The sequence below is a fragment of the Papio anubis genome, chromosome 1 (genome assembly GCF_008728515.1).
Source record: "Papio anubis isolate 15944 chromosome 1, Panubis1.0, whole genome shotgun sequence".
Taxonomy (NCBI): Eukaryota; Metazoa; Chordata; class Mammalia; order Primates; family Cercopithecidae; genus Papio; species Papio anubis.
In genome coordinates, this window is record NC_044976.1 from 197,518,451 (window position 1) to 197,590,539 (window position 72,089).

At 38.9% G+C, this 72,089-nt stretch overlaps 1 long non-coding RNA gene and 1 other non-coding gene across 2 annotated transcripts; both read right to left on the bottom strand.

Moving 5' to 3' along the window:
* Positions 1-32,749: 32,749 nt before the first annotated feature.
* LOC101010534 lies at positions 32,750-55,567 on the bottom strand. Its single transcript, XR_640502.3, has 2 exons — positions 53,945-55,567; positions 32,750-33,033 (listed from the first exon to the last, which is right to left on the bottom strand). It is a non-coding gene; the product is annotated as an uncharacterized LOC101010534 (long non-coding RNA).
* On the bottom strand, positions 46,551-46,621 carry LOC116272144. Its single transcript, XR_004180864.1, has one exon. It is a non-coding gene; the product is annotated as a small nucleolar RNA SNORD113/SNORD114 family (small nucleolar RNA).
* Positions 55,568-72,089: the final 16,522 nt, after the last annotated feature.

The window sequence follows — 72,089 nt, forward strand, 5'->3', positions numbered from 1 at the left end:
CACACAAACTTGGAGTAAGAAGCTCAACAAACCTCAAGCAAAAACAACACAAAGAAAACTGCACCTAGTATAACATAATAAAACTGATGGGGTTTTTTTGTCCATCCGTTTTTTTAATAATATACCTAGCTGGATAAAGAAAATGTGGCACACATACACCATGGAATACTATGCAGCCATAAAAAGGATGAGTTCGTGTCCTTTGCAGGGACATGGATGAAGCTGGAAACTATCATTCTCAGCAAACTATCACAAGAATAGAAAACCAGACACCTCATGTTCTCACTCATAAGTGGGAACTGAACAATGGAAACACATGGACACAGGGAGGGGAACATTACACACTAGGGCCTGTTGCAGGGCGGGGAACTAGGGGAGGTATAGCATTAGGAGAAATACCTAATGTAGATGATGGGTTGATGGGTGCAGCAAACCACCATGGCACATGTATACCTATGTAACAAAACTGCACTTTCTGCACTTGTACCCCAGAACTTAAAGTATAATAAAAAAACGAAAACAAAAACCTGATGGATTTTAAAAGCAAAGGCAAACTCCTTAAAGTGACCAAAAACAAAAACACACTGTGTACAGGGTTCAAATTTTAAGAATTATTGCTGACTTTTTGTCAAAAACAGTGCAAGCTAAAATATAATAGAATAACATTGTTAAAGTGTGACAACAGTGAAAACAAAAATGACCACATATAATTTTATAGCAAGTTAAAATGCCCTTTAAAAATGAATACAAAATGAAGAGATTTTCAGATAAAGAAAAGTTGAGAGAATGTCTCATAAGTAGACTTACACAACAAAAAATGTTTACGTTCTTTAGGCTGAATAAAAATGATACAAAATGAAGCGAGAATTTCCACGAAGAAACAAGAAATGCCAGATATAGTAAATATGTGAGTAAGCATAAAAGGCTATTTTTCACAGCTTAATTTTTTAAAATTCAATTGACTGTTTAAAGAAAATAAGATAATAATGTGTTATTTCATATTATTATTGGGTTTATAACATGTAGAAGTAGAAAATGTATGATGACAGTAGCACAAAGGGTTAAATTCTTTAAATGTAGCTATACTTGCTAAGGTTATTTTATATAAAGAGGTATAATGTTAATTCAATGTTATCTGGAATAAGTTATAAATGTACATTGTTATCCCTAGAACCACAAATAAAAAATAACTAAAGAAATGTGGCTAAAAAGCCAGTTAGAGAAATACAATTGTATGTTTACAAAAACTAATTCATTTTAAAAAAAGGGATACAACTAAATGACAGATGCAACAAATAGAACACAAAGAACAGTTGATAGTCTTAAAGCCAACCATATCAATAATTACATTAGATGTAATAAATTAAAGGCAGAGGTTGATTAAATTTTAAGAAACAAACCCAGACTTAACTATATACTGTTTACAAGAGACCCAATTTGAATATAAAGATACAGGTAGGTTACAATGAAAGGATAGCAAAAGATACTCCACATAATCATAAGAATGCTGAAGTGACTATAATGGAAAAATAGACAATACAAGAAGTATTATTGACAATAAAGAAAAACATTCATAATAATAAGGACAATTCATCAAGAACAATTGGTCCTTAATGTCTATGTTCCTAATAACAGATCTTCAAAATATATGATGGAAAAACTAACAGAATTGAAAGGAAAAAGCCAAATTCATAAATATAGTTAGACCCTTTAACACTCCTCTCTCAATAACTGATTTTTTAAAATGTAGATAAAAAACTAAGAAAGGTTACTGAGACTTGAACAGCATTATCAAATAACTTAATCAAATTGTCATTTATAGAATATTACATAGAAAAACTTATGAATGCACAATTATTTTCCAAGCATACATGGAACATTCAAAATACACAAAATGGTACATAATGAGTCTCGGTACATTTAAAGGATTGAAATCAACCAAATATGCTCTCTGGCAAAAATTGAACTATACTAAATGTTAGTAACAGGTATCTTTAAAATCTTCAATATTGGGAAATTAAGCAGTATATTTCAAAATAACTCATGAATCAAAAAGGAAATTCTGAAACAAAATTAGAAAGTATTTTCAAATGAATGATATTGAAAACAAAACATATCAACATGTATAGAATACACTTAAAATAGTGCTTACAAGGAAATTGGCAGCTTTAAATACTAAAATTAGAAAAGAAGAAAGGTTTAAAATCAATGATCTGAGCTTCATTTTTAAAAACTAAAAACAAAAATTTAAGTACAACAGAAAATAAAGTTAAGCATTGAAATCAAAGAAACAAAAGAAGATCAAAAAATAGAGAAAATTAAGAAACCAAACTTTAGTTATTTGAAAAGCAGTCAATAGAAAAGATTTTAAATTAGAAATCATTTCCCTTCTTACTCTGGACTTTTGTTCTGTTTTGTTTCTTGGTCTAGACATATTCCTGAAACAGTTAGTTATTTTGCATCTTTGAAGGGAGTCAACCTGAGGACAATTCTAACACATCAAAATGGCACACCAGGAAGACAGAGCCAGGTATTTGAAAATATGATTGAGACCCTGAATTTCCTACTTTAATATATCTTGTTAAGTAAAATAATATAATTTCTTTATTTAAGCCATTTTAAGATGAATTTTCTCTTAATTACCACTTGAAACATCCTAACTGGTGAGGTGCTTTAACAGAATTATAAACCTGATGCACTGGTAACAGAAAATGTGGGCTGTAACAACTCTTCTTGGGTTGATCCAGAAAGTAGTGTAAAAGATTACCATTATTCCATTCATAAAGCAATCAAATCTGGTATCTCCTACAAGGTTCCAGAAAAAGTTCATAGAAACCAGGAAGTCACATTATTTCTATGATAGACATCACTTTTCATATGCTTACAGGGAGATTCTTGCCAATCTTCAAAGGAAAAGAGAAAGTTCAGAGAAGAATCTAAGAAAAAGTAAGGTCTTTAGGGGTATTAGTCATGCATTTCTACTGCTTTGCTATCTGTCTGGGTTCTCGCTGACCCTGGAAGAACAGCCCCTTCCAGAGACAGCCAATTCCTAGATATAGTAAGGACTCACCTGCAAGCACACCTTTCATTATGCAAACCAACCTATCCAGAGCCCATATCCCCAATCACATCCTCTATCTATCGGGCTCTAACATTTTGGGCCTCTATTCCCTTGAGCTGATCACCACAGGGCCAGATACCAGATGACTAAGTATAGTTCCCACATGCAAAATTATTCAAACTAGTCAATCCTAAACCTGTTTGCCTGGCCTCACTCATTTCTTCCCATGGAAACTACAATAAAAGTTTTTGCTCACATTTATTTCCTGTGCTCCCTCCACTTTGAGGCATGTCATTCCTCCCCATCTTTTTTTTTTTTTTTGAGAGGGAGTCTCGCACTGTCACCCAGGCTGGAGTGCAGTGGCCGGATCTCAGCTCACTGCAAGCTCTGCCTCCCGGGTTCACGCCATTCTCCTGCCTCAGCCTCCCAAGTAGCTGGGACTACAGGCGCCCGCCCGCCACCTCACCCGGCTATTTTTTTGTATTTTTTAGTAGAGACGGGGTTTCACTGTGTTAGCCAGGATGGTCTCGATCTCCTGACCTCGTGATCCGCCCGTCTCGGCCTCCCAAAGTGCTGGGATTACAGGCTTGAGCCACCGCGCCCGGCCATGCCTCCCCATCTTAAGAACGATAACAAATTATCTTTTCAATGATATTCATCACCTGATCTGTTGGCCTTATTATACCTGAATAATAATACATACATACATTTTAAAACATTAGCCTAAGAAGAGAATAAATTAGCCTAAGGAAGAGAAGAATCACTGTTACATATAAATTCTGTGACACCAAATAACATTTATTAAAGGGCCCACATCCTTTTTCATTGATCCTAAATATGTCCCTCCTATACTTAAGAGAACCTCATGTTTTTATGAAATGCCCAAGGCTTGTTGCAATCATAGTTATAACTTACAGGAGATGGGACAGACCTAATAATGCCCCCTTAGAGTTGTGTGAAGTAGGAATTTCCTGTTCTTCTACGGTGAGGATTTAGATGAGTTTAATTTAGAGCCAGAGAAGAGGCAGTTAGTTCAATTGAAAGGTTTGCTTTTCTAACAGCAATTGGTGTTAAATACTACCATGGAGGCTAATAAGGCTCTGCCTCCATTTCCACAGATGTCCTTTCCCCTTTACTGAGAAGGTTCTGGTTGGAACTAACTATAATTGGCCAGAATATCCTTATGAGTATGAAAATTATAGCTCTTAATTCCCTCCTCCTCCTCCAGTTGAGAGATCTAGACCTACTTGTCCTATGGTTAGTTTTTAAAGTATTGTGTCAAGGTTTCCATATTTTTATCATGGTGAGTATAAAAATCCGTTTTCCTTTTTCCCTTGCTAGTCACCCCATTCACAGGCTGCCTTTATTTCCATAAAGTTTTTTTTTATCATTTACTGAATAAAATCCAAGTTATGTTGTGGCACATCCATAAGCCTGTCTTACAGACTAAACTAGCCTCATCTACCCACTCTTTCATACCAAACAATGTACAATGCGAACCCAAACTATCCTGCTAGTGTTTGCATTTTTTCATTGAATTCACCTAACAAGCTCGTCTTCATTCTCTGAACCTCATCTCATGTCACCTCCTCCATGAAATCTTCCGTGACTGCCACTTCCATGCTCCCACAACCTCCTGGGCATGCCTTTTCTGTAGCTACTATCACCCTGTACTATAATTGTGTACTTGTATGGCAGTATCCTGAGGACAGAAACAATGCTTTAGGGTACAAATGAATCATGTCTTACAAGTGTATTGATTGACTGCACTTGCAATAGCAGAATAAACCCCTTGACTTACTAGTGTAGGATCCTAGCTGGGCTGCCATGTCTCCTAAGCTATATCCCAAGCTCCTTGTATTCTACTGGTCACTCTATGCTCTGTGATATCAGCATGAAGGGAGAAAGGGTGGCCCATTCTAGAAACAAAATATGAGCACTAAGATCTCGTAATCCTAACCATGGATGACTTTATCTTTGTCACTCTGTGGCTCCTCAGGTGTCACTCAAACAGCAAAATCTCCTATCCCATTTACATGAGGTGTAAATGTGTTTTCACACTTCTGCCTAGTGAGTGCTTTCTGTAATGCTGACGGTTAATTACCTGACAATGAATCCTCTCTCCTGGGAGGAGGGGGAGGGGTAGTGGGGAAGGACGAAGGAAATTATTTGGATCACACTTGCTCACACAAAGCAAGCCAAAGCGACATGTGCTATTCCTTAGGAAATGTTTTCTCCTAAGTCACCTATTCCTGTCCCCAACCCCTCCCATACCTTCACTTCTTATTCATTTTCTCCCTCTGCTTCATCTTTCAAATCACAGAGAACGCCAACTAACCTTCTGGGTTTTCTGGAGATTTCATTGTACTTGGTAATGTATGATTTATAAACATAAATAAAATAAATAGGATTCTGAGGGAATAAATCCTAAGTGGAATATCAATAAATCTCCTCCCTCCGATGATGTCGCTATGATTTTCTCTTTCTTCCTTTTTGTCCACTGCCTTTCCCAGACTGGGACAGTGGTCTGTTCTTTCCATTGGAAGAAATTAGGGGGAGGGGAAGGCAAGTAGGGAGTAGGGAGAGAGACTGTGTGAGAAATTTAACACAGGGCTGCATTGAAATGTAAATTCCTTCAAATTATTAAGCACCAGAGAGCAGCTCTCGCCAGCTCTTTGTTCCTCAGAGTCAGAATGTGTAATCTAGAAGAACAAATATCCAGTCAGATACCAGCCACACAAAGAAATCTGTGCCATACATATTCAGAACCCCAAGTCCCACGGATACCCCCTATCTTATCAAGAAGGTTCTGGTCACGGCCTCCAATCACTGGTCAGAACATCTCTAATGGGGGTCAGAAATAAAATTATTTTCTGCTTGCCCCAGTCCCCATCCCTCAAACCCTACTTCTCACCCCTATTAGCTGTCTGGAAACCTAGACTGCCTTGTGGGTTCTTTCAACACAAAAACCATCTGGCTTGCTCCCTCTTTCAGCCTAGCTTTGGAGATGCATTGGCTGGGGCCTTCTTTTTCAATAAAGGATACCTTTTCCAACATTTCTGCCTAGAGTTGCATAGCTCACAGCTTGGGATGAATGACTTTGTGGTCTAATTTACATTTTTAATTCCCTCTTAGCGTCAAGAACCCTAAGATCTTCCATAGGAGAGCAGGCTGTTATCAGCCCTTTCCTTACACTTTTAACCATCTCTAAACAAGACATTTAGCTGGAAACCCATCAAGGTGGTAATAGCACATTTTACAGGCCTGCACAGTCAGTGGAAGCACAAATAGTGTCTTAGGAGCTTAGTAGACCCCTCGACCTGTGTCACCATCTCTCAGACGTCTACCTTTTCTGCCTTGTAAACTCCTGGAAGTCAGATACTACAGCATTTATTCTTTGTCCTCTCTCCACTGTCCTTCTTCCCCATCATGTGCCTAGGACATACTAGGCACTCAGAAAGTTGACTGAAAGATTCTATAAGCCCATATGATAACTTAAGAGATGTGTGGCAGAGAAGGGGTAGCAGCTAGTGAAAGGAATTGCACTCATTTCCACATTCAGTGAATACTGTATCTTAAGCCTGGGCCTTTCATTTTATTTGGGTTTTGCCAGAGCAAGTGTTGTTGTCTAAGATCTTTACCTGTTAACCAGGAATCATGCTTTCCCAAGAAATACAATATTTCTTTATTTTATAGTACTTGAAAATGCATGTCACTTTTGTTCCAATGCTTATTAATATCTGACTTAATACTTGTAAGGTCCCTGGTTCTCCTTCTAGATTGTAGCTTCTGTAAGAGTATGGGCCATACAACAGTCATTTCTTTATACAAAGTCCTAAATGCAGTCTGCAATCAGGGAAGTGATCAATAAACACCTGTTGATTTGAGTTAAATGAATCTCCCCTTATTGTCCCTATGACCTGGTATCCTTTACCAAAACTCTTATTCTTGTCCAGAGGCCCAGGAATCTTTAGGTTCTGAAATGGCTTCCTGTTTCAATGAGAGGCCCAGTTGGTGCCTGTACTGGCACCTCAAAATGTTCAGTTGTCCTAGTCTCTCTTCTGTTCCTGACTATCCTGACTTATGATCACCTTCCTACCTTAACCTTTGGGATTTGTGCCCCTTAGAACTCTGCCAAATTCATGCCCTATTGATTGCCTCAATAATGTGTATTGCAAGTATAGTCCAACCTTATCTTTTATGCTTGCTTTTCAATCAACTAATTTGCTTTGTGAGCGCACCTGAGCCTGACCTGACCATGGGCACAAGTGCTGATAGGCCTGGCTGGCCAAGGTCCTCATCAGTCTCAGTATACTTCTAGTCAACAAAATGCAGTCACATTGATCCTGGTGCTGACACAATGCAGAGTATATACAATGGAAGTTAGGAAAGGAAAGCAGGATTTGCCCTCACATCACACCCACTTAACAACAAAATTAAGTTCAATTAAATGTAACTGTGCTTTAGTTAACAGACTTAGAGTTCTGCTGAAGGAATTCTTTTGTGGAAGAAATTCTTCAATACAGTATTGACTGATGACTAGATCTAGAACTACAGACTCCTAGATCTGAACTCAGATGAGTTTCTTAGACACATAAGGGAAAAGATCAAAGATGGCATTTGTCAAATAGCTATTCTCTCTGAAGAAGCAGGTATGTGTTTTTGGTGTGAGGGCTTTGAATCCTGCTGTTTGCACAATGACCTAAGGTTAAAAAAAAAAAAAAAAATCTAAAACAGCCCTTAACAATGAGTTTCTTAGTGTCAAATCAGAGCCTTTCAAGTACAATGGTGCTTTTCTAAATGCCTGACATACCAAGAACTAAATACGTATTTCATGAATGAATGAATACAATATACAAATGAGTGAAAAACGTAACAATAACAGCTTTAAAAAAGTTACTTAACTTTGCTGTAACAATGGATAGAATAAGAATATATAGAAAAAAGATATAAAAGGCATCCTTTCTAACCATTGTCTTTGTTTGGCAAAGTCTTCATAGTAATACCCCTTTCCATCACTTTATTCCATAGCACAGAAAAAGTCCAAATGAAGAGACAGAAACTTTGGGAAATGGTACTGGGAATGGGAGAAAACTCCTCCAGTGAAAGAATAGAATCATCCCCTCTTATATCTATTTGCAAATTTGAATTTGCCTCTTCTAGGTTTGCTTAAAAATAATGCCTCCCCAGAGGTTGCAGTGAGCTGGGATTGCACCACTGCACTCCAGCCTGGGCAATACAGTGAGACTTGCCTCAAAAAAAAAAAAAAAACAAAACAAAAAACCCACCCATGCATTAATTTTGTACATTTGTTAAACACTTTCACATCAACTACCTTAGTTATTTCTTCAACTCTTCTATGAGGATGACATCACTATCTGCATTTTACATATGGGAGAAACAGACACTAGGAATGTTATGTGAATGCCCAAAGCTCCCCATTTAATGCTTTTTCTAGATCAATATTTTTGTCTCCTAGGTGGAGAACATTTGAACTATAAGGCAAAGCCCATGGTTCTATTTATCTTTGCTATGTATTTTTGTCCCTAGCTGTCCCTGTATTTTCCACTCTTTTGTTACTTGAATCAGTGATGAGGAATGTATTAGCTTTTTATTGCTGAGTAACAGATGACCACAACCTAGTGGCTTAAAACACAACCATTTATTATCTCACAAGTCTGTAGGTAAGAAGTCCTATGAGCTCAACATTGTTCTCTGCTCATAGTTTCAGAAGGTGCAAACCAAGGCGTCAGCTGGGCTGTGCTCTTACCCGGAGAATCTGGGGAAGAATGTCCTTCCAAGCTCACTCAGGTGGTCTGCAGAGCTCAGTTCCTTACAGTTGTAGGACTGAAGTTCCTGTTTTCTTGCCAGCTGTTGGCCAGGAATGGACAGGCTCCTAGAGGCTGTTCTCAGGTCCTTGCCCCATGGCCGCCTCCCTGGCAAAGCCAGTAATGGCATGTGGAAGGCTTCTCATGCTGCAGATTTCTCTAATTCCCCTTCTGCTGCCAGTCAGAGAAAACTCTGCTTTGAAAAGACTCACATCATTAGGTCAGGTCCACCAAGTCTCAAGGTCAACTGATTTAGGGCTTTCATTACATCTCCAAAGTCTCTTCACAGCAGTACCGAGACTGGTGTGCAGTGATTAGATAGGGGCTGGGAATCTTGTGGGGAAGGGAGACATTATATGGTAATCTGTGGCGACAGAAATCCAGAAGAGTTCTTTCTCTTGGTTTTATCTACTTTCCCTTTAGCTTGATTTCTGTGGTTCATTTAGACCACATTCCAAGGTTACACATCCAACATTTTTCATCAACCTCAAAATCACTCTGAGTTTTACGTCCCCTCCCCAACCCACCAAAGGCCTCTGAACACAGCCTCGGTCCCAGCCTGCCCCGCACTAGCCAACGAGGGCAAAGACAGGGACACTTCCGGCCCTGAGGCCTCGCTGTCGCTCCCATGCGCCCCTGCTGGGAAATGGCGGCGGCTGTGCAGGTGCTCCCAGGACACCGCGGGAATTCCGTGAAGCACCGCTGTGCGGGAGGTGGGGGCCCGCAGTACCGCTGGCGGGGACAACTGAGAAGGCAGTGACCAGGATATCAAGGATAACTGGGGCGACAGCGATGATGTGAAAAGAAAGAAAGAGAAGTAAAACTAGAAGTATAGGTTTCAGAAAAGATAGATCGATAGATAATAGATAGATAGATAATAGGTAGGTCGATAAATAGATAATATTTTATATATATATGACTCGAGAAAGCCGAAGAGAAATTACAGCAACTGGAAAAAAAGACATGAAATTGAAAAGATGGTAGGAGAACATAAAGTGCTAACACCAAAGAACACTTAGCAAACTCCACGGGGACTAAGCTAAAGGAATTCCAGGAAGAGTCAGACTTCAAACCAGCCAAAGAGACGTTTGGTGTTAATACAGTTAGTTTATGGAGCCAAGACTCTGAACCCATTTTGATGAGATGGCTTCCTGGATTTTAAAAAGTTACTGAAAAATAAAATTACACAGCATGAAAAGTCACTGTATTATGCAAGTTTGGGGTATCCTTAGATGGAGATGTGTGCCTTTTTTTAGAAGTTGATGACTTGAAAAAGATTACTGATGCTCTGCTGTGACAAAAAGAAGCAAGAAAAGCAAAAAAAAAAAAGCCAAGTGTGGTTCCTGGAGGGGGGTTAAAGGATTAAAGGTCACCGTGAAAGACGAGACCTCATGTAACATTTTAATCTCCTGGTGTCTTTTGGTTGCTCAGTGCTACGGATTGAATATTTGTTTTCCTCCAAAACTCATATGTTAAAACCCTAACCCCAGTGTGATGATATTAGGAGATGGGGGCTTTGGGCCTCACCAGGTGAGATGAGGGTGGAACCCCCATGATGGGATTAGTATCCTTAGAAGAGAAAGAGACTAGAGCTCCTTCTTTCTCCCCACAAAGTAGGGATACAGAAAGTGGCCATCTACAAGCCAGGAAAAGGAGCCCTCACCAGATACTGAACCTGTTAGCAACTTACTCTTAGGCTTCCCAGCCTCCAAGACTGTGAGAAATAAATGCCTGTTGTTAAAGGAGTCCAGTCGATGATATTTTGTTATTGAAACTCTAGTTCACTGAGACACTCACAATCCCTTCAACATGTAGCACAACTTCCTTTCCCTTCATTTCTGTCAAATGCTGCAATCAGAAGTATAATATCTTTGTGCTTTCTATTTAATGTCTTGACAATTAGGAGCTAATGTCAGAAAGAGGAAATTGGGTTTTGTTGCCAAGAGGTTAAAATTTGGAAGTTCAATTGCTACTAAATCAAAGGGGTTTTTTAAAATCCTAATAATGCTATAATCCTTAGTATCTTATTCCACAAAGGCAATGTCACTAAATTGGAAACAAAATACAGCCAAAATAGTATTGACCAGCACCATCCACTAATGTAGCCTGAACAATACCTCCTGGAACTACTTCTTGTCAAGAAAAGCAGTTTGCAAAAAGGACGTGTGGTCTTCACCTTCCTTAAAGTTACTTTGTCTGAAAATTGAGTTGGAGGATTCAAAACATAGATATTGAAGAAGAGTGCTTATTTCTGAAGGAAGTTACTGCTGCTGAAAAGCCACCAATTTGATACTTAAATAATTTAAAAAAAAAAAAAAAACTTTCAAACTTTGAAGCCCGGGAAGGTAAATCATTATTGTATTACAAGCTGTGGAATGTCTTGAGTATCTAATGCCTTAACGGTCTAGTTTATATTAATCAGAATATTTCTACTGATGGACCACTTCAGACAGAGGAGAGAGACTCTACCTCTTTTATTTGCCTAATTTAAGTGTCTGAGAAACAAAATCTCCTTTGTTCTGCCAGACTGTAATGGAAGGACTTCATCTGGGTTCTGGTGTTTTTCTTCCCTTATAAAATGTGCTCAGCTAACTATACTATTAATAGTTAGCAACAGTTTGCTGAATTGTTATGTTTTGTAAGGCAACTAATTTAATAAAATCATCATTGTGAAGAATTAAAAAGAATACTTTGTTAACAAGGAGTTTAAAACATACATATACATATATACATATAATTTTTCTTAAAAAAAAATAGATACATGGCAAAGAAATCAGTGAGACTGTGCTTTTGAATACCACGCGATCCATCTACCACACATGACAACATTTATTTAAGTGTAGATAGCCTAAGTAAAGTTGGCTACCTCATGGCCAATTTTCATACAATATTAATAATAATAATAACAATAAATAAAAGGACTTTGAAAAACCGGTGATCTTAAGACTCTTTAAAAGCCCCCAACAGGTTAATGATGCTGCATGGCTCTCAAGCAGCATCCTAAAAATTCTTTTCACTCATCTTTCTCCTCTTTAAACCCAGAAGGGCTGTTTGATGTCTAGGGCAACCTATTCTGCTGTCATTATCCATCCTTTAGTATTTTCTCTCAAATATTCCCCCAATATCCTCCCAAATTGTCCAGCCCTTCATTACTAATTATATTTTTCCCCTCCTTTTTTCTCTCTGGTTTAATATTTTATTAGGTAGAGAAATTTAATCTCCTGACTTTTTTCAATGATCTCTTTTACACACTGTCCGGATCAATATAATACATCCTAGACTGTAAATATAAGTTAACATGGAATCTTTTGTGAAAGACTGGCAATACAATAGCAGCCCACGTGTTGTCCACATCATTAACTGGATACAGATTTTTAATTTGTGTTCTTCGGTGAGCTTTGTTTTCCTATAATTCAGGTCTCTCCTCTTCCTCTGTTTCCTGACAATTCTCAAGCCTCTGCGTGTTTTGCATTTTGGAGTTTCCTTTTTATCTTCTTTTAAAAACTTGTAACTATATGAGTCAAGTTTAATTATTGATAAATTGTGATTTTCACCATTAGTTGTATCAATAGCTAACCAGGAAACATCTAATTCACCCTGCATCCATGTCACAGCGATTTCAGTTACTAAAAACAATTTAGGAGGAAAAAAGAAGGCACAAGCCAGACTGAAAAACAAGGTTTATTCCCAATGAAAATGAAACAGTGATGCACTGCTGGCCTTAGGCTTAAGTATGTTTTATCTGTGGGTTCCAACAGCCTCTCAAAATTTCCTTATAATTCTCTTATTTTATACACGGTGAGGGACAGGTTCCCTTTTTGCTCACAGACCTCATGAATGAGAGTAGTAGAGTAAATGAAGAGTGGAATAAGATATCCTTACCCAGAAGTCTAGAGTCTTTCATTAACTCCCACTTCAGGGCAGATGGATTTAGAGCTAGGTGAAGGGAAGAAAGAACTGCAGGGAAGGGGAGGATATGGGTGTAAAAAGACTCCTACTGTAGTAACAGGCACCCAGTTATCTCAAGGGTAAAGAAGAGGAGGAGGACACAGCGAGGCTCCATATGCAAACCCTTTACCTGGGACAAGGTCAGCTATCTTCTCCAGGTTGTGACCTGACCACTTGTTTTTGTGGAATGGTGCTGGGTGTCATATAGTGGTATATAGGGCCTCTGCATGGGAAACCTAATCTAAGTCTATCAAGAAAGAGTTTCTTCAATCACATTACCAGTTTAGAGGTTACTTTTCCATTTTCCCCTTATTATAGACAGAATTGTGTCTCCTTATATTGTGTATGATTCCTTCCTTCCCTCAATATATAGCACTGCCTTTCCCACCCCTGACATTCATGCAGCAACAACGTAAGCATCTGGGACCTACAGAGAGATGGATAGTAAAAGGGCCAGCTCAGAACTGAGTCATTCATGCAGGTCTTTTGAAGACCTACAAGTTGAAGAATGGACTAGAATCCATGAGAAAGTACACGGCACATGATCTGTGAACTTTTGAGTCAAATAGACCTGAATTCAAAACACATTTTCCCTGCTTATCAGTCTGGCCCCCAGTTTCACTATACTGAGACTTAGTTTCTCATTTATAAAATAAAGAAAATACTGTGTTCAAAGAAGGACCTATTATTCCCCTCATTCCTTTTCCCCTCTCACCCCTGGAAGGAAGTTATGCCATCAGAGATAAGGATGTTAACAAAAGAAAGATCTTGTGCTTGTATTTGTTACTGGGTTTTGTTTTGTTTTGTCTTTTTGAGACAAGAGTCTCTCTCTGTCACCCAGGCTGGAGTGCAGTGGCACGATCTCGGCTTACTGCAATGTCCGCCTCCCAGGTTCAAGCAATTCTCCTGCCTCAGCCTCCTGAGTAGCTGGGATTACAGGCATGCGTCATCGTGCCCAGCTAATTTTTGTATTTTTAGTAGAGACGAGGTTTCACCATTTTGGCCAGGCTGCTCTCAAACTCCTGGCCTCAAGTGATCGGCCCGCCTCAGCCTCCCAAAGTGCTGGGATTACAGTGTTATTGTTTTTTATTTTTGGCTTTGATTTTGCATCTGTTCCACTCTGAGAACTTTAACGTGCAGAGGACAGCAGATTGTAAAGGTTTAAACTCCCTAATGAATATGCTTTCACAGGTCTTACCTCAAAGCGCTCAGTCGGTATGAGGCCAGCATCTTCTGGAGATGGGAAAGACAAGATGCGGGTTCAAAATGTCTGAAGAGAACATTCCCCCTTCAGAAAAAGGGGGAAGAATTGAGAGACTGGGCCATGAATATGATAAGGAAAAATGGAGGGGTAACCGATACGTGTCTCATAGGCTCTTGCAAAAACTACCAGTATATATTTATTATGTATCTATAACATACAGATATGTGGCTCACGAAAAGTAGTCACCAGATAAATGGTGGTTATTACATTTTATCATTATTATTACAATGACAATATTTACAAGTGACTGGGTGCTTGGAGGTGGTTTAGTCCATGTTTCACACTTGTCATTAGCTTTCCTGCTCCATCTTCCCTTAGTCTTCTGCAAGAGGGAATGTATGATCCACATCTCATATATTCTGAACCTAGAAGCCGCCCAATAGGGCTTTATACAGCTGCCTCTAGGACCTTTCTTATGTGAAACCATTTTTTTTCTTGGGATGTCCTACCTGAGGTACCAATATTATATTTTTCCATCACGGCAGATAGTTAGCTCTTATTAACTCTGCTTTCAGTCTTGGGCTTTTGTGATTGAAACACAGTCAAACCCAGAGTGAGTCCTTAGTTCATCAAGCTGTCAACAATGCCTCCACAAGAGCTGGAAACAGAAAATATTATGCCAATAATGGTATGTAAAAAGAAGGGCTCTCTTTTATTGGTAACATCTGGCACAGTTTGTTACAGCATTCTAACCATGTGGCCAAGCAAGTACTTACTCTGATAAATGAGAATCAACATGGATGTTCGTATACACAGGGGCTCACTACTCCCCACAAAAATTATCCCAGCCTTCCATCCAGTAGCTTTCTTTATAATTTTGTCTTTTTTCTATAATTTCAACCACATGTCCTTCCAGGTTTGGAGCTGCCTACCTCCCTACAAAACCTACATTTTGACAGAAACCCTAAGGCTTTGGAAAGCAAGACATTGCAGGACACTGCTTCATGACTGCTCCCATTTTCTTGTCTCGCTCCCCAACCACACACCTCGGGCCTGCCTTCCCCCATGACTTCTTCACAGGGATCAGCCTACACCAAGATAGAAGCAGATCAGGGTCTGTATTTTCTTGGCTCCTCACACCATTAACCAGAGTCCCAGGAAAAGTACCCCATAAGCACTCAAGGCTGGTTAGTACAATGTATAAATGAACAACATTTGCTTTAATGTCTCAGTGTATTAATCACCTTCTCTTCAGAAAATGAATTGTTCCCCACTAGTTCCCAAATCCCACACACTGGTGAAATCATATTATTCTGATGTCTAAGATGGCTCCCTAGTGTTTAGGCATGTTATTTAGAGTAGAGCAAACCTGTGAGAAGAGAGATACCAAGTCTTGAAGAAGAATTCTTTCTGTTACTTTAGAACCATGCCCAATGACTTTTGTGTGTGTGTGTGTGTGGAATTTTACTTAATTCCTCTCTCTCTCTCCCAGCCCATTGTCAACCTTTTTTTTTTTTTTTTTTTTTTTTTTTTGAGACACAGTCTCACTCTGTTGCCCAGGCTGGAGTGCAGTGGTGATCTCAGTTCACTGCAAGCTCTGCCTCCAAGGTTCATGCCATTCTCCTGCCTCAGCCTCTCAAGTGCCTCTCAACTACAGGTGCCCGCCACCACTCCCAGCTGATTTTTTGTATTTTTAGTACAGACGGGGTTTCATCGTGTTAGCCAGGATGGTCTCCATCTCCTGACCTCGTGATCCGCCCACCCCAGCCTCCCAAAGTGCTGGGATTACAGGCGTGAGCCACCACTCCGAGCCCCATTGTCAACTTTTTAATATGGCTCTCCCTTCATGACCACTATCTCCCACATCCCTAAAGAAAAATGTGTGAAACTTAAAAATTGTAGAAATTGATTAGTATTGTTGCTTTGTTTATTAAACACCAACAACTATTTCTTCAGCATCATCTTTTTGGCAGGCACTGTACGTAGGCACTAAGGGCGAGACAGTGATGGAAAAAAGACAATTTCACTTTTAGAAGATTTAGATTCTAGCAATGTGTAAACAGGCAATTAACAGTTAATATGTAAAATACATAGGATGTCAGGTGGTAATATATGGTAGCAGGGAAAATAAAATCAGAGAAAGAGGCAGAGGAAGTACTATTTTAAACAGCGTGTTTAGGACCGGTGTCCTTGATAAGATGATATTTGCAAAGAGACGTGACAGAAGTAAAAGAATTAGCCATGTGGAAACCCAGAGAAAGTGCGTTCCAGGCAGAGGGAACAGCAGGTACAAAGGCCTTGCAGCAAGACTATTCTGCTCCCCTGGAGAAGCCATAAGAGGGTTAATGTGGCTGGTCACTTGATAGGCTATTATAAGAATGTTGGCTTTTATTCTGAGATGAAAAACCACTGACAGAAGAATTATAAGATCTGATTTGTGCTTCTAAAAGGATTCTTCTGGTGGCTAGCCAGAGAACAGAGTATAGGGGGGTGGTCAAGGTCAAGGGTGAAAGCAACGAGGCCATAAATGACGGTGTCCTTAAACCAGGAGGTTTAACATAAAGGTGATGAGCAAAGGCTAGAGTCTGAGTAAACTTAGAAAGTAGAGCTGGTAAGATTGGACGGTGAATTGGTTATGACATTTTTTTTCTAATTCAACAATGGCATTAAAGTTTTTACTCTTAGAAAACATAAGAATGAAATTACTAGTTATTAAAATGGGAAAAACAAGGGAAAATAAACAAGTGTGAAGGAATGATCATGATCAACAGTGAGGTTTGAGACATGTTAAGTTTGAAATGCCTAAGGACATCTCAAAACATCCAAGATGAAATGATGACTAGACAGCTGGACTCAGGGGAAAAGTCGAGATTGGAATGATATATTTGGTAATCCTTAGCATAGATGATGTTTAAAGTCATGAGGCTGGCAGCACCACATAGCAAGTGATAAGAGATAGAGAAGAGAAGAAGTCTGAGCATTATGCCATGAGGTCACACTAGAGTTTAAAGATCTATGAGGGAGAATCAGCAAAGGGTACAGAAGAAGGAATTGCCAGTGAATTAGGAAGTAAACCAGTAAATTAAGAGTATAGCACTTCAGAAGCCAAGTAAAATAATGAGACTGATCATCTGTGTCAAATGTTGCTGGTGGAGAAAGAGAGATGAGGGCTAGGAATGGACCACTGAACTTCACAACAGGAAGGTCATGGGTGATCTTAGCAAGAGCACTTTGGTAAAGAAGTGGAGGCAAACGCCTGATTGGAGCTGGTATAAAAGAAGTACAATATATTGATAATAGGGGGTAGAGACAAACATTTCAAGAAGTTTTGTTGCCATGGGCAACAGAGATATGAGACCGTAACTGGAGAAAAGTAGTGGCTCAAGAAGACTTTTTGTTTTTTTCCTTTTTAAAAAAACATGGAGAAAATTATAGCATGTTTGTATGTGAATGGTAATCGTCTAGTAAAAAAGGGGAAATCTGATGCTGTAGAAGAGAAAAGGGAGAATTGATGGAGAGATTTCCTTAACTAGCAAGAGAGGATGGGCATATGTAAGCAGATAGTTGGGTCTTAGAGGGGATAATGGAAAGTTCACAGCTTGCCTTGAGCGGCTGAAGATAACATTCAGTTTCATTCTGTCTGGTTCTCAGCGAAGAATTCTATCTCTACTTGAGTGATCAGCTCAGAGAGAAGACTGTTCATGTTTATACACCACCTGAACTAGCATCCCTATTTTCTTTTCTAAAAATTATGCATGTGTATATGTATGTATGTGTTTTCAAGACAGGGTCTTGCTTTGTTGCCCAGTCTGGAGTGCAGGCACAATCACAGCTCACTGCAGCCTCAACCTCCCAAGCTCAAGCTATTCTTCCACCTCAGCATCCCAAGTAGCCGGGACTAAAGGCATGCACCACCAAACCCAGTTAAATTTTTTATTTTTTGTAGAGATGGGGGCGTCTCACTATGCTGCCCAGGCTGGTCTCAAACTCCTGGACTCAAGATGCATTCCTTCCTGGATTACAGGCAAGAGCCACCATGCCCAGCCTCCACTCTTTCATTAATTTGTGTATTCAACAACATTCAATTTAGCATTTCCAGTGTGTGAAGTATGAAAATAAAGAGAAAAATCAAGAAAATATGCCTATTGCTTCAAAGAAAATTACAATTTTTCAGGAGATATAGGATATGTGCGTAAAACACTAAATCCACACAAGTATGTGGTAAACATCATAAAAAAGACACAGCCAAATGCAAGAGTTTAGGGGGAAGAAAAGACGTAATGAGTCAAGCCTGGTTTCTTGGCAAAGGTGACACATGTGGTGCTGGTCCTTCTGAATATAAAGAGAATTTCACCCAACAAAAGACAAGAGAATGGTGCCCCAGGCAGATATCACGGCATGAGTAAAGGCATTTAGGTGAGAAAACATGAGGAATGTATGCGTGTCCTCGGTGGTACTTATGTCATCTCCTATTGCCTATTTCATTTTGATTTTGTCTTATTTTTGCCTTGTTACAAGGGTCAAAAAAGATCGAATTACTTGGGAAAGATCTGAGACTAAACCTAATCATTCTTGATGTGAGATATCCATTATTCAATGTCCTTCTTCAAACTCAAGTCTAGCTAATTTTTTTAAAAAATTAAGATATGAGATCTCTGATGTTTTTAAAGATGGAAGCACACTTAAGTGTTGCCAAAGACACAGTACAAATTCATGACAGAGGCTTGTTTAGAGCCAGGGAGTATATTGTATATTTCTGCCCTATCCACACATGCACAGAGTGTAATGGCTAGGTGAGGCCACTTTGTTTAGTTATTTCTTCCTCAGTCATAATGAAGAGTAGAGGGTAAACGGGGCTTTATATTTGTGCATTATCTGAGAAAGTGATGACAAGATACTTTCTGAGCACATGCATTCAACAAGTTTTGATGGCCTCCTATAATGGACACCATGTTGGGCTCCAGGAAATGTAGTGGCTATAGAGACGAAGAACATTCTTTTATTCCTTGATCCTCTACAAATGCGTATTGATGCAACTGATTCAGAGCTGGGCAAGGAAATCTGTCTACCACTTCCACCCAAGTAAAGAGTTTCTACATTTTAATAACAGTATCAGGGATTTATAATTTTCAAAGCAAGTTGACACATGTTACTTCATTGACCTGCCCCAACCCTGCCCCAGTATGCATTCAGTTTAGCTCCTGTCTCCTCACCTTCCCCACTCCACACACATCGTGACTGAACACATGTCAAGGATACCGGCTCCAGGGATATGTTAGCAAGAGAACCCTCTGCAAGCAAGCAAGAAGTTTTACAAGAAATTTCAGGTTTCTCTATGAGTTTCTAGAAACAATTTCTAAATGGGTTTGTTATTTAAAAATAACACAACTGTGTAATAATGACCCAATAAATGTATCTTTATCCACTGAATTACAACAAAGAGATCTTAGCTTGTTGTGCTTCTCCTGATCTTGATTTTTATATATATATATATAGGTTCTGGCTCTGTCACCGAGGCTGGAGTGCAGTGTCGCAGTCTCGGCTCACTGCAACCTCTGCCTCCCAGACTCAAACCATCCTCCCACCTCAGCCTCCCGAGTAGCTGGGACTACAGGTGCACACCACTACACCCAGCTAATTTTTGTATTTTTGGGAGAGACGGGGTTTCGCCATGTTGCCCAGGCTGGTCTCAAACTCCCGGGTTCAAGCAATCTTCCCACTTTGTCCTCCCAAAGGGGTGGGATTACAGGCTTGAACCACTGTGCCTGACCTCTGATCTTGATTTTAAAACTCTACTTTTTGGATTGGGACAGAACAAACAAAAAATCTAATTTGTGTGTTACAATACGTGGATGATCTTATTATATCTTGTTTCAAGGCATATGTTTTCATTTCCGGAAGGTAGAGGGGTGCATGCCTCCCATAGTCTTCCTTTATCACCTAATGGGCTATCTTCTCCTCTTTCCTCCTTGTCCAGAGTTGGGGCAAAGAAATGGCTCCTGTGCTGTTCTGTTCTAAAGTAGGAGAGGAGTGCTTGGATGACAGCAGATAATGTCTACTCTAGCCAGCCCACTCATAAGGCCTGAGTCAACTGGCTACCCATTATGGCTGAAAAAAGGACTCTCCGCATTGTCCGGAACTTCAATCCTCCTCCTCTTCACATTGAGTAGAGGGGAGACTGCTGACCTCTTATGGGCTATAGGTCTCAACTTCCAGTTCATTGGCTTTATAATTTACAATATTATTATGAAAAAGGTAGAGCTGGCCTTATCACTTCCATTTTACAGATGAGGAAGTTGAGTCCCATAGGAGTTAAGTACACTGGTACAAAATCGCCCACAGCTGGTGGAGCCCTGTGTCAAACCCAGCTTTTCTGCCTGTATGTCCAGTGTGCTCCCCAACACTTTGTGTTGCTTCCGCAAAGCAGCGCTGGGCAGACATGTGTCTAAGGATGTTTGTATGTTTTACAAAGTACCAAAATGGTTTAATGTTCCCTAACTCCTCCTTCGTTTATTTCTGCGATCCATAGCCCAGAGTAACGTTCCTGGTTAAGTGTAGTCCTTTCCTCCTGTCTTGGCTCTTAGTATGCAATAACTAATCCCTGGAATAGCATTAAGTCACTTGAGTGAACCGTGTAATAAATGAAACAAACCCAGACTTTGGAGCCTGACACTCCCAGTTCAAATCTCAGCTTGGCCACCTATGGGCTCTATGGCTAGCAGCAAGTCATTTAATGTTTCTAAGAATTAAATTATTTATCTGTATAATGGGAATATTAGATTTACAGTATAGTTTTAACAAAAATTTTAGATCATACATGTAAAGTACCTGACACATAGTACATAATCAATGAATCAGGTACTTTTTAAGCCTATATACTTAAATATGACATGTAGAGCCTGACAGCTTAGATTGGACTCTGCTCTGCCACTCACTAACACTGTTAACTTAGAAAAGGTAACTGCTCTGTACATGAGTTTTCAAATTTATGAAATGATGTCATAATATTATCAGGATTATCCTAAGGATTAAATGCATTCATACATTTAAAACCGTGTCCAGAACATTCAAAAGCATAGCTACATTATTACTGTAATTATCATCATTACATCCTCAGTGGGGATGAGTTCCTGTTCTTCATCTCTAAAATGGAGCTATTAAGACAAAATGATCTTTGTCTAGACAAAGTGATCCCTTCTAGTATTGGCATCCTATGATTACAGGACTTCCTCTTGGCAGAGTGGGACGGAGTGCCCAGAAGAGAGGAGAACATTGTGGAGGGAAAGAAAAACAAGAGGAAGGTGAAAGAAGGCACAAAAATAAATTCTGCAGCTTCACAGTGCTGTTGCTCAGAGGATGCCCTCGCTGATGGCTGCTGAAACCCTCTCCACATGAGGCCACAGTCAAGTTCATGGTTATTTCCATCTCCTCCTAAAGCCATTCCATGGGTCCCCTCTGTCTCACTGAGGAATGCCTGGTACTTCCACCTGTTACCTCCACATCCATCCAGCTCTTTGGTCCTGGACTACTCCCTCCCCAGCACACACTGATGTTAATTTCCACTCCTGAGGACACATGCTTTCGTCCCTTGTGTGTGCAGCATGAAAAGTGAAAACTGCTAGGCCGTTGGAACAGGGTGGAGAAAGAATAGGGATGCTCAGGCGGGCCCTGACCCTTAGCTTGGCTCAGAGCTCCTGAAGTGCTTGTACATTGCACAGACATGAGGCCTGAGGAGTGTGTGCATGTGTGTGTCTACATTTCACACAGAGGCAGTAGGAAGCAATACTTACCCACTCACCTTCTCTGCATAAAGGGGCACCCTGGTGTCCTTCATGTCCAGAGAGCAGACTGAATGAGGGAGGTCACAGTTGAAATGGGTTTCAGGGCCAAATTATTGTCCCTGCAGACATTAGTTTGCAGTGCAGAACCAATTTGAAAATGTGGCATGATCAGCAGTCTCGCCTGAGGAGAGACCAGGACTGGTGGAAAGGGATGTCATAAATCAAGGCTCAGTTGCCCTGAGTAGGGAGCCCTGGCTGAAGCAGCCCAGGCAGCTGTGAGGCAGGATTGAGATGCATTGGCAGATCTGTGACGGTGACCCCCAGACTGAAATAATTGGGGTTGGGGGAGGTGTACCGGGGGTCAGACTCAGGGGCACCGGAAGAATATATGGGAGAAGAAAGCTTTCAAAAGACCTGCCTAGACATGGCAGGCTTTGGTCAGAGTAATTATCTGCCATGTTCATACGCACTAAATTCACTTTTAAAGGAGAAACACACGCTCCCACAAATACACAGGCACAAAAGGAAAGAAAACCCTTCTGGAAGGAAACGAAGTACTGTAGTGTAGAGCAAAAACAATAGACCCCAGAGGGAAAAGGTGATTGAAACTTAAAAGAACTTCATTTCAAGGCAAACAGTGCCCTCTAGAGGCACGAACGCTAGATGCGGGCAAAGTTGAACAAAAGAAGTTCAGTGAAATGAAGTGCTGGAGATGATCCTTCTGCTTTAGACGTTCTTGTAGATTTTGTTCCAGGTTAAGGGAGCAGGGAGGAAGACCCTAACCATTTCCTACTTCCGAATGCATGTCCATGAGCCTGTCATTCTCGTGCCTTCCTCAAAAGACCGGGATAACTCCAGGCACCGCAAGAGACGTTTTGCCAAACACAATTTCAAATAAAATGCTGTTAGAGCAAATGTCGTATTTCAGTCTGTGGCACTAGACGCGAGGAATTTTCATAGAGAGTGTCATAAAGAGGAAAATGTAGTATAATTTGGGTCGGTGGGAGAGGGCAGGGAGTATAAAACAGATTTTTTGAGAGCCTATATCTTGAGTAATTAGATCAATAAAACTCCCTCCAGAAGTCATTGCTTTCAAAAGCATGACACCAAAATAGAGAGTCCTGGTGAGGAGAATTTCAAAGGCAGAATGTTTTAGTCGAAGAGTCTCCACCATGGGTCCCTCATGAACCCTTGGACCACTCTAAATCCTCCTTTTGTGAATCCCCACACACCCTCGACTTTGATTCCATCATCCCTATCTCTCCCTTCTTCTCTTCCACCACTTTCCACAGTTCCTCACCAGTCCACAGGGCAACATAGCCGAGTGAAAAGACTGCAAGCTTTGAAGCTAAACAGATGTGGATTCCAAGTTCAAAACCGTTGACTTCAGGCCATATACATAGTGATCTGAGCCTCGTCTGCATCCTTACCTGTAACGGCCTTCTCACCATGTCAGTGGGAGGAGGGACTGGCATAATAAGGTGAGGTGTCTACACTGTGAGGGCACAGACCTGGAGTTCAACAAAAATTCATGACTTCCCCTTTCTCTTCCCTGTCACCGCTGAGTAACACCAGAGGCTTCAGCCTGAGCTTTCTCTCTCTATTTTCTTCTTCCCCAGTCCACACTGCACACCAAGAACTATGGAACAAACTTCCTGGCTCACTGTTTCATCAGGCCATCCCTTATTCCACCACCATCATCTGCATGATAAATCCAAACCCTCAAGCATCCAATTTATCCCCTTCAATTCATGCCCAATTTATCTTCACACCTGATATCTCACTGCTGCTCAGTGCTAACCTTCTAACATGGACTGCCGTCTACTTGCCACCCCAAATGTACTACTCACGACTTTCCCTTTACTGCCTCCATTTGGGAAGCTACTTGCCCGCACTTACTCCTTGGCCCTCTCCAAAAATCTGTATTCTCACTATCCTTCTGGGCCAAACTCAAATCCCATCTCCTCTATTGAGTTTTCTCTGGCTATTCCCTGGTGACCTGTGGACCCTTTGAGATTCTAGAACACATTGTGGTTACAATTTTATCCTCATTAATATGAAAATGAATACTATAAGCTTGGTAAGAAGGATGCACACCTGCAAGTATTGACATGGAAAGATTTTTCTAACATCTTGATGACTTCAAGAGTTAAAAACAATATGCCCTTTCTGAGCCATTTCTATTTTTTAAAGTGTGTGTGTGCGTGTGTGTGCATGTGTGTGTGCGTGTGCAGTTCTGCGCATGTATGTGCGTGTGCAAGTGTGTGCCTACGTGCGTGTGTGCTCTGTGTGTGTGTGCACCTGTGCACGCATGTGCGTGTATGCATGTGCGTGTGTGCGTGCACGTGTTCATGTGTGTGTGCACATGTGCATGTGTGCACACGTGTGTGTGTGCATGTGTGTGAGAGAGTGTGTGTGTGTGTGTACCTAGATATATAAATGCACAAGGATGCCAGGAAATTTTTTACTTTCTATTTTATACATTCTGTGTTGTTTCAATTTTTTTACTGAGCATGTACACAGTTTTACATTTTTAAAACTTTTCTTTTTAATTTTTTTATTTTTTATTTTTTATTTATTAATTTTTTATTTTAATGTTTATTTATTTATTTTTTGTAGAGATGAGGTCAGGAACTCAGGAATGTCTAGAATGTCATTGCTTTCCAAAATCAGAGGTTAGGTCTCACTCTGTTGCCCTGGCTAGCCTTGCCCTGCCCTTGAGCTCGACCTCCCCAGCTCAAGCTAGCCTCTTGCCTTGGTCTCCCAAAGTGCTAGGATTACAGGCGTGAGCCACTGCGCCAAATCTAAAAAACGTTTTTCAAATAACTCAATCCACATTCATTGAGCACCCACTTGTGCCAAGCACTGACCTAGGTGCTGGGTATTTTCCAAGGTGGTCCCTACTTCCTGCAGAGTGGAGAGTTCACTGGGAGAGAAGCCAGCAGAACACCTTGGTGGGGATATGCAAAGTGATGTGAAATAGTGAGACAGCGCAGGGGGATTCAGAGGAGCACGAGGGCAGCTCTGTCCAGGGAAGTCAGCCAGGGCTGAGCAAGAGAAGATCACACTGGAGTCATAACAGGAGGAAGAGTGGATGCCCATGAAGTGGAGAAGAAAGAATCAGGCATTCTTGCTGCGGGGGGAGGAAAGTGCACACCAAAACAAATAAGCATTTGAGTGCTTGTCTTCTCTAGAATGTAGCCAGTAATTTTGTGTGGACAGAGAATTGCATACAGGGTATGGAGGCAGGAGATAAGACTACAAAGAAGGGCTGGGGTCTTATGGTGAAGATTCTTGTGTGAGGAGATTGGAAATTCATTCTTTATACAACAGGGAACACAGAGGGTTTTAAGTATAGACACAGTATGATCATTTTCTTCCTGGTATTGTTCTTTAATTATTTCAGGTTTATATTTTCTATGGCTATTGCACATATCTTGGACCCCTCCCCTTATGGAGTTCAAAGTTCTCCAGGAGAGCAACAGAGGCAGATGGGAACTTGTTCCCAGCCAGAGCCCTGCCATAACTGAAGCACATTTTTCATGATTCTGACTAGTATGTAAAAACAGTGTCTATCTCAGGTATAATGTTCTGGTTGTAGCCCTGGCCCAGGGACATAGCATTTCATTTCTCAGAGTCACTCTCTGATGGATCAATGCAATAGACTTCCCAACACGCCCCTCTTCCCCCTCTTCCCCAACCCCGGCCTGCACACCCAGCTTCCACAGGGAGGCCTTGCACAGGCAAAGCCCATCCCCCATGGCTGCTTTTGTGAAGGTGCTGGAGGGACGGCTGCTTGGCCCAGGGAGTATCCACATGGCTCCCGATGATAACACCTCAAGCAGGAGAAAAGAAAAACGGTTTTCCGCTGATGGCAGTGTGTACAGCCGGCTGAGCTGTTTGGCACAGTCTCTGCAGCTGTGTATTCATGATGCTATATTTAAGCCAAAAAAAAAAAAATCTCTGAATGATATAATTAATACAAGCTGAAATTTGGTTGACCATTTAAGTATTTGTTTGCTTCTCCCTGCCAAATATCGGCTTCATGAGGGACAAAGTTGGACCTCAGGCAGGAGCCCCCCAAAAAGTTTAAACCCCCACTGTGCAGAAAAACAGGCACAGATTCTGCCACATGTGGTGCCACTTGGCTGAATTTTCCAATGGTTCAAATGATTTCTATGGCAAATCCTCCTGGTGAATGGAAGGAAAACAGAAGCACCGTTTCTCATGCTAGGCAGGAAGCAGGTGACACAGAGCAAGCACAGGGGTGAAGAGGCTGGAAGAGTGGACCTATTCAGATCTAGTTCAGGTAAGGCAGATTTAGATGAGAAATGGAGATCGCCATGCTGATGCTGTCGGAAAACTACACCTACCGCACACAGAGTGTCTCCTGCTCCTCCAAGCCCTGAACTACCTACAGCTTAATCTGAGCCAGACGTGCCCACAAACACGTTCTCCCTCCTTCCTTGGGGCCCAGTATTTGTCCATGGAGGACATCCTTATGGATACAAGTTTTAGACTGCCCCTGTGAAGAAAGCTGGGAGTCTAATTATACTTTCTTCCTTGCTTAGGTTTTAAAGGCACAGTGAGATGAACCCGGGAAATTGAACCCGAGGTTGGCAGAAATTAAGTCAGTCTAGCGCTTCCAGCTAATTCCTTTCTCTTAAAAGTCATGGTAAGACTGAATAGAATTAAGATGATTCTGGGCCAGGGAACTCAGGAATGTCATTGCTTTCCAAAATCAGAGACACTCACACCCTGAAGTCCAGAGAGAAAGTGCACTATGGATCAGTGGGTTTGGCTTCTAAAATCAATGCTATGAAGGCTGGGTGGTCGGTCAAGCAGCACTTCATCCTGAATCCCCTACCATAAACAGCTTCAGACAGAAACAGGCCATGAGGTCTGATGTTTATCCTACTACTTCTAATTCCCAAGTCCTGGTGTCTCATTTCTCCACTCTCCAGACCACTGAAAGGAACAAGGGAGCAAGGGAGAGGGCGCTACAACCAGGTCTACTCTGTGTGAAGGTGGGATGGTGGGAGAGAAAGCCAGAGAAACAAAGGAGGAACATGAACTTGTAATACACGATGACTCCACAAATATAGACTCACTGGGGACTCAGTCAATCAGGACTCCTTCCACTCTGCTGTCCAATTATACCATTGCTTTAGTTTTTCAAAGCTTCCCAGAAAACTTTGTAGATTGTTAGAACTAGAAAAGAGCTCAGAGACAACTTGTCGGAAGTAATCAATTTTACAGAAGTAGACAATCAAAAATACTGTGGGACTTGCCCAAGGTCACGCAGCTCGTCAGTGGTAGAGCAGCAGCTACAGTCTGGGTGTTCTTCGGCGGCCCAGCCCTTTCTACACTCCTGTCCCACCTGTGTGACACTGTTTGGTGGTTCTTTCATAGATTTGATGGTTTTTATTTCCCCCTCAATAATGAGGCATTTACTGTATATATTTTTTAAAAGTCTTAAATGTCTATGAGTGGTAAACAGCTTTACACGAGTCTAATACTGTGGAGTCACTGTGAGTGCACTCTGGAATAAATGATCAGATTTTGGCAAATGAGTTTTCTTCAGACTAAATACACAAATTCTCTGCTGGAGCTCAAATTGGGACATGTATTAATTAGCGAACGGTGCGGTTTTATCATGGATATGTCCCTCGGCTCTTCAAATACTTCCCTATAAACAAAAATCCTTGTTACTCTTACATATTATCATTTTGAAGTTCAAAAACAAATTAGGTCATGGATTTGAAATAGACCTTATAGGGGTCTAATTTCTCAGCAGGTGTATGGTTTAGCAGTGTTTAGAAGAAAGGACGGAGGGAGTGGAGGCCTGATGGGAAATGTGTGTCCCCAAAGCCTACAGCTCTAGAAGGTTTCACTCAGCTGTTAATTGCAAACCAAACAAATCCTCATCTTGTTCCAATTGAGGGGCTAAGTGTGTAAAATTTACATGTAAGGAAAGAGAAAAGGGGGCCACCCAGCAGGAGCCCTTTCCTCTGCCCTGAATCCAGATCACCCTGAGTGATTTTACACTTTTTTATTATTACATCAGAGCCTGAAGGACATCAGGAATGCTGGGTATAACACAGAACTGATCTCTTTCAAACTGAGAGGTTTTGACATTATTGGTTGGTGAATATGTTAGGCAAAGAAAATGATGTGTGGATTGCCGAGATCTGTGATATTTTTTTTGAAAGATTTTCCTGAATTTTCAGTCTTTAAATGGGCAAGCCCTTCTTTGGGTCGACCGATCTGGTTCCTTTAGCAGGGTTTTTCCCAGCAGATGAAGGTCCCCGGGATGATCCCTAGTAGGGGGAAGGGCAGGGGAAAATCACTCTTGCACCTTCCACTCTCCCCAAACTTCTCTCAAACATTCAGGTAACGCCTGGAAAATAATGACATCAAGACCTTTGAAGGGGAAAGAATCCAACACACACTAGGCTCTCGAAGAGCAGAGAATTAAGATGAAAAAATAATCATACCAGTCTTGGTAACTGATATAATGATTTATTTGTTCACTGAGCAAATATTTATGAGCATCTACTATGTGTTAGGCAATCATAAACACAAAAATACATCTGTATCAGTCAGCGAAGGCTGGAATTTGTTGTGACAACCACCAAATTCCAAACTTTCAGCAGCTCAGCATGAATATTTCAAACCCAATGCTCAAGAGGCAGCCCTCCATTCCACAGCTACACTAGCTGGAACATGTGGCCTCCAAATTATTAAAGAAGGGCACAAAAGGGTTGAAGGTTGAATGGGATGCTTTATGGGCCAGGCTCAGAAGAGAGTTACATCACTTCTGACTGCAGCCCATTGGACAAAACTCTAGCACCTCCTAGCTTCTGGCAAAACTAAGAAACATAGGGAGCAATGGGTATTTGTTGAGCACAAATAGTCTTTGGCACATATAATTACAGATTCTGACACATTTCACGTGGTAGAACCCCCATCTTCTCCAAGAATAAACCTATGAAGTGATTAACCACGAGACCCCTCCCCTTCCTAACAGTGGTGAAAAGGGAGATGACTTTCATCAACCTACTTCCTAGTCCACCCACTCTCCTGAGTGTAGACACAATTTGGGGCACTCCTTCTGACTCACATACATCTCCTGCCAGTCCACAACTATCAACCCATTGATTCTTGTTTTTCTATCATGATTCAGGTTCTTCACAAGTCTCACTCTGACCCATAACAGTCTCTCTCTGGTCACCAACTGGACTTACAGATTCTTTATATAACACATGTATATTCTTCACATACCATGCATACATTATTCACATAGCATGCATATATTCTTCACATAGCACATGTATATTCTTCACATACCATGCATATATTCTTCATATAGAATGTGTATATACTTCACATAGCATGCATATATTCTTCATATAGCATGCATATATTCTTCATGAAGCATGTGTATATTCTTCACATAGCATGTATATATTCTTCATATAGTATGCATATATTCATATAGCATGTGTATATTCTTCACATAGCATGTGTATATTCTTCACATAGCATACATATGTTCTTCATATAGCAAGTGTATACTCTTCACATAGCCTGTGTATATTCTTCACATAGCATGCGTATATTCTTCATATAGCATGTGTATATTCTTCATATAGTATGTGTATATTCTTCACACAGCATGCATATATTCTTCATATAGCATGCCTATATTCTTCACATAACATGCATATATTCTTCCTATAGCATGTATATATTCTTCACATAGCATGCATATATTCTTCACATAGCATGCATATATTCTTCCTATAGCATGTATATATTCTTCACATAGCATGCATATATTCTTCACATAGCATATGTATTTTCTTCACATAGCATGCTTATATTCTTCATATAGCATGCATATATTCTTCACATAGCATGCATATATTCTTCACATACCATGCATATATTCTTCACATACTATGCATACATTCTTCATATAGCCTGTGTATATTCTTCATATAGCATGTGTATATTCTTCACATAGCATGTGTATATTCTTCGTATAGCATGCATATACTCTTCACATACCATGCACATATTCTTCACATAGCACACATATATTCTTCATATAGCATGCATTCACTGAGCCTGAAGTAGATGCTTTTTTGAGAAATGGGAGCAGATGATTTACTTTTCCATCTCATACTGCAACAAATTCTTTCCTGCCTTTGCTTGCACTGTAGCCCCAGACTGGCATGGCCCCTCCTCTTCATGTATCTCAAGTCTTTCTAAGGCCTCACTAAAATTCTGCCACCTGCCTTAAGTTTCTGTCCTCGTACACACTAACTTACATAATCATTTTTAAAAAAAATACTTCAGACTTCTTTTCATCAAAAAGATTATAAGCTCTTTAAAGGAAGGAAGAAAGCCAGGATTCATCTCATAGTTCCCCCAGCACCTTCCTATGGTGGTGGGTGCAGAAGCAGCTCTTCTGAACCTTCCAAGGGCACTGAACCACTTCCTTTATGTCACACTGGAGAGCAAATTGTGCCCATAATTTTGCCCTGGAATCTGAGTGGCCCCAGAACACTCATGAAAAGGACTGGAACAACAACAACAACAAAACAACGCAGGCAATAGGCTGAAGGAAGATAACATGAAAAAATGCATGTCTGGGCTTTCAAACGTGTTAGAGCTGGGTTCAAATTCTGATGTTTCTACAGTTGAGAGATCACAGGCAAATTACCTCTCTTTTCTGAGTCTACATCGCCCACTGAAAACATACATTTGGAACATTTGCCTTTCAGTGGTGCTCTGAGGACTAATGGTGACATATATATGAAGTTCTCAGTGCTTTTCTAAGTGAACCCTTAACAATGCTTATACTTGCCTGGCACAGTGGCTCATGCCTATAATCCCAGGACTTTGGGAGGCTGAGGTGGGCAGATCACCTAAGGTCAGGAGCTCCAGACCATCCTGGCCAACATGGTGAAAGCCCGTCTCTACTAAAAATATGAAAATTAGCCGAGTATGGTGGCAGGCGCCTGTAATCCCAGCTACTCGGAAGGCTGCAGCACAAGAATCACTTGAACCCATGAGGCAGAGGTTGCAGTGACCCAAGATCATGCCACTGCACTCCAGCCTGGGCAACAGAGTGAGACTCGGTCACACACACACACACACACACACACACACACAACAGTGATATGGACCTGGACATTTTTCTCCTATTCCCTGTCTACTCTCAACCTGATGGTTCCTGCTTGCTTCTTTTTAAGTTTCTCTAACTTTACCTACGGTGAACATCAATCCTATCGAGTTTTTGAATTCCCTAGGAAAATGCCTCTGGCTAAGTTACTTATGCAATACAATGCAACCGTGCTTCAGAGAGTTTTCTGGTCAGAATACTGTGAAGGTCACTGGCTCATCAATGGCTGTTTTTGGTTTAAATCTGGATCTCTGTCCAATCAACAGTGGCAATCATGTCAAGGTGACGAAGTCCAAAACTCAATGACTCATGTGTAAGGAATGGCCTGCACATTTTTTAAAAAAATAAAGAGATTATGTAACTAGCAGATACTGAGTTGTTGGTCTCAATAAATATTCACTGAAAAAATAAATGTGGTGATCTTTCACTGAGCCCACCATCATTGTTGGAATACCTCAGACACAAATAACTAGCAGAGCAGTACTTCCCCGGGCAGATAAATCACCTGTGGATCTCATTAAAACTACAGATTCTAATCCATCAGGTCTGGAGTGGGACCTGAATTTCTAACAAGCTCCCAGGAGATGCCATCATTGATAGTGCATGGACCACTCTGAGTGGTAAGGTAGAAGAGAACCGAATCAGTGACTCTCTCTTGCATCCTTCCTGCATAAGTGGTATATTAATGTTATTGGCAAATTCTTTTCAGGAAGCTTGAGAGAATAGAGTACCAACTTAAATTTTGTTTATAGTCCAAGTAGCAAAATTGAAAGAGGGTAATGCAGGACATTGGGTTACTTGCCTTTCCCAGTACCTGTTGTGTAACTGCACGCTTCATCTCTCTACATCTATGAGTACCTGTTCTTAGTGACTTAATATGTCCATTATCTAGTGTAATGCTTGCCACCTACATAGTAGATTCTCAGCAAATATCTATTGAACAGAAATAAATTTCTCTTTGGTATGCCCTAAAATGCTTAGTGCACACAGCAGGCACTCAATAAAAGCTTGTTGAATGAATTAATAAAGATGGAAAGAAGTAATGACTGTGGTCCTGTGTAGAGTATAATATTATTTCTCATCAAAATCATCTGAGCAAGATCATCTCTTAGGGCTGGATGGGCACTGAGGGAAATAACACTGATGTTAGACCAAGTCCTTGGAAATGAGTAGGCCTCAGCTGACAATCCAAATTGGTTTGGGTACCATCTGGTGCTATGATTGAAGCATTTTTCATGCTCACTAATAAAGAACTCAGACTGGCTTTAGGGAGGAATGGGTCAAACCAGTGACTTCTATGGGCTGAGCAGGGAACCAGCCCAGAGTGGCTGCAGAGGGCTGCCTCTTATTTGGGCTGCCATTTCCTCCTGCCCATCGCCAGGAATGTGCCCTATAAGGAAACAAATGCAAACTCCAGGGAAGAGCTCCAGGGCCTAGGCTTTGTGAGGAGCCCACCAGGGAGTACCTGACTGCAGGCTGGAGCGTATGAAAAGCTCCTTTCTCTGCACTTGGCTCATAAAAGAAGCTCCATGGCTCGAATCCACCAACTCCCTGCAATCTCCGACAGCAGAGCCGCTCCGAGACCTGCAGACAGGCAGGGGGACAAACGACGGGGAAATGCTGCCAATACGGGGAACAAAAGCTTGCTCACATTGCTGGAGTTGCACGGGATGTAGCCTAGGAGTTTTGCTTTCATGGAAAAGAAAAAAAAAAAAGAATATTTAGAGTCTGGGATGGAGAGGACAGAACAGAATTATTATTCTTCATGAGGAAAACCAGGGAAAACTGGAGGACATCACCAAAACAGAAGCGTTTTTATAGAGCCAACAAATTTCATTTAACAAAATGGTTGAAATTATGTGTTCTTTCTTCAATCTTCACGTCTTTAAAATTAGATCCCCAGTGAAATTCTCAGAGAAAAACCATGGGAGCTTCTTTTACGCCCTCTTGTTTCTTTTGCTTTATTTCTTCTTTTCTCTTTTCTGCTCTGTCTGGAATGGGCTAAGGAATGGCAGTGCCTGTTGACAAAGAGATTGGTAAGGATCAGAATTGAAAGTCATTCTCAAAATTTAACTAGTAGCCCAAATTGAATTTAGAGAAGTGTCCTTAACTACTAATAACTAATAATAAATAGCAGTTTTTAACCACTTACAATGTGCCAGGAACTATTCATAGCACTTTACCCACACTTACTCAATTGTACAATCTACTCCTAGGATGGTATGGTATCGTAGGTGGGTACCATAATAATCAATGATATTTTAAACATGAAGAAATTGTAAAACAAGAAGTTGAAGTAACTGTCTCTGGGTCTCTCAGAGAGTAAGCCATGAAGTCCGGATTGAAAGCCAGTAAACCTGGCTTCAGAACCTGCTTGAACACCTCACTAGGCTGCCTCTGAGAAGGACCATCAGCCCTTGGTCCAGTCGCCATGGTGACTCCCTTCCATGCATCCCTCTCCAATCACTGGGTAGACAGCCTGACTTCCTCTGCCTTTGGTTTTGTCTCTGGACACCACCTCTTAATCATTCCCCTCTGTTTCATTCGTTGAAGTCAGCTCTCAGGCAAATGTCACCGAGGCTCCAGGGACACCCACCCGACAGCCCCATTCTGGTGTCCAAGTAAGCGCCTCTCTGTGCTCCTTCAACCACCTAATTTTGCCTCTCATTTAACCCATTCTACCCTCTTTTCTTCGTGATAATTTTTAATACCTATTTTCTGCACTGTATTTAGGTGCTTGTCCATAATCATTCCACTGCCTTAAATCTACCTTATTACTCTCAAATCTTGGGTCAGTGTCTCCAGCACTATAATCTCTTCAAAAGTGGAAACTGTGGACATTCTGCATTTGTATTTCCCCCACAACATAGCAGAGATGTTGAGTGAATAAATAAATGAACAAATAAAACTACCATTGTCTTTCTTTACCTCTTATTCTTCTGATCCCAGAAAGTGGAAAATAATAATAATAATCTCATAGTTTACACTTCTGGCAGCTAAGTAATGCTGGGATGAGTGTGGTGTGTGTATTATGAGGACATCAGGAACCTGAGATTATTACCCAAGTAAATGAGGCTCAGAGTTGACTCCAGTCCTTATTTTCTGCTGAGACATCTCTCTTCTTTATCTTTTAGTCTAGGAACTCTGACCTTAATGACCCAATTGGAGTAGATTGCCGCTTAAGGTTTTCAGAAGTAAAAGTGTCATCCTTGGTGGGGAGGGAAGCAAGAGGGGAAGAGGAGGGTACTTGAAACAGAACTTTGGGACCAGTACAACTGCTTAGGGGCTCATGAAAACCAAAGAAAATGGAAAGAAAGAAGCATGTCATCTGAATTAAATTCCTGGAAGCCGCACGGGTTGTTTTTCTCTAGGTTTTCAGCACACAAGCTGGAAGTTAGAGGATGCTTCAATGTGCTCTCCAGCTCAGGCACTCTGTTCTAACTGAGAGAATAAGAAGATAAACCTGTTCATCTCCCTCTGCCTTCCAATCAGTCCCTTACTTGATCTGCATTCAGCCTTCATGTTATTCAGCATCCCCCCAGCAAGTTGTGGTTAAAAGAGTATAGGTCCTGAGGTTAAACAGTCTTCCATCCAAAGCCCTTTTCCATAATTTGTTTATTATGGGATCTTGGACATATGATTTAATTTTTCTGGTCTGTCATAAGATGAAATGAGGCATCATAGACAAGTAGTTAGCTCAGCTCTGGCTCATGTAGTACTGAGTAATGTTGGCCAGATTCCCCACTTTTCTTCCAACGCCTCCAATTTTCTTCTTTGTTCTTTCCTTCTTCAGACCTTTTGTTCGTACGTCTTTACAATCTCCCCTCAACGGCTTACAACTGTTTTTTCTAAATTCTTAAGTTTAATTCCAGCTCCAAGTTGAAAGAAAAAGGAAACAGAAAAGTCATAAAGGTATTCAGCTTGAAAATTATAAATGGAAAAGCACTGCAAATCAGCCATGGCCTGAAAGGAAATAAAATGTTATTGAGATTCTGTGAGTCTGGAGGCACCATCTGGGAGTAAAACTTGTGAAGAAGCAAATCAAATCAGTGTTTTCTTCATTCAGAAGATACTTTTGCCTCAGGGATCATAGCAGCCTTAAGCAATTTTGAGGGGTGGGCCCTGAAGCAGTGTGTATTAGAGAGAAGAGGGAACAAAACCTACTGTGCTGGAGCCCCTAATTAGACATGTGACTCCCACCAAAGCAATTTGTCTCCCTCAGCCTTTGTTGCTTTGGCCAACCATCAAGCTCATGCAAGACTCCTACGAAAGAGCATAGCTAATTTCCTAGCACTTGCTCTCCTGAATCTTATCACCATGAATATTCTGCAGGAAGGACTCCTGAGAATATACGCTATCAGGAAACTACCTTTTTACTTTTGCTGCACTCTAGTAACAGGAAAAAGAATTACAAGAAGACAAGATGTTAGGTAAGCAAGCTAATATAACATGTCCTTCAGGTTATAGTCTAAACTCAGGAACTACTCAGTTCAGTTTCCAAAACATCTCTGTTCGCAGTATGAGGAATGAGATATGCACAAATAACATATAAGGTAGATAAAGACTTATGCTTGAAGAAGGATGCATAGCAAGGGAAGTTCCAAAGAAGAACAGCTCAGTCACTTCTAGGAGAGAAGTACCAGGAGGGAAAGCTTTATAGAGAAGGTAGTTTTTTGAGTTAGAGCTTAAAGCCTGAACAGGATTTGTCAGGTGAAAATGGAAGGTAGAACAATCCAGCTGTGAGTACCACAAAAGCCAACCACAGATGGGAAAGGATAGGATGTATTTTTAAAAGAGTGAAGAATTCAGCTGGGAAGGAGATAGAGAATATATAAGAAAATGATGAATGGAGGAATGGAAAAGGCCAGAGGAGGTGGGCAGGGAGGGTGCTGCATTTGAGATTAATAAATTTCAACAATGGAAAGCCATAGAGCTGCTGATGTGCGGAAGACAACCGAGTGTTCGCCTTCACATGGAGACTGATCTTCAGGGAAAAATATTTCCTCTCTCATATCCTTACACAGACTTTAAGTATTCTATGCTTTCCACTAAGATCCCACATTTATCCTCCCCATTTTATCATTGGATAGGTGAATTATTGATCTTAAAGTTGGAAGGGAACCCAGAGATTATGTAGTTCATGCTCCCACATTATTGATTTTAAAAGTTGAAGCCAGGCGCAGTGGTTCACACCTATAATTGTAACACTTTGGGAGGCTAGGCTGGCAGATCATTTGAGCTCAGGAGTTCAAGAGCACCCTGGCCAAATTGTCAAGATTCTGTTTCTACAAAAAATAAAAAAAAAAAAATTAGCTGGGTGTGGTGGTATGTACTTGTTGTTCCAGTTACTTGGGAGGCTGAGGCAGGGGGATCACTTGAGTATGGGAGGTAAAGGCTGCAGTGAGCCATGCTTATGCCACTGCACTCCAGCCTGGGTGACAGAGCGAGACCCTGTCTCAAAAAAAAAAAAAAAAAAAGAAAAAGAAAAAAAAAAGAGAGAGAAGAGAAGAGAAAAAAAAACTGAGACATAGAGAGCTCTACAAGGACTTTCAGTCAATAGAGGCCACATCTCTTGAGTCATACTTTAGGCTTTCTCTACCTCACCAGAATACATCTGATGATGAAATGACTTCTTCATTTCCCCTTTTTTTTCATTCCAGGGCTAGTTTTCTCATTAGCATTGTTAATGTACTTTGGAAACATGCCTGCTCTGCAATAGAGTAATGGCTTTGCTAAGCAGCAACTTCCTTTAAACCATTTTCCTTCTAAAGAGCAAAAAGAATACTTTGGCTCTCCTCCAAAGATTCTTGGAATATTTAATCTAGTGCGCTATCCAGAAAATGATGTTAAGTCAGCATGATATGCATGCTAGGATAGAGAAGAGTAAAGAAGGGGTGACCACCTAATAAAACACTGATAATTGGGTGAAATCATTTTTCATAGAAGTCTTTGAAAATAGACTAGGGAATGCCAACCTATGCTTCATTGAGGTAGGTCAGAAGTTAACTGACTCAAGGTCAAGAAAATGAAAGTAAATGACATTGGTACTTTCAAGTCCAAAAGGATTTTTGTCTGATATGAGTTTTTATATTGGAACTAATTCAAGTCTTAAAATTAAAATTTATAGAATCTCAACATGATTAAATTCATTTATAACAGTTCATCATAGCAATTAAATAACATATTGTAAGAAATATGTGTATTAATTTCCAATAGCTGTACAACGTGTTACCACAAAGTTAGTGGATTAAAACAATACTCATTTGTTATCTTACAGATATGAGCATGAAGTAACAAAGTGCTCAGTGTTTCTCAAATCTAAGATCAAGGTGTCAGTTGGGCCACATTGTCCTCTGGTCCTCAGTATCCTCCTCCAAGCTCACACTGTTTGGCAACAGAATTAAATTACTTATTGTCATAGGACTGAGGTCCTCACTTTCTCGTTGGAGCTTTCTTAGCTCTTTGGATCTGCCCTCAGATCCTAGTCACAAGACTTCCTCCATAGTGAGATTACAACGTAGCTTTTGCATGTTTCCAGGCCCACAGGAAAGCTATTCATTTTCTCTTTTAAGGGCTCACCTGACTAGGTCAGACCCACCAAAGATAATCATTCATTTGATTAACTCAAAATCAACTGATCAGAGAATTTCATTACACCCATAATTCCCTTTCACTTTGTAACGTAACATAATTATGGAAGTGATATTTCATCATATTTACAGGTCCCATTCACACTCACAGGTAGGGATTATGCAGAGCATGTATCCCAGGTGGCAGAAATCTTTGGGACCATTTTAGAATTCTGCCTACCACAATTTGTATGTATCCTAGCCTTCCTTCTAGAGTATGAGCCTCTCCCGGACATGGATCAGAATTAAATTGTTAGTTGAGTTAATGGGAAAAAAAACTACTTGAAATTAGTTTCCCCAGGCTTTTAAATGTCTCTAGTTTATATCTGCTTGTGTTGAGATACTTTGGCACTAATTATAATTAAGCATAGATTTCCATAAATAAATGGCAGTTTGTAACAAAGATTTGCCAATATAGCTGACACCTTTAATAAAATCAGTGTAATGACTAATTTCTTCACACAGCTAGACGATTTAGCACAAGTATTTATTGAATACCAACTTTGCATGCACTGAGCAATGTGCTAGATTACATGGGGAACCAAATAAAAGACATCATCTCTTTTCTCAAAGAGCTCACAACATAGTAAGGAAGAAAACTCTAAAGCACATAAAGTAAAATTTAACAACACAAAACAGTTAATATTTATATCTAAATTGAGTGATACAGAAACACATGGCAGAAACTTCCAGAGGTAGATCAAAGTTGGCTGAAGTAAGAAAAAGTTATAAAATTATATCCATTGTTAAAAACCAAGCAGGAGAAATTAGACTTGATATGTTAGAAAAGAGAGCTGTTGAAGGTTTCAATCTGTGACATAAAAAATGAAAGCTGTACATAAGGAAAGTGAGTGCGAAGAGGATTTTGTAGGGTGGATTGGAGCAGAAGAGGTTTTGAAATTCGGGAAATCACTTAGAAAGCTAATGCAGTAATCCGGATATGAAGGGATGAGGACCTGGACCATGTGGTAGTATCAGGACCAGAGGGAAGATTCAATAAGCTATGCTTTGAAAATATAACAGCATTTGGTCTAGGATTTTTACCTGATATGGGGGATAAGACAGAGTTGAAACTATAGTTTTAAATTTCGGTGGTCGTGGCAGAGATTGATGGCTATACATCAACACCCACTTCTGGTTTTGTTTTGTTTTTTTTTTTTCCTGGACAAAGTGATAGACCATATTTCCCATCTTCCCTTGAGATATGTGTGACCATGACACTGAGATTCAGCCAACATAAGAGAGCAGAGATTATGCAGCACTTCAAGATCTGAACTACAGAATCTCCTGCATGCAATCCTCCATGGACGGGGAGGGTCACCCTGCAGACTTCTCTCACCCTGTACTATGTATTCAATCGAGTCTGAACCATTATACATTTTTGTCTATTTATTTTAGAATTAAACCACTTTACCATTGACTTGGAATATGGTGGCACCCCTAACAGAAGAAGAGCTGGGAAGAGGATGTTCATTTGGGGTTTCAGAGAATACTAAAAGTGGAAAGTCTTGTAGGCAGCCAGTAGTACACAGCAAAATCAAAGCCTAAGAGAAAGGACTCAACAGTAAATAGAGATTTGTTATTTGCAAATTAAAGTTTGTTGACACTACAGAACAGGAGAATTCTCAGATGAAGAAAGTGTAGGAAAATGAGTAGAGTACTGTGTCTTAAATATTCACATTCTCATATCATACATAAAAGCATGAAAATGTAAGAATAAATATGTCAACTTAAGAGGAGGAAATATCACCATCTAAACAATACTGTTTTCAACTTCACGAACACAGTATGTGCTTCCATTTACCTAAATTTTGTTTAATTTTGCTGAACAATGTTTCATAGTTCTTGGTATACATGTTTTGTACTTCTTTGTTAAATTATCTGTAAGTGCTTTATTATTTTTGATGCTGTTATAAATTTAAAAAAGTATTTCCTGGTATTAATTTTCATAGTTCTGAAAAATAATTCAAAAATAAAAACATCATTTGCCTGTATGAATATGTTCAGTTCTTGTGTTTATTACTGCTGTTTTATGTTTTGTCTTCTAAACCATTTGCAGTAAAACAACCAGGATCCTTCACTGCATGAAGAGAACAATTGTTAATGGTTTTATGCTAACTTCCGTTATGTTTATGTTAAATGTCATATTCATACATTGATTTATGAAGTAGTTAGGATAACTAGTCATTGTTTTTCCTGTAAAAAGTCTGTTCTGATGACATTTGTTTTGTGTTGCCTATATTCGAGTCTCACATTTTGATAAATAAAAGTGTTAAAATATCTATCTATATACATATATTCACATGAAGGAGTGGAAAAAGGGAGAAGAGCTAATAAAGAATTGAGAAAGGAGGGTTTGAGATACAGGAAAGCAACAAAGATAGCTTAGACGTAAAACCTTTTTGTTTCTGATGCATCTTCCACTGACCAACAGAGTAAGTCCAGATAAGAGCTCCATCATTAACCTAGGGACATGCAGTATGAACCAGCCACCACTAATTTATTGCCTAACTCTTTCATATTCATTTAACAGCCATTAACACTCAAATGAAGTTATTTAAAACAATGAATTGGCCAGAAAACAGATATCATTAGGGAAAAAGAAAAAGCATGACGTCAGGTTTATGTTAACATCATCACACCTGTCTTGACTAAATATTGATTTACACACATTTGAATATTTGTTTTACTTTGCCATCAGCATATCTTAGCATTTAACAACAACAACAAAAAATAAACATATTATCACAGTTGTCTATGTGAATTCCAACAATGTTTTGGTTGATGTTTTTCCATGAAATTGTTCAAGGTATATGGCTTCTATTAGCATTATATGGGCACAAACTCACAGTCAGTACCATAGACCAAAATAAATATCTAAAATCTAATTTTGACCTTGCAGTTTGTTCTATAGCAATCATTTTATGAAAGGAGTAATACATTTTGGTTTGTTCACAGCTTAAAAGTAAAACCCTGGCTAGGCATTATGGCTTACGTCTGTAATCCCAGCACTTTGGGAAGCCAAGGCAGAAGGATCACTTGAGCCCAGGAGTTCAAAATCAGCCTAGGCAACATAGCAAGATCCCCTGCTCTACAAAAATAAAAAAAAAAAATTACCCAGGCATGGTGGCACATACACGTAGTCCTAGCTATTTAGGAGGCTGAGGTGGGAAAATTGCTTGAGCCCAGGAGTTTGAGGTTACAGTGAGTTATGGTCATAGCACTGCATTTCAGCCTGGGCAACAGAGCAAGTCCTAGTCTCTAAAAAACAAAACAAATAGAAAAAGTAAAAACCTAATAATGGGTGGAATTTAATTCTCAGTTCAGGAAACAAATATAAGTTATTTTGTTGTTGATAATAATTACATTTGGGGGTAATCATTAAAGGCAAAACGAAAAAATTTCAAAGCAACAAAACTATATTTAAATTAAATGTCGATGGCACAGAAATGTCAAAAAAAGAATAATTGCTGGGCCTGGTGGCTCATGCCTGTAATCCCAGCACTTTGGGAGGCTGAGGCAGGTGGATCACCTGAGGTTAGGAGTTTGAGACCAGCCTGGACAACATGATGAAACCCCGTCTCTACCAAAAATACAAAAAAATTAGCCAGGCGTGGTGGCAGGCGCCTGTAATCCCAGCTACTTGGGAGGCCGAGGCAGGAGAATCACTTGAACCTGGGAGATGGATACTGCAGTGAAACGAGATTGCGCCACTGTACCCCAGCTTGGGCAACAAGAGTGAAACTCCATCTCAGGAAAAAAAAAAAAAAAAGAATAATTTCAGGTGGAAGGTAAAGAATATGATCATTTATATGTTTAAATAGCATTAAGATATTTTATTGATAATCTAGAAAGTATCAGGCAGAGGTAGGCAAGTATTTAAAGAAGAAACCCTCAAGCAGAGAGGAAAATGCCCATTGGTCAACCAGTCCACAGGGGCAGTGAACACAGCCTTTCAGACACTAGACCATACAGATCCTCACCCATTCTCCACTGAGACAATGTGTTCCCGGCATGGTGACTGGCATCACATTTCACTTAGCTGGATGGGGAATAAAACTTCAAAAAGACATGGCTTATTTAAGGCCACATCTCCATGAAACCAAAGCAATGGATCATTGCAATCAATCCAGTCAAAAGAATCTGTCAAGTTGAGAAAACAAGCCAGATGAATTGTTTAACAATGCTGACAAAACTAGTGCATTACATGAGAGTTATTTGAGATGTTCACTCTCCCTTGGTGATTTTTTTTTTTTTTTTTTTTTTTTTGCAATGAGTAACAACAGAGGTCCTTGATATATAAGAAGACTTCACTTATTCTTTTTATCATGCAAAGCACCACTTTTCCTTTCTCTTCCTTTTTATACAGTATAACTTTCCCCCAACTTTCAGATAGACAAAATAACAATAATGGAAATGACTCAATGATCTTTTTAATTTCCTAGGCTCTTTCAACCTCTGTAGACCCCACTTTAATGCAAATCAAACTTGGGCGGACTGTACGTTACCTACTGAAAAATAGTTTCAATTAGAAATTTAATTACACTGTCTTGAGGAAATGGAAACGATAGTTTCTTTGAATTTTATACATTATGGAAACCTCCAAAGTACTATAAATCTGCTAATTGATTTCTGTACCTGTTATGTTTGATTAGGTGTATTTTATTGTCTTCTTGGTTTTAATTAACCCTGGGCTTGTCAAAATGCTTCCAACGACAAAGGATATATGATGAAGTGTGATAAACTCTATTAACAGAGGCTGACTTTTGTCAGTAATTGCTCTCCTGCACAAGAGTTATTAGAAATTAGCACATAGGAAAAAAAAGAAATGGTACTTTTGGTAACAACTTTTATTGGCAGCCATAAATCTGTGGATTGCCCCCTATGTGCTAGTGATAAGCAAATGTGAGTGACCATAGGGTCCTATAGAAGATCAATCACTCACTAGATGTCATATAAATATTAAGAGTGACAAAACAGCAAGAGTTATGAAGTCTGAGTGATAAGAGCAAAAATCATACCACCACCACTAATTGTTCGAATCAAAGAACTAGATCCAAAGAATGAACATAAATGTTAAAACAAAGCTACTAGAGCTGAGGCTGACCCAAAGCAGTTAATCAGTGTTTATGCAATTGATGGAAGAATGAATTAATCAGCCAATCAAGGAATTTTTCCAGATAATTAGCATTGTCTGTTATTCTAAAATCATTTTAACCATAACTTTCTACCATGCTGATCAATGCAGATCTTTCTGTTGAAAAAGAAAAGAGAAACATTTATATTCCACTAGTTACTGCTTTAGAAATGGAAAAGAGGGGAAGGGGTTGATTTGTTTGTTCAAACATAACATTGACTTTCGTTTTCCTTAAGGTCTAACATGGTAGTTCGATACCTGTAACACTTTTCTAGGCTTTTAATTCAGAAGATACGGGCAGAACAACACCTCCAGAAAGGTATCATAGGAAAATTCTATTCAAGACTGGTATCATGGCAGAACCCTGAACATCCAGATGTGTGACATAATTTATTATAATCAGAGGACTTTTCCTTATCAGGTTAGACAAATACCCATGATGCGTAGAACTTAGAAGCAAGCTCTGGGTAGTGGGGACCATGGTGTTGCTAATAATCTGAAGGGAGCAATCATAGTTAGGAATATGGCAGCCAGCCTGAAGGAAGAATCTAGGGAGGAGCGCCAAAACTTATTTGTGGGCATGGACATAGAAGAGTGAATTTTCCAGATGGGTGTGTGAGAGGAAAGGGAATAGAGAAGCTAAGATTAGAAAGGTAAGAGGAGAGGCCTAGCACAGTGGCTCATGCCTGTACTCCCTGCACTTTGGGAGGCTGAAGCGGGTGGATCACCTGAGGTCAGGAGTTTGAGACCACCCTGGCCAACATGGTGAAACCCTGTCTCTATTAAAAATACAAAAATTAGCCAGGTGTGGTGGTATGCTCCTGTAATCCCAGCTATTTGGGAGGCTGAGGCAGGAGAATCACTTGAAACCAGAAGGCAGGGGTTGCAGTGAGCTGAGATCATGCCACTGCACTCCAGCCTGGGCAACAAGAGCAAAACTCCGTCTCAAAAAAAAAAAAAAAAAAAAAAAAGAGGAGAAAGCCCTTCTATGCCAGGCTGAAGAGTCTGGAATTTGTCAGTAGTAGAGAGGCATCTGGTATGTTCCTGACTACTTGGTATGCACTACAGTGTGCTCCACATGCCAAATTAAGAGTGGCTTTGCCCTGAGAATCCTTCTAGACTGAGCTAGGTTGTCTTGTAGAGAGAATCCACAGGAGAAAGAGCAGAACAAACATGAGCAAGCGGTGTTGGTAGGGTTGACTCGTCTCCCCAGCTCCCCAGAAGCTGCAGAAGTGTCTGGCATCTAAGTTTAAAGAACATCAGCCCTTGAAGGTGAGATTATTGAGAGATGACCTGTTGGCCATTATACCACTGGCCCACAAGGACAGACATTACTATTTCTGCTTCATCACTGACACTGATTCCATGGACAGTACATGGCAGGTGAACTGAGCCCCAAGAGCTAATGCAGCAATGAGCTGAGAAAGGAACAAAACACTGTGTCTAAAGAGTAGAAGAACAAGCCAAGCACCTCACTCAGATGGCTCCCTAATAAAGAACTCCTGAGGAGATAGATGGCAATCTGAACCAAATAATGATGATCATTATTACACTGTGAGCCCATAAGGAAAATAAATTACAGCACAAACACTTTCTTGAAGTTGAAATATATGTTTTGAATTTTGAAATTCAGTAGATGCAACCCAAGAATTCTATATCCAGTCAAGATGGTAATCAGTTACCTACTAGGATAAGAGGAAGATATAGAAGAATTTAGAAAATATGTCACTCATATACCCCATCTGAAAAAAATATTAATAAAAAGGACTTTAAACAACTTTTGAATCTTAAGGAAAAACTTAAATTAGGGGAAAATAAAAAGGAGAGGAAAGAGAAGTGAGAGAGGCACCTTGCAATATATGTAATTGAATGTAAAGGAATAATGACAGAGTGATGGATAATCAGCAACATCACTGTTCAGATACAATTCTTAGAACAGAAAGCAGATGCTGTAATGTAAAACCTAAAGATAGCTACCTCAGCCATATCTAGAGGTTGTAAAGGTGGGAGAAGCATGAATGAGTTATAAAGATGTTATATTGTAGGGAAAAAGAGGAAAGGAAAATATAACCTAAAGATCTCATTGTATTGGGGTAGGGAAATCAGTGGATGAAGAGAGTGCCTTGGAAGGAGGAAATAGTTGGCATTTTGTTTTCCAAGAATAGTACATAAACATACTCAACAAATGATTGCAGGCATTTATGAAATACTTGTTTAAGGAATAAATTGCAGGTGTTGAGAAACAGAAAAACACCATAAGTTGAATAGAAAATGGTTTTAGAATTTCCAAACAAGAGAAAAACTGAATAAATAGTGACAATTCAACTAGCATAAAAAATGTGAAACCCTGGCCGGGCGCGGTGGCTCAAGCCTGTAATCCCAGCACTTTGGGAGGCCGAGACGGGCGGATCACGAGGTCAGGAGATCGAGACCATCCTGGCTAACACGGTGAAACCCCGTCTCTACTAAAAAATACAAAAAACTAGCCGGGCGAGGTGGCGGCGCCTGTAGTCCCAGCTACTCGGGAGGCTGAGGCAGGAGAATGGCGTAAACCCGGGAGGCGGAGCTTGCAGTGAGCTGAGATCCGGCCACTGCACTCCAGCCCGGGCGACAGAGCAAGACTCCGTCTCAAAAAAAAAAAAAAAAAAAAATGTGAAACCCTAAATTAAACATAAAGTAGAATGGAAACACTAAAATTAAGTATATGCGTTGTTTTCATTAAATGTGAATATGCCAAAGTCCCTTATTAAAATATAGATTGAGTCTTTCTTGGTTAAGAAAAGACCAGATATATATATTTTATGACTTTGTTACTCGAAGTGTGTGGAACTAGCAACACTCGCATCCCTGAAGCCTGCTAGAAATGCAAAATCCCAGGTCCCACCCCGGACTCACTGAACAGAAACTTTTAATAAATACAGGTCAGTCTTGCGCGTGTTAAAGTTTAGGAAGCGTTCATTTTATGAGACATTTAAAACGATTTATAAAAGAACACTGAAAATACAGCAGGGAGCAAAGAGGTACCAGACAAACACAAACAGAAAAGTTAGTGTGAATACTAATACCAGACAGGTAGTGTTTAAAGCTACTTGATAGATCAAAGAGAGAAATTGTGTGTTGATTTTTAAAAGCCCAATTTAGATGGGGCACAGTGGCTCATGTCTGTAATCCCAACACTTTGGGAGGCTGAGGTGGAAGAATTGCTTGAGTCCAGATGTTTGTGACCAACCTAGGCAACATGAGGAGGCCCCGTCTCTAAAAAACCGTATTAAAAAAAAAAAAAAAAAAAAAAAAAATCAGGCTGGGCACAGAGGCTCCTGCCTGTAATCCCAGCACTTTGGGAGGCCAAGGTGGGAGGACTGCTTGAGCCCAGAGTTTGAGACCAGCCTGGCCAACATAGCAAAACCCCATCTCTACAAAAAATACAAAATCAGCAGGGTGTAGTCCAGGCTACTTGGGAGGTTGAGGCAGGAGGATCACTTTAATCCAGGACGTTAAGACTGCAATGAGTTGTGATTGTGGCACTTCATTGCAGCCTGGGTGACAAAGTGAGACCCTGTCTCAAAAAAAAAAAAAATCTTAGCTGGGCATGGTGGTGCATATCTGTAGTATTAGCTACTCTCACGGCTGAGGTGAAAGGATTGCTTGAGCCTAAGGATTCGAGGTTACGGTGAGCTATGATCATGCCACTGCACTCCAGCCTGGGCTACAGAGTGAGACCCTGTGTATGTTAAAAAAAAAAAAAAAAAGCCCAATTTATTATTTTTTATTTGACCTCAGGTTCACAAAAATAGATTATTCATAATCCCTCATTCATGATACTTTCTCATCATTGATCCATTCACAGCCTACTTTTATTTAGTTAGCTGGATATTTTTATATCCAGTAGTTTTTTCATTACATCATAAACACCTGAGATACTCTACTCCAAACAAACAGAAGAGCAACAATAACCTATATCTAACCATACTCTCCCTCTCCTATTCTACCCCACTCCCTCCCACCACCTGAGTCCTGTACAGAACACACACTTGCTTTCCTTTTTTATATAATTCCCTTCCATCTATATGTTCTCAAATCACACACACACACACACACACACACACACACACACAAAAATTCTTAACGTTATACAAAGGAATTTCATGTATAAAATCTTTGGAGATTTACCTTTTATTAATATCTTATTAATAAGATTCATCCATCTTGTTGTATGTTACTGTAGCTCATTTTTATTATAATACAACATTCCACTGAGCCATAGTTATCCTCCCATTCTCTCATTGATGAAATTTTGGGATTTTACAGGGTTTTAACTTTGTTAACCAGCGCTGTAATGAGCATTCTCATACATGCCTCTTGCTGTAGATATGGAGTGTTTCTTAGGTATATATCTAGGCATATAGGATAGGTGACTAACATTAGAAAATGATATCTGACTAGTTTTCAAAGTGTAGAGCACTGTATAAAGATTCTCTCTGTCCACATTCTGTCTTACACTGAATATTGTAGACTTTTAAAAAAATTTGTGTATCAAATGGGTATAAAATGGTGGGTCATTGTTTTCATGGTTTGCATACACCTAATGCTAATGATGGTAAATATTTCCCTATATTTGTAGTGGCTTTATGAGACCCTTTTCTGTAAAGTGCCTGTTCATAACTTATATCTATTTTTCTATTGGTTGTTTGCATCAAAGGCACATAATCGAACAGATCTGGTGAACAACAGTATGTAAGAGTATGGAGACAGCATGCTATAATCAACAAATTAAGTTTCATAAACACTCATATATGTATGTGTGCACGTGTATATGTGTGTATGCAAGTGTATGTGTGTGCATGAAGAAAGGGAGAGAGAATTTTACCTCTTTAAAAAATAAATATAAATTCGTTGTATATGACCATGGAATATTTACAGAAATCTCCCATGTGACTGTCATAAAACAAATTTTAACAATTCTTAAAGGAAAGATTTTATAGAGTACATTCATTTTAATAAAATTACAAATAAAGAAAAGATGGCATAAAATCTCAGCTGATTAGAAATTAAGAAAAGTATCCTTATAAAGCCATTGATTCAAAATTGAAATTACAATCTCTAGAAGGCAATTAAGAGCGTGCTTTGGCCGGACGTGGTGGCTCACGCCTGTAATCCCAGCACTTTGGGAGGCCGAGGCGGGTGGATCACAAGGTCAGAAGATCGAGACCATCCTGGCTAACACGGTGAAACCCCGTCTCTACTAAAAACACAAAAAATTAACCGGGCGTGGTGGCGGGCGTCTGTAGTCCCAGCTACTCGGGAGGCTGAGGCAGGAGAATGGCGTGAACCCGGGAGGTGGAGTTGGCAGTGAGCCGAGATCGCGCCACTGCACTCCAGTCTGGGAGACACAGCGAGACTCTGTCTCAAAAAAAAAAAAAAAAAAAAAGAGCGTGCTTTATATTTTAACCTATAGAAAATGTCTAAACTTCTACTCAGAGAAAAATTTTTAGTAAATGTTACTTAAATGTTTAAGGTTTAGTAAAAATAAAAATGTCTATCTTAAAAAATAGATAATAAAAACAAAGGAGCTTAGTACTCAATTTAAGAACATTATAAAGGAACAAAAGGATTTTTAAAAAGTAGTAGAGGAGAATGAATAAATATGTGTCACAATTAGTCAGAACAAAAAATGTTGGAAAAGATTAATAACTCCAAAAACTGTTCATTTCAAAGAAGTATTAAATAGACTCTTCACAATTCTGTTTAAGGAGTAAAGTGAGAGAGAGAGTAAAAGTATAAAAACAAAAGGAAAAGGAAACATAATTATAGATAAGGAAGAAATTCTGAAAATTAGAAAATAATACAACATGCAACTCTGCAGGGCCACATTTAAAAACCTAGAGACATACAATTTACTAGTAAGATATAAATTAATAAAAATGACCTGAGAAGAAACAGAGAATATAAACAGGCCTGCACAACATAGAAGAGTTTGGAAAATAGTAAAAGTTGCATCATTTACCTTCAATATAATATAAACAATATTGAAGGTAAATAACACAGCTTTAACAATAGCATAAACATAGAAAAACACAATAAATAATAAAGAAACAATGAAAAACATAGAAAGTTCTATAATTAATTGTATGGAGAAAGTACAACTTTAATACTAAAATCTGAAAACGTTACAGAAATGAATACCTGAATATGTCGTGGAAACTTTTAATTTTATGAGGGAAAAAAAAACATGAGCATCTAGTCAGACAAGAAAGAAAAGAAACAAACAAACATCAATAATTACAAATAAGTAAATAAAAGCCAACAAACACATAAACTGTTAACTACAAAGGGTAAGAAATATCTATGGACTCAGATTTCTCCTTTTAACATTAACTACTAGAAGATAATAGATCAGTAACTATTGAGTACAAAGAAAATCACTGTAACTCAAGAATTCCATATTCAGTGGAGTTGTAATTCAAATATTAAGAAAAAGATATTCACAGACATAAAAGGACTAATACCAATTCTGAAAGTGTTTACTTTAATTCATGTGCTACTACTTGATAAATGAATCAGTATAAAATAATAAAGATGAAAAAGCTGGAAGCATACACCAATCTAAATAATTGTTGAAGATATGTTTCAAAAAACGAATGAAAAGAGAAAATTTCTCATACAATAAAAAATCCAGGAGATAGAGAAAAAAGAAAAGATGTCCATTTTACTTTTTATATGATGAGGTTTCAATTTTAACTACTATAGATGATGTAACATTTAAGTCCCAAAGGCTTAGTCCTTAGACTCTTTTTCTTTTTGATCTATACTCACTTATTTGATTATCTCATCCAGTCCCTAGTTTAAATAGTATCAGTAGGCTGTTGACTTCCAAATTTATCTCTCTAGAACTGACATCTCCTCTGACTTTAAACTTACAGATTTTTATCCATATCTTCATTTGGGTTTCTTATAGGCATCTCAAATTTAGTATGATCAAACCAAACTTAGGTTTCCCCATCCACAGTCTAAGCTCTCAGTCTTCTACGCACAATCCATTAGCAAATCCTGGTGTCTTTACATTTAATATATCCAGAATTTCACCATCTCTCATCACCTGTGCTGTTAACACCCTAGTCTACTTTGTTTACCTAGATTGTTATAAGACAGTCCTAGAAAGTTTCCTCCTCCTACAGATGCTCCCCACACAAGAGCTAGTAACCTTCCTAAAATATGCATTATACTCCTGCTCTGCTCAGTGTCTTCACGTATCCTTCAGAGTTACTCCAAAGCCCTTTGTATCCCTGCATAACCCAGTGCCCTTCTCCACCTTCTCTGACCTCAAGTACGACCATTCTCCCTGTTTGTTCTCTTGCTATAACTGCACTCAGATCTCTACACATGTTCCCACCACAGGCACTTTGTCATTTCTCTTTCCTCTATCAGGAACACTCTTTCCCGTAGACAGCAAGCACAGCTTATTCATCTTTGGATCTTCACTCACAAGTCACCTTATGGGAGAGGTCCTCTCTAACCACCTTTCTAAATTAAAGCTCAGCCTTCATTTCATATCTTATCCTGATCTATTTTTTTTTTGTCTTCACAGCACTCATTACTAGTATATGATTTACTTTTGAATATTTATTGGCTGAATATTGCTAAAGGTAAACTATCTGGGCTTAGAAACTGCTGAATTCTGTGCCTAGAATGCCTTGAACAGTGCCTAGCACATAGCAGCACCCAATAAATATTTATTAAGTGAGTAAATAGGGTAATTACCAGCCCCCCCCCACACACACCCCTCCATTCCTAAGAGCATTATTGACTGAATACTAATTCTGCAAGATAATTAGGAAGAGATATGTCAAATAAGCTTTGGAAATATACGGTTAAGTAAAATTACTTGGATTCTTGATTCGTTCAATACATATTTATGAAGTGAAGTGTCTACTATTTGTCTAAAACAGGCAGATACGGTGACTATTGGAAACAAGACAGACAAGTTCCTACTTTTATGGAGTTTATATTCCAGCTACAGAAACAGCCATAAATCAAATTATTACACATGTAACTATGCAATTGTCATTGTAACCAGCGCTACAGAAGAAAAGCACAGGATGCTCCAAGAGTTTAGAATGTAGACCTGATCTATATTCTAGGTTTCTGTAATGATATTATATTTAATTTGTTAACCAGAAGAATTATGAGAGATTATCCAGGTGTGTGGAGAAAGAGAAAAGAGCTCTGGCAGAAGGAATCATTTGTGTGAAGTCCTGAAGCTGGAAGGAACTTGGTACATTCACTGAACTAATCAAGTCAGAGTGTCATGAGGTTAGTAGGGGTCAGAGTGCAGGAGTTCATGAGCTGTGTTAAGAATTTGGAATTTGGTCTAAAAGCAAGGGGAAATCACTGAGTAGTTTTAAGCAGGACTTCTCATAGTCCTTAAAATACGAGTATCAATTGTAAATCTCTAAGAAGCACTTTCTCAATTTATTTAATGACAAACTACTTTTTGTAGAATCTCTTGATGGTACTATTACCCTGTAATATATTCATATTCTGGAAAATATACAACAGAAAAGTGCAAATTATCAGGGAAAACATATTTTAAGTAGAAAGACGATAAGAAAGCATAAAAAGTAACATATATGAGACTTTACAGCTCAGTTGGATCCATGAATATGTAAAGATTCCATTGTCCTATTATAAGGCAAAATCCACATTTAGTTCCAAAGTCCAAATTCAATTTTATGCTGTCAATAAAGATTAATATAATATGGCTACCATGAGACTAAAGCTTTCCACTTCTAATTATTTACCTAAGAGGAATGAGAACGTACTTCCACACAAAAACGTAAACACAAAAGTTCATAGAATCTTTATTTATAATACTAAAAACTGGAAGTAATCCAAATAGTCATTAAGAAGTGACTGAATAAACAAACTGTGGTATATCCCATACAATAAATGTCATATAGCAGTAAATAGGAATGCTCTGTCTTTGTGCCACTGCACACTTGGCACATCATGCAGCGTCCAGAACATAATAGATGATCAGTAAATACAGAAATAATTTAATTAACACAAATAATACATTTGTTTTAATGGACATACAGAACTTTGTATATAACCTAAGGCAAATATATATTCATGCAGTTGACCACAAAGAAAACGGACTCGAAAACTCTCTTAAGAATGATGCAATTAAGCCAAAATATAACAAAAGACAATGACAAAGTTGTAACAACTTGACAAAAAAAATGTAAACACTGATTTGAAGGGGAAATAAAAGACAAAAAAAGGGAGGAGCAAAAATATGCAAATTCAGAAGTGAAAAAATGTTACAATTACAAATATAGTTAAAACTAAAAAAATTTTTAAGAAAATTTAAATATACAGTGTAACAATTAATTTGAAAAATATAGATGAAATAGACATTTCCAGGAAAATTTAAATTATCAAAATTGATTCCAGATCAGTCAGAAAATTTGAAAAGACCAATAATAGAGGATATTGGAAACATCAAAGAATTATATTAGAAAAGGAAAAAGCAAGCACAAACAGAAATTATACACCAATATCATTTATGAATTTAGATACAAAAAATCCAAATAATGCATTAGCAAAGAGTCATACAAGACATTTAAAGAAATTAATCATGATGAAGTACGGTTTATTCCAAAAAGGCTAGGTCAAATCAAAAATAGCAATAAATATTACTTATGTATTTTTATTAAATATTTAACCTAAGCAAAGCTACTGTTCAGTAGATTTTTACCTTTAATCTATTTATGTTACTTAAAAGAGAAAAAAATTGAATAATTATAAAATATGTATTTAATAAAAATAAATAATTCATAAAATTCTAAGTAAAATAGTAATAGAACAAAAATGCCTAAAAACAATAAAGAGTTTGAAATAAAAATTAGTAACAAACAAAATTACATGTGGAAGTAGTGACTATATTTACTTGAAGATAGAAACTGGAGAAATGCCTGCTGTCATCACTAGTTAAACAGAATTCTAGAGTTTATGGCTAATTAAATAAAACCAACAAAAGACATACATGAATATGCATATGCATACACATATTTAATCAAAGAGATTCAATCAAAACTTAAAACAACTGGTCAGGTGTGGTGGCTCATGCCTGGAGTTCCTGCACTTTGGGAGGCCAAGTAGGGTGGATCATCTGAGGTCAGGAGTTCAAGACCAGCCTGGCCAACATGGTGAGATCATATCTCTACTGAAAATATGAAAATTAGTTGGGCATGGAGGCACATGCCTGTAATCCCAGCTACTTAGGAGGCTGAGGCAGGAAAATCACTTGAACCCGGGAGGCTAGGGTTGCAGTGAGCCGAGATCATGCCACTGTACTCCAGCCTGGGCGGCAGAAAAAAAAAAGCAAAAAACAAAACTTAAAACAACTGTTAGAGTTATTAAGAAGTTAAGAAAGTGGCTGGATACAAGATTAATATTAAACAGCTTTCTTTGATATTAACAAATCAGATAGAAGCTAAATTGAAAGGAATATCCTATTCATACACATCAACTGAATATGCATACGGTAACCAGAAATAAATAAACGTAAGAAAATGCGTGGGACTAACGAAGAACAGAACACAAGATCTTTCGTAATATTTTTATAATTCTAATATTTTTGCTGTTATTTTGGCATTTATTTTTATGCAGGCTATGAGACAGGAATCTAGCTTTTCTCCCCCTCAAAATAGGTAAATGGCCTCTGGTATTCACGCTATTTATTCCCTAACATTTTGAAAAATTAGATTTATCAAACAATAAATTCACATACATCTGGATACTTGGATATTTTTAAGCTACTTATGCTATGCTACTTATCTATTTGCATGTTTCTGAGCCAATATTAATTTTTAGAGAAAAATATTTGCTAGAAAATTTTAATCTACTAAAATAGTGGTTGATAACCTCTACTGTAAAACACAAATGAAAAATTATTGGGGTATTATTAAACAGATGTCAGAATTTTGAAGCCAGGTGGTCTTCTTTTGTTTGAGAAATCCTGTGTGTATGAGTCTAAGAAAGTGGATTCCTCACTGTCAGCATGTCCCCCCGACCCACTGCCCACCTTGCTTTTGAAACTGTTATTAAATAATAATGAGAAACTCATCTTAACAGGAAGTTTCACCTTCTATGTTCACTGACCTAGTTTGGAGTTCAGCAAGTTGTTGCTCAGCTTTTAAAATCACTGGTGACTCTCTCTAGAGGGTTTTAAAATACTAGTGCCAGGTGCTGCACATTCCCGCAAAGGCACGGCTCAGCATTTCCAGACGATTTCAACTCTTCCCTCGGCTGAAGCTAGCAGTTCTGTCAGTCTGTCCCCAAGGCAGCTAGGGGTCCCGCCAGGAAAGAAAAGAGTCTTGCTTATTTAATTTTGGTTTGCTTTAGAAAGCATATACATACAAATTTTAGTAAGCATCTATGAGAACTCATTTGTTAACCTAGTAACTATTTCATTGTGCAAATATATATGGGCATCATCCTTCCTGTTTCCAAAGAGATATAACTGTACCCACAAACAGAACACATGCAGACTGGAAAGACTTCCTTTTATGAATCTAATCAGAACTTTTTTTATTATTCCATAGAATTCCTATTATTCCATAGAAGGAGCAGGTAGAATCTGGCATTCAGAAAAGTGACAAAGTTAAAAACTGGGCCAATTTACAGTGAATTTTAAGACAGGATAATGCAGCCTTTCAAATCTAAAACTCTAAAATGAATCACTAGTTCAATGTATTATTATGTAAACAATTTCCTCTTAAACACAACTTTGGATCTTATTTTCAAAGTGACTAATATATAAGAAAGGTCATGAAAGTTGTACATGGACCTTGACTTCAGTAACTAAATTTAGTTTTTTTCCACAACTATTTTTCAAGAAACAGTTGGGCTGATCACCAACTTCTGTATTTTTGGCCAGATTCAAGTAATGAAGAATAGGATTGGACAGTGCTGTGAATAATTTTCTACCCAGGTTATCCAGGATCTTATCATTTGGGGGGATGATGGAACCCAGTGATAGTTGTTTTCAATCATGATTATTAATCATGAATCATTGCTATCTACTTGTGGAAAACATAAATCGACAAAGTAAGATGATCTAATGTAATTGGCCTGTTTGTTTTATAACATCTAACTGGGGGAAAAGAACATCATAATGTATATAGTAGCCCATCAGACAACGAATTTGGCCACCAAGATATCGGTATCAACATAAGAGCAAATAATTCACTCTGACAAATATTTATGGAATATATATTTTGTCTGGGCACCATGTATGGTGCAGGAGGTACAACGATTTTATTTCAACCATAAGAAGTTTACAATCTAGCTAGTGGGAAAGACACGTGATCCTGTGAAGAGATAATCTTTCTGTAATACGGTAACTGACAAGTAAGGGAAAAAAAAATTCTTGCAAAATTGTGATAGACAAAGTGAAGTAACAGTATCCAAAAGGAAGAGCCAGACTCTGGAACCTGAGTCTTCCATGTATAACCTTGGACAAGATACTGAACTTCTTTAGGCTTCAGTTTTCTCATCTGTAAAAAGAATACTAGAACTTACCTTGAAAAAATTGTTGCATAGATTTAGAAGAGATTCTTTATGTGATGTGCTTACTTCTTAGTAGTCATTAAGTAAATAGTAACTATTGGTAATATATGCTATTAATATAGAGAACATGCAAATCAAAACACAACTACTGAAAAGAAAGAGGAAAAGAAAAATTAACAATGTGTATGAAGAGATCACTAATAAAAGAATAAATACAACTAGTGTATTAGTCTGTTCTTATCCTGCTAATAAAGACATACCCAAGACTAGGTAATTTATTTTTTTTAAAAAACCCACAGTTGTTTTTTTTTTAATAAACCCACAGTTCCACATGGCTGGGTAGGCCTCACAATCATGGCACAAAGCAAGGAGGAGCAAAGTCACAACTTACATGGCAGCAGGCAAGAGAGCATGTGCAGGGGAACTGCTCTTTATAAAACCATCAGATTCATGAGACTTACTCACTATCATGAGAACAGCATGGGAAAAATTCACCCTTGTGATTCAATTACCTCCCAATGACACATGGGAGAGCCACAATTCAAGATGAGATTTGGGTGGGAACACAACCAAACCATGTCAAATAGAAAATAAGAAAAGAGCATCCGTCAAACTTAACTTACCAAAAATAAAAACTAGAAGGGTGATTTTTTTACCATAAAATTTACAGTTTATTTAAAATTAATACTTAACTGCAGCAAGACTGTGGTGAGATGAGCCATCAGAGGCAGCACCAGTGACAGTGCAGAAACTTGTCTAAGTTTCTTTCTTACAAGGAATTTGTCAACATGTATCAAAGACCTTCAAAATGTTTCTATGGCTATTGGCCCAATAATTCTACTTCTAGTTTAAATATGCCCATTACACTGTGCTCTCTATAATTATAACTTTTTATAACAACCTAGATATAGAATAGAAAAATGGTAAAAACTTTATGCTACATCCATAAGATAGACTATCATGCAGTGATAAACATAAAATTTGGCAACAATTTTTTAATCATATAATTATGATTTTAAAATTAGGAAAGCCTAGGCACAGAGGCTCATGCCTGTAATCTTAGCACTTTGGGAGCTCAAGGAGGGAGGATCACTTGAGTGCAGGCATTTAAGACCAGTCTGGGCAACATAGTGAGACCCCATTTCCACAAAAAATACAAAAAAAAAAAGTAAAGAAGGTACAAACTTGTTATAATCGATGCAATCGTTACTATGTAAAAATGTATGTGCATTAGTAAGCTATTGCTGCATAATGAAGTACTTCTCCCCCAAAACTTATTAATCAAAAAATCATTCATTTCACTCATAATTGTGCAGGCAATTTAGGCTGTGCTCAGCTGGGCAGTTCTTTACATCTAGGTTTATCTCAGCTGGGCTTGTTTGGGCATCTTTGATTTTAGCTGGCATGGCAATTCAGAGTGGGCTACTCTAAAATGATCTCAGATTGGATGATTTATCTGTTCTTCAAATGATCTATTCTTCAGCAGGCTATCTTGGGGTTGTGCTCATAGTGTATCTGGGCTTCAAGAGAGAGCAGAAATGTGCAAGGCTCAGAATAGGCACACCATCACTTATGCTACATTCTATTTTCCAAACCAAGTCATGACAAGAACTAAAGGGGTGGAGGGAAGAGATTCTATCTCTCAATGGAGCTTCAAGGTCACATATCAAGTGGCAAGAATACAGGCAGGGATGGAAAACTGGGGGAATTTTTGTAATTAAGCAATCATACCTATGCTTTGTAATTAAGCATAGAGAAAAGTTTAGAAGATAATACACCAAAATATTGACATTGTATTCTGAATGGTAGAATTATTGATAATTTTTTGTTTTGTATACTTTTCTGGTTTTCACCTTTTCTATAAATAAGCAAGCTTTATTTTTATAAGCAGATAAAAATAAATATGTAAAAATTTTTACCCACTCTACATAAACCTGGTGATATAGACACATCAAAGTAATTGTGGGGTCACAGAAGGAGATACTTGGCATAGTCTGGGGTGGATGATGGAGAAAGCTTCTCGAGGGGATGACATTTGGTCTGGGCATTCAAAGAAGTATGAGGAGGATTTTGCTAAGCCAAGGACGATAAGGGCGTTCTAGGACAAGCATACGTGTGAGAAACAACATATTGTTTAGTAAAATCAAAGAGCTAAAATAATGACAGGTAGAGATGACCCAGAGAGGAGCTGTGAGAAAATATAGAATGGGTCCAGAAGAGAAACCTGTGCAATTTGAGGGGAGAGAACTGAAAGGAAATGGGGAGGGCTGGGGGTTGTGCTGGGGGGAAGCTTACATTTTACTGACTGAAAGTTAGCTATGGAAACCTAGCCCTTGAAACTCAAGAGCTGGATAATTTTGAAATGGGATTCTTTTTATGGTCTTAAACATATTGTTATGGTCATGTCAACACTGGTGCTGAACAGGGGAATTTGCTTATAGCTGAGATCAAAACTCCCAGAAAAATAAGGAGCAAAAGTAAAAGTAAAAGGTTGGCCATCTATTTTCTCAGCAGCATCAACTATCCCCCCTTCCCCTTTCGAAGCATAGAGAATCTGAGCAACTGCCTTGCTATGGAAGATTTTTAGAGCAGGATTAATCAGCACCTGCTGATTAAATTTTGGGCTATAAAATTGCAATATAGCTGTCACAGTTCTAGTGACTGTAGTCCGTGTTATGTGTTTTCCAATGAAGTGCTTAATTAAAATGAATGCCTAGATATTTAAATTCCTAGAACCAATCAATCAGCTGGTTGTTTATGACTTATCAAACGGCCCCTTTTATCCCTAGTGTGTTGTGGTATATAATGTAGTTTGTGACTTCTAAACCAGAAGTTAACCTATACTCCTGAGAATTGAGTTCATAATCTCATGAGCACCTAACTTTATCAAAGGAGATAAATGCAGCAAAACACACTAACTGCTACGTTAATGAAGACATGAACAACAAAAGATAATGTGTGGTAATCCAATCACTGGCTTCCAAATGCCTCCTCTCCCAGTACATTCTCAACCCTTTCCTATTTTTAAGAAGTCTCAGGTTGGGTGTGGTAGCTCATGCCTGTAATCCCAGCACTTTGGAAGGCCAAGGCAGGAGGATCACTTGAGCACAGGAGGGTGAGATTGAGCCTGTAGTGAGCCATGATTGTGCCACTGCACTCCCACTTTGGGTGAAAGAGCAAGAGTTATAGAGGAAAGAAAGAAAGGAAGGAAGGAAAGGAAGGAAAGAAAGAGAGAAAAAGAGAAAGAGAGAGAGAAAGAGAGAAAGAAAGAAAGAGGGAGGAAGGAAGGAAGGAAGGACGGAAGGAAAAAGGAAGTCTCAGTAATTAAACATTTATGTTGCATGAAAAAGCAATTGACACCAGTGAAAAAAATTCTTTGTTTTACTTCCTTCTGCAACTTTTTTTTTTGGCTTTTTATGATGGTGGGCAGAGAACTGAGAGAAATGGAATTTTTCTTTTAATGATAAATTAATTTTAATTGGCATTGTTAGATTTAGCAAATAAAAACTACAGGATGCCGCCCAGTTAAATTTGAATTTCAGATAAATGGTGAATACCTTTTTAGTATAAGAATACCCTAAACTTTTATTTGTTTATTTGCTGTATTTTATTTGGCAACCCTAATTTTAAGGCTTTGCTAAGATCACAAAGTCCTTCTCTAGAGACACTATGGGACTACTAATAGGCAAGGGAGAACACAGACGTGAGGTAAGACATCAGACCATGCTCCCTTATGGCAGAACAAAGGCAGAACTGTTTCCTTGAGCCCCAGGTAGGTTATCTTCCATGAGGACACCCTAGTACACTTTGGCTGGGCAAGTCATTTGATGAATTTCACAATCTTCCAAATGAGTCCATGGAATTTCAGGTAGCATACCCAGAGAGAAATAAACTTCTTTAGACCAAACTACAAATTAACAAATTTGAGAGCCAACATTTTGACTGCTGGCAGCTATCCAGTCCAAATGTACAGTTGAGCATGGTGGCTCACACCTGTAATCCCCACAATTTGGGAGGCCGAAGCAGGAGTTTAAAAAAATCAGGACTTTGGCCGGGCGCGGTGGCTCAAGCCTGTAATCCCAGCACTTTGGGAGGCCGAGGCGGGTGGATCACGAGGTCAGGAGATCGAGACTATCCTGGCTAACATGGTGAAACCCCGTCTCTACTAAAACTACAAAAAACTAGCCGGGCGTGGTGGCGGGCGCCGGTAGTCTCAGCTACTTGGGAGGCTGAGGCGGGAGAATGGCATGAACCCGGGAGGCGGAGCTTGCAGTGAGCCGAGATCACGCCACTGCACTCCAGCCTGGGAGCACAGCAAGACTCCGTCTCAAAAAAAAAAAAAAAAAAAAAAAAAAAAATCAGGACTTTATAAAAACACAAAAATACTAACTGCCAATGAAAATGTTCACTTTAAGAAATATAACTAACTTAGGAAGAACCCCCTATACATCAACTAGAGCAACCATAAAATAGAATTTGGACGCTAATCTTCAATTTCTTCCTCATTAAAAAATTAGAAAAAAAATTTTTGCTAGATTGGTTAAGACAAGAGAAAAAATAATCTCGGTTGTAGAAACCACCAGAGTTTTCTTCTTCCATCTAGTCCTAATTTTGGAGATTCTGCCACATATTACATTCTGTTCTTGTCCCATACTTATCTCTCTGGGATGATGTTTCCATGTTTCAAGGTCTTTATTACTATGTAAAGATTTTTCTTAGTATCTATTTGCAATTGCTCCTTGTTTTTTTCTCAGCTTTAAGTCCTGAGTGTTTTCCAAGTATACTGCTAAGGAGGTTTGCTCCTTCCAATACACTCTGCCAAATGTGTGCTAATTACTTACCACATTAGGAATAGCTTCACTATTTGTCTGCTTGGTGCTACAGCTCAGCTTTCTAGTCCTCACTGCCTGTGCAATCAGCATTCTTCTCCACCGGATCTATATGCCAGCGTGAGAGGAGGGTGTTTCTCACCTTTTGGGGAGGAAGTATTTATTAAGAGTCTGATTTGAAAATAAATTTCCCACAGAACAGAAACACTGTTTCTGAAACACATTTCATCCATTCATTCCTCCACAAATTATTATTGAGCACCTGTTATATGCTAAGCACGATACTAGGCCCTGGGAACATAACTGTGAACAACAAAAAAATGTGGAAGTCTAGTGTGGAAGTCAGCTATATATACAACCATTCCAACAGTGTCAAATGTTCTTGATAGAAAATGATCAAGTTGACATGTGAGAACGCCACAGAGGGACTCTGAGATTAGGAAAGACTTTTTGGAAGAAATGATATTTAAGCTGAATAGTATTTAGTAAACTTAAAAGAAGAGTGTGGAAACGGGATGTACCAAACAGCACGCGCGAAGGTCCCTAGGGAGAGATTTAGAGGATGATATAATTGTGGAAATGAAAAGAATATAAAGGAGTCTTCAGTAGATCCACAAATATCTATGGAGTGCCTACTACATGCCGAGCATTGTTCTACAATCTGGAGGTACAGCTTTGAGTATTATATACACTGAGGAGGAGCTTAAATCCTGGTGGAGGAAGACAGACAACAAATAGGGAAGTATTAATAAGATAACCCCATGTATTGATAAGTTCATTTTAAAAATATAAGGTAAAGAGATACAAATGAGTGGTTTGGGGGTAGGGCTGCTTTAGCTAGCCTTTAGCCAAGGTAGTCAGGGAACATGTCTTTGAGGAGGTAACATTGTGGTGAGGGCTGCATGTTGACAAGCAGCAGCCAAATTGAGGTTTGGAAGGGCAAGAATGTCATGAGACAAGGAAGTTCTCAAGAGCTTTGAAAGCCATGTTAAGAGTTTAGGCTTTATCCTAAACGCAGTGGGAAAACGGTAGAGACTTTTCAGCAATGGAGTAATATTTTATTAAAATAGTGATTATTTTGGTTTTGTTGTAGAATCTGGACTGGAGAGGAACAAAACAGAATCTGGTGGGTGAGTCTGAGGAATGGAGAAAAACAATTGGGCCAAACAATTATAGACAGGTGTGTTGATTGAATTGTTGTGGAGGATAAGGGAGAGGGATGAGGGAAGGCTTTTTTTCTTTTCTATCACGTGCAACTGAGCGGGCTGGTAGTAATATTTGCTTTGAAGAGGAGATGAAAGTGATGAGTTCTATTTAGGAGGAATTGAGTTTGAGGTGCCTATAGTATACCCTACTGGGGTACCCAGAAGGCAGACAGATACATGGGTCTGGGGCTCTGAAGAAAAGTCTGGGTTGGATAGATGGACTTGGGAGTTATCAGAAGAGCAGACAATTAAAGCCAAGGGAGAGTGGGAATTATGAAAATAGAGCCTTGAATACAGCCCTAAGACCAACCAGACTGTGGCTGCTCAGGAGTATGACAGTTTTCCATGCTTGATATTATGCACACTAGACATCCTCTAAACACATCTCCTGGCAGTTGTTAAAATACCTGTCTAGTGCACGATGACTTTCATCCTACAAAAGTTATTAAATACCAAGCATGAAAGAGGTCCTGCATTAGGCAAGGTATAACACATTAAGCATACCTCTAGAAAAGAAATGTGTATAGTAGGCCAAGTATGTGAATAGGATAACAAGGATATGAGGATTTTCCCTGCATATTGATTAATAACAACAATAAAGAGTAATTGAGTACCTTTGTGTCAGGCACTGCATCGAACATTGAATGGGCTTTTATTCCTGAGCCCAAGAAGCTCACAGACAATGGCAGAGTCATTCAGATAGGAATTTAATAGTAGCACACTGTGGTATATGAAGAGATAGGTAAAGGATACTGTGGGACATGGAAGAGAGGGTGGTGAAAATGGTCCCTATGGAGAAAAGATGATGATACAAGGTTATAGGCCAAATTCCTAACCCTAGGCCACAGACAGGTAGTTTCAAGTAATTATACTAATCCTTACCAGTACTCACAAGGATAAGGCCCTTAAAACTCTCTAGGGTTCATAAAATATTTGTGACCCGGTGGGTATTTTGAAACTGTTCTCAAATACTACAAAGCTTTATATGGTATTGATATAAAATAATTTAACTAAATGTCAGCTCACTACCTCCTAGCCCAGATCAGGTAGCTGAATAGGAATCTATGTTCAAAGTAGGAAAGCCAGAGACTGCTTTCAGGAACTGCTGATAACTTGTTCCCTGTAGCTGGGTAATCATGTGACATTAAACTTCTCTAGCCCAAAGATCTCTTACCTGTAATCTAGGTTAATGGATATGATAATTTCTACATTTTGAGATGATCCAGAAACAGACCAAGTATTCATGAGATCCTGAGTGTTCTTGTTACCCTGGTAGCACTAACATACACTTCTAGATATATCTTCAAGTCAGGCATTGCATTTGAAATACATGAGACTGGGCATTACATCTTGGGATATCAGTTGACTTATCCAGTGAATTAATAACATTATTTGCACTACCAATGAATAAACTTATTGAATAGAAAGTACAAGCAAAACCATGTTTTTGGTGGGGCTGGCTGAGATCTCCATCTGATGGATGTGGATAAAGAAAAACAGTAAGAAAAACAACACAGTTGACCTTTGGACAACATGAGGGTTAGGGCAGCTAACACCCCACACAGTTAAAAATCCGCGTCTAACTTTTGACTCCCTCAAGACTTAACTACTAAAAACCTACTGTTGACCAGAAGCCTTACCCATAACATAAATAGCCGATTGACACATATTTGGTATGTTATAGACATTATATACTGTATTCTTACAGTAAAGTAGGCTAGAGAAAAGAAAATGTTCTTAAGAAAATCATAAGGAAGAGAAAATATATGTACTATTTATTAAGTGGAATTGGATCATCATAAAGGTCCTCATCCTCATCTTCATGCTGAGTAGGCTGAGGAGGAGGATAAAGAGAAGAACCTGATCTTGTTGTCTCAGGGGTGGCAGAGGCAGAAGAAAATCTGCACGTAAGTGGATATATGCAGGTCAGACCCCTGTTGTTCAAGTGCCAACTGTATGTAGAAGCAGAACCCAAATAGCCTAAGGTTGGCATTATTAATTAGCAGAAGTTATTAGTAACCAGGTGATAAGGTTGAAATTTCTCTGGGGTAAGGAATTGTTTCTAATCCTAACAATGCGATGTTATTTAGAGTCTTTAACAATTCTGGCTGAACATATTAACACTAACATATTAACACTAACTCTGCCTTTCACATTACTTTTCCAGTCCAGCCTTTCCAAATAAATCAAGACATTTGTTGATTAACCTCAGCATAAATTTTCAGTTATTTTTGGTGTACTAATAGCCTACTCAAGTCACATAGGATTAAGGAAAGGGAAGGCGATAATGCCACCTTTGAACACACCAAAAGGGTTAATGAAAGTCCAGCCAGACAGTTGAAGAGCTTACAGAGTGAGCCAAGAGAGAGAATGTAAGAGTGAATATAATGGCATTAGTTGAATAGTCTACAGAGATTTGGGGCTCTAAGGGCTAGACCCTGCTGTAGCAGGACCTACCAAAAAGATGTTCAGAGCAATTATTGCCCAATATAGACTGGAATATTCTGCTGACTTTTTAAGCAGAGGAAGGTCAGACCCATCTGTTCCATCCTATGGAGCAATTTTGGAGTTAGGAAGTGTCTGTCCTTATTGTCCAGCTCCTTTAGTAAGAGATCCTCCTACTGAACAGCAGCAATCATGCCAGAAAGACCTAATTTCTTCTGAGTTTTGAGCTAGTTTTCTCTTTTGGCTGCCTTCTCATGAGCCTCGGGCATATGGATAAATGAAAAAGTGTACTTTTCATTCTCAAAAGTCGATAAATATAAACCTCTAACAGCCACACCAAACATTTTGTCTAGTACAAAAATGAATCTGGACATTTTACAATCACATCCATGAAATGGGAAGAGCATCACCTGCCCCTCTGAGCTCAGGTGCTGTATGAGAACTGCAGCCATCGTGCAGGGCACGGTTTTCTCTGAGCACAAGCTCTCTGAAGGCTGGTGGGATTCCTCCCACCACCGCACAAATCTATGTTGCCAAGTAATGCCAATGAACTTCAAAAATCTAGAGCAAGCAAGTGTAGTTTAGTACATTTTTTAAAATTCAGATTCATTACCATAAAAATGAGCCACTTCTCTGTCGCAGCTTGCAATTCTCTCTGACATACAATTGACTGATCAGCAGACCTGTGCTTTATAGTAGGAGACTTTTTGCATCCCTCTTTGATCTGATTTCCCTCTATTTAATAGACAATTATAGGCTCTTTAAATCCCAAAGGTTCAGAGACAGCAAATAATTACCAGTAGTAATTTTAGAATAAAGTCAATCTAAATGAGTTCAGTTAAATTATGCAATACTAAGTAGTGGCTTTTTTTATTTTAAACAAGGACAGCTAACCAAAACCCCAAACAATCGTTATGCTGCCTCAAATTTTTCCTGACAGCTGCCTGTTAAACTTCTGACCTGTTAGTAAAAATCTGCACACCATCTACCAAAGGGATACACACATGATTGCAAACTTCTGTTCTAAGGACATTAAATAAATTATTTCTTTAAGATCATATGGCAGATCTATAATTAATTAAACCCACCATGATATTACGGCAAAATAATTTAGCTTTTCTAAAAAGGTAAATGTAATTTGCCGATCTGGTATTTGGAAGAATGCTTTGCCCAAAATCAATTCCTTTAGTTTCTAGAGAATAGAAACTAGAGGCAATCTCATTTTAATTATACCTCTTTATTGCTAACAAAGGAATGATTTATGCAATTAAATTAACTGGCTAGAAAATTATTCTCAGCTGGGCTGTCCTAATTCTTTGCTTTCTGAATTGCAGGCTCTTATACTTTCCTATGTAGATTAATTTTTCTGATATGCAAACAATGCCTCCTGTGTTCATCTTTTCCTTTTTTTTTAAATTCAAAAGTCTCCTTTTCTTCTTGCCAATGACATGAGTAATATTTGTTGAACTGTTGGGCTTTGACTAGTTTTTTTTCTTTTTAATGTTGAAAAGATGAAAAAGATCTTTTTTTCCCAGTCTCATTATTCCAGAACAGAGCAAGAGTTGAGGGTTTCTTATCGGTGGTACTGGAACAGCAGCAGGAACATGGAAAAATTGTAAAAATGTCACACGCTGCAAAATTTGAAAGCAGTTTCAGCAGCTCCAAAAGTTGTAAATTAGCAAATGCTTTTAGGGTCATCTTTCCTCACTGCTTTCCTCTGTCTCTGCCTTCTCTACACCTCTCTACCCACATCCTAGTCCCTTCTCTGTCTGTCCCCATTATTTTTTACGAAATGCAACCAGGTAAATAATGCATTACAATATCAGCAGTCACAAGTCAACATTTATAGAGTGACCTCAGTGAGCAGAACGCTGAATGAGATTGGGTGGGAGTCAGGGTTACAAAAAAATTCAAACATACTCCTCTGTCCGTAAATAATTGATGATACAGGAGTCAATTTTTGGTACACATTCTTATGAAACAAGATTCATTTCTGTATTCATGAATTCAAGATAGAATGATGACATTATTTGGGGACTGACAGCATTATTTAGGGCCTAAATTAATTTGGGTTATTTTCAAATATTCTATATATGCTGTTACTCATTCTTTTTAAGATAGGATGAGGTAAGGAGCTGCAAAATAAGCAGGCTGGTAAATGTTAAGACAATGTTAAGAAAATGACAGTAAGAGATCAAGTGTACTTTTCTTTTCAAAATTGAAAATAGTAGCATGCTTCTCTGTGCATTCACCTTTACTTACTAGTCCAGGAATGGCAACCTTCCTTTGTAAAGGGCCAGATAGCAAATATATTTGGACTTATGGTCCATATGGTTTCTCTCATAGCTACTGAACTCTGCTGTTATAGCAGGATAGCAGCCACAGACAAAATGTAAGCAAATGATCATAGCTGCGTTTCAATAAAGCTTTATTTACAAAGTAGATAGTGGGCTAGTTTGACACATGGGCTGTGGTTTGCAAACACCTGCACTAGCCCCTAGCAACTGCTTTTTGCTTTGTCTGAGGAAAAGAGCCCTATCTATTTCAAAAATCAAAATCAGCAGGGCACAGTGGCTCACACCTGTAATCCTGGCACTTTGGGAGGCTGAGGCAGGAGGATCACTTGAGCACAAGAATTTGAGAACAGCCTGGGCAATATAGTGAAACACTGTCTCTACAAAGAAAAAAAAAAATAGGTGGATGTGGTTGCACATGCCTATAGTCCCAGCTGCTCAGGAGGCTGTGGGAGGATTGCTTGAGCCCAAGAGGTCCAGGCTGAAGTGAGCTGTGATTGTGCCATTGCACTCCAGCATGAGTGACAGAGCAAGACCTTGTCTCAAAAAAATAAAAAATAAAAAAGCATTAAGTGGGCCCTAATATGTACAAGGCATGGTGCTAGGCCCTCAATCATGAATAACAGACAGTTTGCCTTCCAGAACCTCACACTCTAGTAGATTAAACTTTTTAATGATTTAATGGTTTTCATGCATTAAACAGTTAATATTCAGTGGAATAAGTACTATGAGGAAAGTTGGGATTTTTTGTTTTTAAGTGCTGTGGGAGAAGAAAGAAAAAAGACAAACCACAAATAGAAGACATTTGCAAAGCATACAGCTGATAAAGGATAGTATCCAGAATTTAAAAATATATATCTTTGAAAGCAGTAAGGAAAAAAATAAGCAACCCAGTAGAAAAATGATCAAAAAATAAATAAATAAAAGGGGCAATTCACCAATGAGGAAATGTAAATGGCCAATAAACATATAAAAAGATGTTTACCCTCACTAGTAAACAAAAAAAAAGGAAACCTGCAGAGCAATATCATTTCACATCCATCACATTGGCAAACATTAAGAAGCCTGTAGTCCCAGCTACTCGGGAGGCTGAGGCAGGAGAATGGCGTGAACCCGGGAGGCAGAGCTTTCAGTGAGCTGAGATCCGGCCAACTGCACTCCAGCCTGGGCAACAGAGCGAGACTCCGTCTCAAAAAAAAAAAGAGTCGTCTGATTATTCCAGTGATGACAAAGATAGGAAGTAACTTAGTGCTGCTAATGTAAAATTTGGCAGACTACTTTGGGGACCCCATAATTCTACTCTTTGTTATATATCTCAAAGAAACTTTACCATGTATGTGCAAAAATAAAAATAAATGTTAACAAATTTTCATAGTGCACAGCATGTTTATAATAGCAAGAAAAAAAAGAAAGATAAAAAGCAACCTAAACATCTTTCAAGAGGAGTATGTGGCATAGCCATGCACTGAAATACCATTCAGAAGTAAAAAATGAGACAGGATGAGCTACACATATAAAAGGAAAATTGGTCACAAATATAATGCTTATTTATTCAAGAAATACTTGAGTTCCTCCTATATGTCAGCCACTTTTCTAGGTTCTCTGGATATAGCAGTGAACAAAACAAAGTCCTCACTCTTAACTTGCTCCCATTGAGCAAAAACAGCAAGTTGTAGAATGTATAAAGCAAATCATTCAAAGTTTAAAACACGCAAGCAATACTATATATGGGTAGAGTTACTTCACAGAGTCAGTAAAATTCTAAAAAATATTCATGGGAATAATAAATTTATATTTCAGGATACTGGTTACCTGAGAGCAGTGAAGGGGCTTGTAATTGTGGAAGGCTATAGAAAGGGCTTCTGTTGCAATGCTAATGTTTTCTTCTTTAAGTTAGGTAATAGCACATAGATGTTTATCATTATTCACAATGTGGTAGTCTTGTATAATTCTGGAATAATTCTGGAATATACCTATCTTAAAAGAAAACAGAAATGTTTTCAAATCCATTCGTTATGTAAAGGTTTTGATTATTAAATGTTTCAATCAATTTTTTAAAAAAATTCAAAATTAACAGTCCCTTTGACATTCTGAAGATTTACTTCCAGAATAGGAATATTTGACTAGCTAATGACAGATAAAGTACATAATGGAGTTTTTATTCCATTGAAAACAGTGTTGGTTATTGTGGCTTGGTAGAGTATCAACTGATGTGTAGACTTCACTTCTGCTGTATCTGAATTTCTGGACTGAGACCCCATATCAGATGTCTATCATTTCTTAGAAATTTCCTTTTAACCAGGAAAAAAAAAAAGGATAGGGACCTCAGGGAAAATAAAAATGAGGAATAATTTTAGCTAGAAGAGTTAGGGAAAACGTCACAATGGGCAATTAAAGGTCTGAACCTTAATTCCTAACCCTCTTTCACTACAGCAATGATACCTGCAAAAGAGTTAACTTTCCTCCCAAAAGTGACTGCGGATCACCTATTATGAAGACTTTCAGGCAACACGCCCCCCGGGGTTGATGGAAGCAGGGCTGACTTGGAAGGCCTAGCTTATTCTGCAGTCACTTTTGGGAGGAAAGTTAACTCTTTTGGACGTAGTTTTACCTGTCAAATCACTGGAACTAGTGTAAAATAGACTGGTCTTGAGTCCTCAAAGAAAAATTGCAACGAACAGACATACATAGTGCAAGGAAGTTGGTGGTAAATCTCAGACTGCTACAATAGAAATGACAGTGAGAAAAGATTCATGTTTGTCTTTCTTACATAGGAGTCTGAGCAAAAGAGCTAAATTGGTCTTCCCCAAATTTTCAGATTAAATCTCTAGAATTGCACCTGGCTTGTAGAGTTTAGGATATGGGTCCCTGAATTCTGGAAAAGTGGCTAATAAATGTCTGATTTCTTTTATTAAAAGTTGGAAGAAGGTCAGATCCTATTTGGAAGCAAGCAACTCATGATATTGTTCTAATATATGTTGAACTCAATGAGGAAATATTTGATGAAAAAAAATATAGGTCCAGTTTAAAGAGGACTTGAATGCCAACTAAGTAGTTCAGACTTGAACTAATGAGGTCATTGGCAGTCATTTTAGGTTTTTGGGCAAGTGAATCAACTGGTTGCCACTAAGAACCTATTTGAGCCAAAGTTTCCCATCTGTTTCACAGGAGATAATGAGTGCCTCATCTACTAAGTCATGCTGTGATCACATTAGGCAAGTGTAACGTTCCAGTCAAGAAAAAGGTACATTGTAAGAGATGCACTAGCATATTGAGAAGATATATTCAGCAGTGTGAGTAGACCAGTCAAAGGAATAATTCCCTAATTTTATATTACCTTAAAACATTGTCTACATGCTGGTGGTAAGGGTATAGAAGTCCCAGTCTCCAGTACAGGGATTGGGGAGTGTGGTAGCCAACTCTACAAGGTGGCTCCCAAAGAGCTCTACCTCTTGGTATTTATGCTTTTATGACGTTCCCCAAAACATACACATTGTACCATAGTTGGTCTATGTGAAGAGTAGAACATGGCAGAAGTGACGGTATGTCATTCCCAAGATTAGGTTATAAAAGACATTGTGTCTTCCATCTTGGTTGCTCTCTCTCTCTCTCTCTCTCTGCTATCTCTATCTGCAATCATTTGCTTTGGGGAAAGCCAGCTACCATATCAAATAGCTGTTTGAAGCCTGTATGGTGAGGAACTGAGGTCCCTTGCCAAAGGTCATTGAATTGAGCCATCTCGGAAGCAGATCTTCTATCCCTAACCAACACTTCAGATGACTGCAGCCCTGAAGGCCAGAATAACTGCAACCTCATGAAAGTACCTAAGCCAGGACTAGCCAGCCAAGCTACTTCTATATTCCTTGACCCTCAGAAATTGTGTGAGATAATAAACTTTTTGTTTTAAGCTACTAAGAGTTGGAGTAATTTGTTACATAGCAATAGATACAGGGATTTTGGCCAAAAGACAGACTAATAATACCTGGATGAAGAGAGAGTCATTAAAAGTTTACTTTGTCCATGGATAATTCTTGAGAGCAGGAATTCTCTTTTTCACCTTGGCTTTTTCCAACACACTCAGATTGGGCCTGTGTGTAGTGCACTCTTAGTACATATCTATTGAGTTATTGAGGGAAGAAGACCAGCTCTAAATACCGTGAAAGTAAAAGAAGCCTAACCATGGGTATAAGAGGAGGGTTGGGCCAAATAGGAGCTTCACGTAGAGCGCATGTCCAGAGAGATCAACCATCCTGGTTTGCCCTGAATGAAGCGTTGCCTTAAATGTGGGTTATTTAGTGCTAAAACTGGGATAGTCCTTAAATGTGGGTTATTTAGTGCTAAAACTGGGATAGTAAGAGGACAAAAGGAACTCATCTAAGAAAAACAGAGAAAGTTCAAGGGATACACTAACAAAAGACAGCCTATTATTTCTTTGAATATGGTAGGGTTTCTTCATGCATTTGTTCAGCACATATTATTTTGATTCTATTACGTGCTAAGTTCTGTAGGTACAAAATGAATTATAATCTCTGGCTTGAAAGAGCACGGATAGAGTTGTCCTGATTATACAAGAATAAATTTGCCCTCCCTGCTAAAATGCAATTCCTCTCTAAAAACTTTTGAGAAGATATTGTTTCTGTAACTCTTTTTTTCCTACAAATTTAGTTTTAAATGATGGTTGTAAATTTCTCAGTACTTCCTGAGTCCTTTCTCCTTTGACGGGTGATACAACTGCTAGCAAAAAATGAACATTAGTATTCTAATGGGTGCCATGTGATTTTTTTTCTTCCGGGTAGAGTCTCTCTCTTTCAAACAGTAAAAGCTCACATAACACCTGTCGCAGTCATTTTTGTCGCTTTAATTTCTTTGGTTTTACTAGCAAAAATGGCCATTTCCAAAGAGTGCCAAGTAGTTTACATTTATTATCTGATTTAGTCCTTACAACAGTCTTGTGAAGTAAAGACTACTAAACTCCTCAATTTGAAAATAAGGAGCCTAAGCCTCAATGCCATTTTGTTTCATGCCCCAGTTTACAAAGCTGGTAAGTTGCAAACATGGAATTCAAATGTTTCTCTCTCAAAAATCCACATTCTGAACCATTGTACTAAATACCTCCACATAATAATTGCTAACATATGTAATGTGCTTGACCATGCACTGGGTGCTGTGCCACGCATTTTACATCTCTCATCACCTCAGTCTTGAAGGGTAGAGAACTTGGTGATGTAAAGGTAGAATCAATGACGAGAAGCAGGAAGGCTATTCAAAGTGTGGTTTGTGGTTCAGCAACCTCAGCGTCTCCTAGGAGATTTTTAGAAATGCAGGATCACAGGTTCCACTCCAACTTACTGAATCAGACTCTTTATTTTAACTGGATTTCCAGGTGACTTGTAAGCACATCAAAGTGTAAGAAGCATTGCTATGGAAGACCTGCGAAGAATCTGACCCCAGTTGTGGTTAGATTTCTCTAATGCAGTGCTTCTCTAAATGTTGATCCCTGAACCAACAGCATCAGTTTCACCTGGGAACTTCATTGAAATGCAAGTTATAGAGTCCCACCCTAGACCTACAGAATCAGAAACTCTGGAGCAATAATCCGTTTTACTCCTCCAGGTGATTCTGATAAATCCTGAGGTTTGAAAATCCTCTTTCTAATGTCCTGCAATCCTTACACCTATGCTCAAACAGAAAAGAGGAGTTAGCAGTGACACCCAGTGGAGCCAAGCGAAATTTGCAACTTTTAAAAATGAGCATACCTGGTTCTTTTTTACCCTGGTAGGATAAAACTGTCATGATCCTTGTTCTTTGCACTAAAAATATAAGGCTGACTTCTTTTCCTGAAAACTCTTTGCTTTAGGGTCTCATTCCCATTTTGTATATGCAGATATATTCTTTAATTCAGCAAATATTCATTCAACACTAACTAGGTATAAAGAATTATGACAGAAGTAGTGCAGAAGAC